We start from the raw sequence: 72,089 nt of genomic DNA on the forward strand, positions 1-72,089 counted from the left end.
GGTCTGATCTTATTATCTCCTTGCCAATACTTTTAACAAAAATAAGAGTTTGAACAAGTAAAGTGCTATTGAAAGTAAAGTACTGCTATATGACGATGTTGATGATAATGATCTTTGCGTGGATTTGGATGAGAATGAGGACCAGACTAATCTGACAAAGAACCAGACTCATCTAACAAGTTCTTTGCTTTTTAAACAAGGTTTTTGATGTGTGAACTTTTAGTTTACGTATTTTTAAGTATAAAGCATTTTGTCTGACCATTTTGTTTTCAGTGGTGGTTGTATTTATTTTTTAAGTACTGCACTAGATGCAGGCTTTTTACGCTGATAGATAGGTTGACATTTATGTGATGAATGATTCACGCTGAACTTTTATGTTTTCTGGAAATGATGAACATGAAAATGGATGGGTTTAGTTTATTTATCTTTAGTAGCTTACTGTATGATTAAAATAATACGTTTCCTACATAGGTGCCACTAATAATTCATACGTTTCCTCCCTAAACCAAGAATAATACAGGAGACAACCCAGCTTAAAATTATTAAGGAAAATATTATTTGAAATAGGAAAGTAATTTTTTTCTATAGCCTCTTCTCGAGTTGGTTAGAGATAGGAAACTAAATTTCAAAAAATTTGGGAAATTTTTTTATCATACTGTCTATGATATATTCTCTCATAAAATAAGGAAACTAACCATATTGGTTACACATCAAAAATTTGGAAACAAAAAAAAGAAAAACACCAAAAATCTTTTGTTTGGCGGGTGATGAAAATGAATTTTACTGGGCGGGATGATTTCAAAAGGAAAATCAATTCCCGCCTGATGGTTTGGTTAAATTCCAAAAAGAAAAAAAGAAAGATGAGTTCGATCTACTTTTTAAGTTTTTATTACTCGATTCATTCTCTCTATGAAATCATAATTCTACTACTATCTCTAATCTTTACAAGGAACCTACCTCTTCAGACTCGATCTTTGTTGTTGGTATTATTTCTACAACCCATTATCGAATGAATATTAAATTGATGTTAGATTTTTTGTTCGATCTCATGGAATCCGAAGTTAGATCTTATAGGTTTACTAGTTAAAGCATGATTAGGGTTTTTATTCTATTACTATCTCTAATCTTTACAAGGAATCTACTTCTTTAAACTCAATCTTTGTTGTTGGTAATATTTCTACAACCCATTATCAAATGAATATTAAATTTATGTTAGATTTTTTGTTTGATCTCATGGAATCAAATGTTAGATCTTATAGGTTTACTAGTTAAAGCATGATTAGGGTTTTTATTCGGCTGTATCAAAGAACAAGTTAATGACAATCACGGGTTGTACGATGACTTGTGATTTCATTTTGTTACAATAATAATGTTTTAGGCTTAAGTTACATGCATGAACTATTATAAGATTTAGGTAAGGATCTTTCTTTCATGTTACTTAGTTAGGCTTTACTAGTTAGTTAGGTTTTACAAAATAAATAAAAAAAAAAAAACTTAACGATGCTAATTGTTTTCTAGGGTTTTTGTTATTGTTTGGGTTGGATTTTGATTGAGAGTTAATAAAAATACTTTGATTGACGATGTTGTGTCAATCATATATATACAAAGCTTCTCAAAATTTAATCATTTGAGTCTCTGTTACTTGGCGAGCCTGTAACGTCTGCATTTTAAGTTGCCACTTTTAATAATACCATGTTGTTGGTTGGCCAATTTGACTATCATCTTCAAGCTAAAAATGGATAATCATTATGTGGTGCTTTAGTGCTCTTGGCTTTTGTAACAAAAATTTATATAAGACCGTTTAACCGGTACCTTTCTCCTTGTGGATAACACAATAATCATGAGGAGATTTTGTGTGTTGCAGTGATGTTTTGGCCTCAAGTTACATGCATCAATGAGTTCATGTTTGTTTTCTTTTCATATAATATAAAATAGGTGTAACACATGTTGCCTATCCTGTTAGGTTTAGCGAATATTTTCCAAAATAAGCTCAAATTCCTAACTGAGATGCACGTACCTACACAACTTTTGTCATGGGAGAAGATGATGATTACAACGTGTCCCCAGAGGATGACCAATGGAGGGAACCAGATGATGAGGTGGATTCTTATGAAGAAACGATAGACTTAGATGAGAGTCATGATGACATTGTACAATCAGATGACGATGATGGTGAAAATATGGTCCCCACTGATAAATTTGAAGAATTAACAGGTAATGTTCGAAATCTTGTACTTACTTGTTTCTACTTAAACATCACATGGTTTCATATGTTTCCTCGGTTATTTCCAGAGTCAGACGATTCTGAAAATGATGATCTCGAAGTGTTAGAAGAAAAAGAATTGGAAAATGCTCCAGAAGTAGAAAAGCAGCCACAACAAGAAAACTCTACAGAAGAGATCATAAAAGAGAGGGGAATGACAAGAATGTTGAAGCTGAATAAATACTTCTCGAAATCTGATGCCAAAAAAAGGGATATTGAATTTGACAAAATGTTCCGGCTTATTGGTGACCATAAAATTGAATTCAGTAGTTACCTAGGCTATTTGGCCCGTGATATGGTTGGCATAAAACATTTATGTTGGAAGGAAGTCCCTTCAAAAACAAAAGAAAATATGTGGGAGAAAATCCTGGTATCCATATGCGGTTATCAATTCGTCGTTTTTGTTGTCTAACTGTGAGTCTGTGATTAACATACATTAGATGTTATTACTGCTGCATTTTGAGGTGCCCTATGAAATGAAGCGAGTGGTCATGAAGCGTCTACCTGTTCAGCTGTGGGACTTCAGAAGGAAATTGTACAACAATCATGTAAAACCCTTCTTGGAAAGGCCGGACAAACTAAGAACTTTCCCCAAAAAGTACGAAACGGTAATGGACCAAGAAAACTGGGACAATTACCTTAATCATGTACTATCATCGCCTATATTTAAGGTATGGAATACACATTGCTTTTCTAATTTGTGTTTCGTTCTTATTGTTTACCCCAGCATACTAATGAAATTATTTTTATTTCCTCTGCAAGAAAAATTCGGAGAAGCGAAAAGAGGCAATATCACAATCCAAGTTCCCACATCAGACGGGACGATGAGGATACTCGGGATTAAAACTAAAATTAGTAAGTCTGTTGTCTTATTTATCATACACTTGATCGCTGTCGTATGCGTCAAAAATAAATTACTTTCTCCCTACTCAAAATATAAAATATAGCAAGGGTAAGAAAGGATCGTTCCCACAGAGAGGATCTAGGTTGTCGAGTTGTTTCGGTTTCCTATATAAACAAGGGGGGATTTTCTGATTTTTATAATCTAAAAGTAAAATAAAAGCAAACAAAACAAATAAAGCGAAGCAAACACGCAAATCAAGATGTAAAGAAATTGATTAAGGATCTGTTTTCATCCACAAACATGTTTTTCAACAATAACTAGAATTGATATTTAATCTCAATTTTTATCAAAGGCCCTAGGATACCTTGATCGCAAAATATCCCGCTAATTTCCTCTTATCATCAACAAACACATTAAAAGATGCGAATATGAATTCTACCTAAGAGAACAACCTAACGTGTAAAAGCACTATCAAGTTTAATTCCCTAGATGCACTAAGTTTTATGAAATCAGGCCAATCAAAGCAATCGAACGTGTAAAAGCACTAATCCGATTTAACAAATGTTATGACTCACATGTGACTATTAGGATGTATCACTACAAGCAATAATCACAATTACGCTACTTGTATTCAAGGTGTATCACGTTTACGTACAATAAACCCTAAACTAGCAATATATATGATTACGAGTTCTACCAATTTGTAACTTGATGAAACTAACAATCAATCATTCATGCGATATTTCTAGTCAATCATAATCGATAATTGTGAGACAAAACTAATTTATTGAACAAAATCCATGTTTGGAAATTCAAATTATTCCTTAACCAATAATAAAAACTAGCTCATATTAATGGAGTTCATAACAAGGATAAAGAGAAGAGTTTCCATATCTAAACCCTAGAACAAAAGTAGAAGAGAAGATATCTTCTTTTTTTTTCGAGACAATAGCTGTGACACCCTTTTATACTTCTTGTATTTCTGCTAATTGCTTCGACCGGTCACAGCTCAACCACATTCTCGTGTTAACTCGGCCCACAACTCCAGTCCATCCCATTAGGTTCATTACTTGCCATGCCTGTCATCTTTGTGGAACTGACAGTGCAAATTCCAGCTGCAACTCAGGCATCACACAGCTCCTTTTCTGCATCGCCCCTGACATACTTATATACTCTGCTCAATTCCACCATTCCGTTGTCATCTGTGTACCGACAGCTCCAGGCCACATCTGAGATGCCTTTCTCGTCCAGTCAACATGGCAACAACATCACCATTTTCACTCATACCGCCACTGAAACATAACCAGCTGGTGCTTCTGTTACAATTCTGAAACCAGTTCTGTGTACTTTATCAACTCCATTCTCTCTTGTTTCCTTCCCTGTCTCAACAACTAGCATACATCTCAAGCTTCAACCATTCCCTGTACTCAGCTGCAATTAATCATTCACAGCTCCATAACCTCCACCTGCATCATATCAGTTCAGTTCCTGCAACTCATTGCGCAGCATACTCGAGCCAATCTTCTACAGCCATCTCCTGTAGCTCCTTCATGTACTTCTGCAACAGTTCAACACCTAACCACCTGCAATATCTCAGCCTGCGTTGAACTCGATGACAACCAGCTCAAATGATCTCTGACGTCATCTCCTTGCACTTCCAGCTCAAGCCATCCCTTCAAACAATTCCAGTCCCATTACCTTGTACCACCACTTGCAGTTAACACAACCATCTTCCCATCTAAACTTTCTCAATTCCTGCAACACAATACTTCTTAGCAACTCAGACCCAACAGCTTCTCAGTTTAATCTCATTCACTGCCAAAACCCCATCAATCTCGAACCGCTTTGCAGCTTCCATCCAGCACAATCACTACAACTTCAGACTATCCTTCCCATTTACTGTAAAGCATTCGTTCGAGACAAACAACAACTTCAACTCAATTCCTTGCTTTTTTTTCCATCTACTCCACTGCAGCACCAGCAAATCTCATTCATCTCGATCATCGGCTCAAGCTCAACCAACAACAACAGATTCTTAATCTCATTATCTGTAGCCCCTTGCACCACCGATTCATACCAACTCATCCTGTTACCACCAAGCTACAAAGCATCATCCTTGACCCTGAACTCTATATGCACCTGAAGCTGGAATACCAGTCCATCAACAAAATAGCACTAGAACCACTGCCAACAAGACTTCAGTTCAACCTTCTTCCTACATCGACAGAAACCCATTTGTTCTTCTCAATCTGAGCCAAACCCATCTTCTAATTCATCATCAACAGCTCCAAAATCATCTTCACCACCAGCAGACCTTGATTTCTCATCAATTCAATCTTCTCCAACCCCTAAAATCCATTGAACCCATCTCTGCAATTATCCTTCCAATCTTGCATCTGAGTCTCACTCATCACAGCAACTCAACCAACAGCTCCAACATCAACTCAGTTCAGAACCCTAAATCATAATTCCCATCACAGATTCATTCTCGAGTTCATCTTCAACAAATCAACAGAACCCATCACAAATCGAACCATCAACAGCAAGAACATACAAACCCTAAATCGACCGCCACAACGAACCCATCTGCTTCTCTGCAACAGTTGTTCAATTTCATCTCTCGATGTTCTCGATCCGTTCCATCTCTCCCTCCAATTTATCGATCCAGCAATAGCAGTAGTGCAGTCATCTCCTCTGAGTTCGAACAAATGATAGAGAGAATTCAATTTCTCTCAATTTTGGGGTTTGGCCGGCTGTAATAACATGTGATGGTTATTGACACTCTTAGTTCTTGGATAAGGGCCACCTGAAATTGTATGGCCGGTCAGTTCCAGATAACCGACAACCTAATTAATCTCCTTCTTGCACAAAATGGGTGATTTCTCCTTCTTTTGCTCATAATGACTCAATTGCACCTAATAACTCAAAAGCAAACATAAGATACATAATTCACCCAAAAAATAGTAAAGAAAGCATAAGCAATAGATAAATATCAAGGTGTTTTAAACACCTATCAAATTCCCCCACACTTAGACTTTGCTAGTCCTCGAGCAAATCAAACAAAATAATTATAAAAAGAATACATACAACTCCGTCTCGTCGAGGCTACGGTTACTTTTAGCACGAATAACGGGCCTTTAAACCCCTAGGTGTCCCTAGTGGACGAGTATTAGTCTCGTGAAGGTTTACAAGAGGTATATCTACAAAACCTATATTTCTAACTCCAGCCACCTGTGAAAATTTAAGAATAACACTAAATATATTTATTAATTGGCATACTATCAATGATTACAAGAGGAAGTACCCACTTTCAAATCCAATTCATAAATAAATTAGTAATATAGGTTTATTTGGAAAGTTGAACACAACCACAATACTCGGAATCTAATCAACCACAATCACACGAAAAGATTAAGAAGATGGATATAGAAGGTAGATGGTGGCGAACTGTTGACTAAGGTGAACGATGTTTCTCATATCTGTCTGAAGGTCACTGCCAAAATTAACCTAAAAATCCTATTGGATTGAGCTACTAGTTTGAATTCTAATATCAAAACAGCTGGCATATACAAGGGAACCAGCGGTTGACAAACTTAATTCTAGATCAATTCACTGGCATATACAAGGGAACCAGTAATCGATTTTATTCAATACAATAATAATTTATTTATTTTGACATCATGATTGGATCTTGTGGATCCAAGCGCATGTTTCTTGTCAGCAGATTACATGATAGTTCCCTTGGATCCTGCACTCCACACTTGCTTAGGAGACGGAGACAGAGAGAACACACACATATTGCTTTATCCAAGTGTCATATTTATTCCTTTTGGTCAATTGGTCGGTTTCACTCTATTTCATCCTAGCAATGATAACAATTCGATGTTCGTCCCCCACCAATTCACTTAGAGAAACAATAGATAAATATGGAAAAATAAAAATAGAACGTGATATGGTGACGACTCCGAGATATGGTGACAACTAACATGTTATTTATTTTTATATTTTGTTCGTTTTCATATGAATAGAATTTACTATGGGTTCCTCAACTCCTACAACCATGATGTTTCCATTAGTGTAAGGTACAAGTTGCTAGACTTAGGAGTTTATCATTTTTTTTATTTTTATTTTTATTTTTTTCTTCTTATCAACACAAGGGAAAACTAACAATGCCAAAAAAAACTCTATATGAGAATACTCCCCCACACTTAAACTTTACATTGTCCTCAATGTAAATTGAATCGTCCAAAGAAAGTCAAGGTGGGAAATATTATAACATGATATATATACACAATAAGAAAATAAAATGCATAATAAAAAATGATACTCCAACTCATAGCTATTTCTGAACAATAGAGGATAAACACTAAACAAGCTATTTAGTTGGCATCTAATCTCAACTCAGCCAATATATATACCTCATCGTCAAGAAAAAATTCCGTCTACTTAGAAAGGCTAGTGTTTATTCTAAATTGTTCAAAAATCTCTAAAAATTGGAGTTTTGATATGCAAATATCCAAAATAAGAAAATAAAGGTAAAAGACTTGAAAAAATAAATAGAGATAGATACACAAAACCAGTGGGTTGCCTCCCGCCTAGCGCTTGGTTTAAAGTCGTCAGCCCGACTTGCAAGATGAATTCCCCATACACCAACAATCTGAAAAGTTGGGGATCCACCCATAGAACCTATTTTGCAAACACTAGCTTCGCAAAAATATTAGTAATATAAAACAGAAACGAAGCTATTAACCGATAAAAGTTTCCCCCACACTTATTTTTGTCCACACTTGGGAGTGTATAAAGAATATGGAAATCGGGTACTTCCACGGTTTCTTGTTCCAAGACCTTCATAGTATGAGAATCAAGTATCTCTAATGGCGGAAATCGAGAAACAAAGTAATTCAACAATATTCTCGAAGAACATACATTCAAACCAATAAGAGGTAAAGGAGAAGAAACAATAGGCAAAGGGTTAGACAAACCTTGCACAATCTCTTGTAGCACGGAATCCTCTTCATCCTTGAAAAATTCAAGTGAACTATTCACCTCTTGCATATCATGGTCCTCTATCAAACCTTGCAACCATTCTTCGTCCGTTTCTGCCTTAACCAAAATCTCGGCATCAACATCTTCATTACAATCCTTTACAAGCTCAATTGGGTCTTCCACAATATTGGTCATATCGGTTTCATTCTCAACACACTCCTCTTCGTTGTAAAGCACATACTCTTTTGCGGATCCAAATTTTATTATAAGAAACTTTTTTAGAACACTCAAAAATGCAGCATCCTCAAGCTCCACCCTTTGAATAGGCTCTTGATCATTATTAAGATCAATGCTTGAGTAATCTACACAAGTGTCATCATAGTCCTTTTCATCTTCATCTTGATCCCAGAATTCCATTGTACACCTTTGGGTAATGTCACCATGAGTTGCTTCAAACGACGTATCTTCATAATCATCGTCAATTTCATAGCTAACATAAGATTGGTTGTCGCTGAATTTAATGTTGCTAACCTCAAACTCATCCTTTTGAATAGGCGAATGATCAATAAGATCAAGAGTTGAGTTAGCTACACAATTATCAACGAAAGTCCCCAAAGGTTGGCCTTTTTCAACATTAGCATCAATCAAATATTCATCACACACCATAGGTACATTAGAATAATTATTGCTTTGAAAACAAAATTCTTCTTCATACCTTTCTTCCTTGTATTCATCAATGCTTCTTCGTAAGATAGCCATACCTTCACGAAGTTCTTGGAGTTTCTCGTTTGTAGCCTCTTTATCTTTTTGAAACTCTTGTCGTAAAAAGTTGGAAAAGTTGTCTAACAAGTTAGAGACTTGTTGTTCACGAGCATAAGAATCCTCCAATCCTTGTGGTTGTTCACACACATACCCGCCATAAGGTTGTTGAGGAAAACCATAAGGATCCATGGAATATTGGTCATAGCCAATGAATTGGTTTTGATTATACCCTTGGAATTGTTGGAAGTTGTCATGTTGTTGAGATTGTTGGAAACCGTATCCATTGTTCCAATATGCTCCATCCATGAGAAATAAGTACCCGAAACACGATTCTCAAAACAAGGTTAAAAACCAGAAAATAAAACAAAACTAAAAACAAGAAAATAAGAAACCAAAAACAAGTGACAACCGCTGCCTCCCAGGCAGCGGCGCCAAAAATTTGATCGCTGTCGTATGCGTCAAAAATAAATTACTTTCTCCCTACTCAAAATATAAAATATAGCAAAGGTAAGAAAGGATCGTTCCCACAGAGAGGATCTAGGTTGTCAAGTTGTTTCGGTTTCCTATATAAACAAGGGGGGATTTTCTGATTTTTATAATCTAAAAGTAAAATAAAAGCAAACAAAACAAATAAAGCGAAGCAAACACGCAAATCAAGATGTAAAGAAATTGATTAAGGATCCGTTTTCATCCACAAACATGTTTTTCAACAATAACTAGAATTGATATTTAATCTCAATTTTTATCAAAGGCCCTAGGATACCTTGATCGCAAGAATATCCCGCTAATTTCCTCTTATCATCAACAAACACATTAAAAGATGCGAATATGAATTCTACCTAAGAGAACAACCTAACGTGTAAAAGCACTATCAAGTTTAATTCCCTAGATGCACTAAGTTTTATGAAATCAGGCCAATCAAAACAATCGAACGTGTAAAAGCACTAATCCGATTTAACAAAGGTTATGACTCACATGTGACTATTAGGATGTATCACTACAAGCAATAATCACAATTACGCTACTTGTATTCAAGGTGTATCACGTTTACGTATAATAAACCCTAAACTAGCAATAGATATGATTACGAGTTCTACCAATTTGTAACTTGATGAAACTAACAATCAATCATACATGTGATATTTCTAGTGAATCATAATCGATAATTGTGAGACAAAACTAATTTATTGAACAAAACCCATGTTTGGAAATTCAACTTATTCCTTAACCAATAATAAAAACTAGCTCATGTTAATGGAATTCATAACAAGGATAAAGAGAAGAGTTTCCATGTCTAAACCCTAGAACAAAAGTAGAAGAGAAAATATCTTTTTTTTCAGAGACTATAGCTGTGAGACCCTTTTATACTTCTTGTATTTCTGCTAATTGCTTCGACCGGTCACAGCTCAACCACATTCTCGTGTTAACTCGGCCCACAACTCCAGTCCAGCCCATTAGGTTCATTACTTGCCATGCCTGTCAGCTTTGTGGAACTGACAGTGCAAATTCCAGCTGCAACTCAGGCATCACACAACTCCTTTTCTGCATCGCCCCTGACATACTTATATACTCTGCTCAATTCCACCATTCCGTTGTCATCTGTGTACCGACAGCTCCAGGCCACATCTGATATGCCTTTCTCGTCCAGTCAACATGGCAACAACATCACCATTTTCACTCATACCGCCACTGCAACATAACCAGCTGGTGCTTCTGTTACAATTCTGAAACCAATTCTGTGTACTTTATCAACTCCATTCTCTCTTGTTTCCTTCCCTGTCTCAACAACTAGCATACATCTCAAGCTTCAACCATTCCCTGTACTCAGCTGCAATTAATCATTCATAGCTCCATAACCTCCACCTGCATCATATCAGTTCAGTTCCTGCAGCTCATTGCGCAGCATACTCGAGCCAATCTTCTACAGCCATCTCCTGTAGCTCCTTCATGTACTTCTGCAACAGTTCAACACCTAACCACCTGCAATATCTCAGCCTGCATTGTACCCGATGACAACCAGCTCAATTAATCTCTGCCATCATCTCCTTGCACTTCCATCTCAATCCATCCCTTCAAACAATTCCAGTCCCATTACCTTGTACCACCACTTGCAGTTAACACAACCATCTTCCCATCTAAACTTTCTCAATTCCTGCAACACAATACTTCTTAGCAACTCAGACCCAACAGCTTCTCAGTTTAATCTCATTCACTGCCAAAACCCCATCAATCTCGAACCGCTTTGCAGCTTCCATCCAGCACAATCACTACAACTTCAGACTATCCTTCCCATTCACTATAAAGCATTCGTTCGAGACAAACAACAACTTCAACTCAATTCCTTGTTTTTTTTTCCATCTACTCCACTGCAGCACCAGCAAATCTCATTCATCTCGATCATCCGCTCAAGCTCAACCAACAACAGCAGATTCTTAATCTCATTACCTGTAGCCCCTTGCACCACCGATTCATACCAACTCATCCTGTTACCACCAAGCCACAAAGCATCATCCTTGACCCTGAACTCTATATGTACCTGAAGCTGGAATACCAGTCCATCAACAAAATAGCACCAGAACCACTGCCAACAAGACTTCAGTTCAACCTTCTTCCTACATCGACAGAAACCCATTTGTTCTTCTCAATCTGAGCCAAACCCATCTTCTAATTCATCATCAACAACTCCAAAATAATCTTCACCACCAGCAGACCTTGATTTCTCATCAATTCAATCTTCTCCAACCCCTAAAATCCATTGAACCCATCTCTGCAATTATCCTTCCAATCTTGCATCTGAGTCTCACTCATCACAGCAACTCAACCAACAGATCCAACATCAACTCAGTTCAGAACCCTAAATCATAATTCCCGTCACAGATTCATTCTCGAGTTCATCTTCAACAAATCAACAGAACCCATCACAAATCGAACCATCAACAACAAGAACATACAAACCCTAAATCGACCGCCACAATCGAACCTATCTGCTTCTCTGCAACAGTTGTTCAATTTCATCTCTCGATGTTCTCGATCCGTTCCATCTCTCCCTCCAATTTCTCGATCCAGCAGTAGCAGTAGTGCAGTCATCTCCTCTGAGTTCGAACAAATGATAGAGAGAATTCAATTTCTCTCAATTTTGGGGTTTTGCCGCTGTAATAACATGTGATGGTTATTGACACTCTTAGTTCTTGGATAAGGGCCACCTGAAATTGTATGGCCGGTCAGTTCCAGATAACCGACAACCTAATTAATCTCCTTCTTGCACAAAATGGGTGATTTCTCCTTCTTTTGCTCATAATGACTCCATTGCACCTAATAACTCAAAAGAAAACATAAGATACATAATTCACCCGAAAAATAGCAAAGAAAGCATAAACAATGGATAAATATCAAGGTGTTTCAAACACATATCAACACTGCACAGTAAAACCGGCCATATCAGATACTTCTGTTTTGTATGTCGTGTTGCGTGTCTCATATATGCAGAAACTTATAACGGTATATGGATGTGTCCTCTTACACCAATCTGTAATTTTGTCACATTAGATGCTTTGGAATAGGTTTTTTGTTTTACACAGTTAATATCTTGCGGATGTAAATCCATACTTGTTTCTGGTAACTACTAGGTCAAAATGGGAGATGTTGCCAAAGAAGATCTTGAAGACCGGTGTTTCATGTGGGCAAGAGCTGATAAGTGCATATTTTACATATATTTAGTGTTAATTCCATGATAGTAATTTTTTATGTTCTTGCAAATTATTGTACATTACGCTTGTTTTCTCTTATTTTATGTTTTATTAGGTGAATCATCCAAAAGAAGTGAATTGACACTTAATTGTGCAATAAAAGAAGCTAGCTACAAATGGAGAATGGCCAAAGACCAATGGAACTTTTTTAAGTACAAGATTTTTACTTTTCATCTTGAAGAGGACGAAAATATAAAGCCAACGGCGAAAGGATGAAGTAATTCCGAGTTCGCATGAAGAAGTTATGAGCAAAACAAGAACTCAGAAGACAAAAGGGCAAAATGGTCAATTTCTGGGCAACTACCATTGACACCTCATCAAGTGTTAAGGGGCAGTCGCTCTCAAAGGAACTGTTAAACACAGTCACGTATTTTACAAGGGGTAATCTTATTCAAAACTGAAAATCCCGCGTGTAGTTTCTTCTGCATGGTTATATGTTCCAGCGTTGCTCGAGCGGCTATGATTAACAGCTGAAAGAGATGGGTTCGGTGCCATTAGTGGTAAAGATGATGAACTGCTGTTGTTGATGGAAGTATGATGGAGTTCGCGTCTGGAATAGAAGGAAGCTAGCATGACAGTACGAACGAGATGGTGACCGGGAAGATTTAATGAGGAAGAGAAGAAGTCAGGGACGGTATGGAGCAGATGGGTTTGCTGCCATCGGAGTTGTAGATAGGTTTGTTTGAGTTAAACAGGAGATAGATAGAAGCACTCGAGCTTAGTGATTAAGCTCAAAAGCAGTCGGTAATGATGATAGCAGCAGTCAATGGGAGCTAGTGAGATGACGGAGATGACTGATGGTGACTGCATGATGGCATCGGTAATTGATGGAAGACGAGTAGAGAAGAAGGCCTCAAGCTGGCAGTGAACGTTGCTGCCATTGTTGGTGACGAGCTCGAGTCTGTAGTCATGAGTGATGGGCTTAAGTTCTGTCTCAACTATGAAGAAAAGAAGAGGTGACTGATGTTTGCTGCCATCGGTGATGAGCATTGATGATGAAGCGTGAGAAGAACTTGAGATGCGGCTGATAATGGTGATGATAATGCAAGGTCAGGGACGTGATTGGAGATGTGATAGTGATGACACGGTGGTGGTGGTTGTTGGTCGGACATGGTGATAATGGTTGCTGCTATTCAAGGTGCAGTTCGAGTAAAATGTATGTTGTTGTTATAACAGAAAAGAAATAGATCAATAGGAGAGCTCTAGCTGGAAAAGGAACAGATAAGCACGGACCTGGGGAGTTTGATATGTTGTTAGCAAGATATTCGACCAAGAATACAGGATGGAACTGATGCTACTGCCGTGATTATTGTGGACTCTGTAGGATATTTCCGCGTCCAAGATAAACAAGGAATCATCGATACGCGTTTGTGGAGGTTGGATAATCTTTGGAAGTCAAGACTTGAGCAGCAATTCAGTCAGAGAATGGTTTTGGATTGATACTGCAGCTTCAAAACAGCCACCGAGTGATGCTTTTACCGTTGAATTTCAAGATGAATGGTGAAGATTAAAGCGCGTTTGATTGTTCGTGGCGGTTTAGAATTGTTGTGTGGTTATCAGATTTGAATTTTCAGGGTTCGATTGCTATAAATAGAGGTCCAAATTGCAACCAAAAGATATCTCCTCACCCTCACTTTCACGTCCAGAAACTGTTCGACAGAAGTACCCAAAGAGAGAACAGAAGCATTAAAAGTTCATATATGCAGTAGTAGCTAAAGTTTTCTTGCAACAAGGCGACAGTGGCTGATCTCATGCAACAGAAGCAGTAGTAGCTAAAGTTTTCTTGCAACAAGGCGACAGTGGCTGATCTCATGCAACAGAAGCAGTAGTAGCTAAATTTTTCTTGCAACAAGGCGACAGTGGCTGATCTCCTGCAACAGAAGCAGCAGTAGCTAGAGTTCTTCTACAACTACAGTTTGCTTTCTATAAACTCCATTATGTCTAGCTAATTTACTTATTTGATTGAGTATGAATTCTAAGTACTATATATGATTTGATTTAGTATATGAATCTGTTATGATTTCTTCATATGATCATTGTTTGTGTTTATTATTAAAAATGAATATGACTGATTGATAGATTGTTTAGGTGGCCAACTGAATATATTTTTTAACTCAATCTAATGCTAATAAGGGTTAGGATATCCGTAATTGTTAAATAATTTCTTACACAAGTAGAGAACGTGAGACCTTGCGGAGGGATTCCGTAAAGCAATCGCGTGTAAACACAACAATAGTAAGTAGACCGAGCGTAATGAGTCTAACTACTAAGATTAAACCTAAATTCACAGACCATAAAGCATTCGACTGAATTACATCTTGTTAGCATACCTCAAGGTGGTTCATACGGATAGACTCTGGCAACTAAGCGTACCTGTTGTCTAGTGGCTTAAGGGATTTTGGAGATAGCTAAGCGTATTTGTTATCTTACGGTTAGTAATAATCTATGATTAATGATGAATGGATGAATATACTACTTTGATGAATATTTAGTTACTAAGAAGGATTCCTCGATCATCTCACTCCATTTTGCTTGCAATCTTAATTACTTCTCATTGCTTTATTATTTATTTAGGTTTTGAATCTAAAACAAAAACCCCCATTTGTGACATTTTTGACAACTAAACTCCCTGCTCTTCGTGGGAACGATCGATCCTTGCTTCCATTATATTACCATCTAATTGTGTGGAAATAAGATTATTAATTTGTTGAGCCCACGACACCCGTCAAATTTGGCGCCGCTGCCGAGGAGCAGTCGATAGCTTTAGTTGTTTCTTTTAGTTTAGTTTAGTTTTTTTTTTCTTTTAGATTTTCTTTTTAGTTTTTAATTTTGTTTCCTAGATTTTTGTTTTAGGTACTTAATCTCTGGCATCAAAGGATTGGGATTCCCCCAGGTGCGGAATTCAAACTCGAAAGGAAACAGTACTAAAAGCACGTCCAAAGTTGCAACAAGAACCTTCTGCAGTAAAGATGGTTAATACAGACGACGGGGGAAATCCTCCACCACCTCCACCTGTGGAGAGGAAGTTAGGAGAGTTGACATCTCCATGCTTAGATTCGCAACCACTGTGCATTACAATCACTAACCCAGTGGAGCTGAAGTCGAATCTACTTCATCATATACCAAAGTTCAAGGGACATCCAGGTGAAAATCCAAATCGACACCTTCAACAGTTCCAGAACACAATGACAAGTCTGAGGCATGCAGCCGCAGACATAGATATGGCTATGCTACAAGCCTTCCCGTTCTCATTGACAGACTTAGCAGAAGAATGGTTGTATTGTCTTCCTACAGGGAGTATTACAACATGGACTGAGATGAAAAAGCTATTTCTGGAGAAATATTTTCCTGCTTCGAAAGCGACATCCGTTCGTAAGGAGATTAGTGGCATTCTACAGATGTCTGGGGAGTCTCTATATGAATACTGGGAGAGGTATAAGAAGTTGTTGGCAAGCTGCCCACACCATAATATATCCTCAATACTTATCATTCAATACTTCTACGAAGGATTACTTCCAGAACAGAGGAATTTGATTGATGCGGCTGCGGGTGGTTCACTTACTGAGAAGACAATCTCGCAGGCAACCAGTTTGATTGAGAGTATGGATTCCAATGCTAAGCAATTCTACACCAGAAACAACTTTAATGTCAGAAAAGTTAGCGAGATAGGAGAGTCTGCACAGTCAGAGCAACGGATGAACAACATAGAGAAGGTAGTACAACGAATGGAGGCAATGATTATTCCTACTTATGAAGAAGAATCTGAACAGGTGAATGCTATGTTCCCTAATCAGAGGCCAAAGTATGATCCCTACTCTAATACTTATAATCCAGGTTGGAAAGATCATCCAAATTTTAGTTATGCAAATCAGCAAGATGCAGCTTCTAATCCGTATTGGCGACAAAATGGTTTTCAACAACCACATTTCCGACCACAACCTCCACCTCAACAGCAAACTCAGAATTCTAGCTTAGAGGAGATGATGAAAATGATGATGCAAAAGCAAGATGCAAATGCTCAGCGTCAAGATACAATTCTGCAGAAGCAAGATATGCTATAAAGAACTTGCAAACTCAAATTGGACAATTGGCTACAGACATGAATGAAATAAAATCACAAAATTCGGCAAAGTTGCCATCACAACCTTTCGTGAATCCAAGAGCGAACGTTAATGTTGTAACTCTAAGAAGTGGGAAGCAAACAGAAGAGCCAAAACAACAAGAAAAGTTTAGTCACGACTTGGAAGAGGAAGTAGAAGTGGAAACCGTTCCAAAGGAAAAGCCAACCTCAACTGGCCAACCTAAGGACAAAGTTCATACCTTTACCACACCACCTCCTTTTCCTAGTCGTTTTTCCAAGTCAAAGAAGCAAGCTCTAGACAAGGAGATTATGGATATTTTCAGCAAGGTGCATATCAACATTTCATTTATTGAGGCCATCAGAATGGTACCCAGGTATGCCAAGGTTCTGAAGGATTTGTGCACAAGGAAGGAGAGGTTAATTGCTAATGAGATCACTCAGGTGGGAGAAAGTGCTTCAGCTATGTTGTTGAAGAAGATGCCTGCAAAGTGTAAATATCCTGGTGGTTTTACAGTGCCAATTACTATTGGTGAAAAACGGTTTGAGCGTGCTTTTCTTGATTTGGGAGCTTCCATAAGTGTGATGTCAGCCGATGTTTATGATTCATTGAATCTTGGGCCTTTAAAGGAGACATGGATTATAATTCAATTAGCTAATAAGTCTAACATATATCCTAAGGGACTCGTGGAATACGTGTTGGTCCAAGTGAATGAACTAATCTTTCCGGTTGATTTCTTTGTTGTGGATATGAAAAATGGGGACAATTGTTCGTCTACTTCATTACTTCTTGGGAGACCATTTATGAAGACTGCTAAGACGAAGATTGATTGTGATACTGGGACACTCACTATGGAGTTTGACAAAGAGGTTATACGCTTCAATATTTTTGAAGCCATGCGTTATCCAAGTGATATCCATTCCACATTTTCTGTTGATGTTATTGGTTCATTAGCACAACAGATGTTTGATTTGCACAACGAAAATGAACTTGAATCTGTGCTACAAAATAACATAGATATGGACGTCCATGGCATGCCTAACTTGGATGTTGATATTCCCAAAGAGTTTTTTGAAACATGTGGTGCTTTAACGGCATCACAAGAAGTTACCAGAGGTAATATTTCATATATCTCCTTACCTGTAACTGATGAAGTTCCTTTACCTTCTGTTGTGCAGGCACCTAAATTAGAGCTGAAACCTCTACCAAATCACTTAAAGTACGCTTACTTGGGTGATGGGGAAGAGCTTCCAGTTATTATTGCAAAGAATCTCACAGCAGTACAGGAAGAACGCCTTCTTCGGGTTCTGAAAGAGCACAAAACGGCTATTGGTTGGACAATTGCTGATATCAAAGGAATTATTCCATCCATGTGCATGCATAGAATCCTAATGGAAGATGATTTAAAGCCAGTACGTGATGCTCAGCGTAGGCTTAACCCCCCAATGATGGAGGTCTTGAAGAAAGATATCCTCAAATTACTAAGTGTGGGGGTGATTTACCCAATTTCTGACAGCAAATGGGTTAGTCCGGTGCAAGTGGTGCCTAAGAAATCAGGTGTCACTGTTGTTAGAAATCAAGATGATGAACTTGTTCCAACAAGAGTTCAAACAGGATGGTGAGTGTGCATAGACTACATAAAGCTCAATTCGGCTACACGCAAGGATCACTTTCCTTTTCCTTTCATTGATCAGATGTTAGAGAGATTAGCGGGACATTCTCATTATTTCTTTTTGGATGGTTATTCGGGCTACAATCAAATTTTTATTGCACCGGAGGATCAAGAGAAGACTACCTTTACTTGTCCTTTCGGTACATTTACATACAGAAGAATGCCTTTTGGTCTTTGCAATGCGTCTGCCACTTTTCAAAGATGTATGGTTAGTATATTTTCTGATTACGTGGAAAACATCATTGAGGTGTTTATGGACGACTTTAGTATTTATGGCGATTCATTTGATATTTGTTTAAATAATCTTGAACTTGTGCTTAAAAGATGCATAGACACTAATTTGGTTTTAAACTAGGAGAAATGCCACTTTATGGTAAACCATGGAATTGTACTTGGCCACATCGTTTCCTCTCAAGGGATCGAGGTAGACAAGGCAAAGATAGACTTGATTATGAACTTACAATACCCCACTTCGGTGAGGGAAATTCGTTCGTTTCTTGGTCATGCAGGTTCTTATAGGAGGTTTATCAAAGATTTCTCCAAAATCTCAATGCCGATGTGCAAATTGTTGCAAAAGGAGGTTGCCTTTAATTTCAACCAGGAGTGCAAGGATTCCTTTAATAAATTGAAGGAATTGTTGACTACTGCACCAATTATTAAGTCACCTAACTGGAGTTTGCCGTTCGAGTTAATGTGTGATGCAAGTGATTATGCAGTCGGAGCTGTTTTGGGTCAGAAAGTAGACAAGAGGTCACATGTGATTTATTATGCATCAAGGACCCTAAACGATGCTCAAATCAACTATTCTACTACTGAGAAGGAGTTGTTGGCTATAATATTTGCATTAGAAAAGTTTAGAGCTTATTTGGTGGGTACCAATGTGATTGTATATTCTGATCATGCAGCACTGCGGTACCTATTAAAAAAGAAGGAGGCCAAGACAAGACTCATATGTTGGATTCTTTTGCTGCAAGAATTCAATATGGAAATCAGAGATAAGAAAGGTGTTGAGAATACAGTTGCCGATCATCTTAGTAGACTTGTTGTTTCCGAAGAAGCACTTCCTTTACAAGATCGTTTTCCAGACGAAAAACTTTTCTCAATTGAAGAATCAACACCTTGGTATGCTGATATAGTAAACTATTTGGTTACAAGGCAAGTACCTAGTACGATGTCTAACTTTCAAAAGTTAAAGCTTAAGAAAATAGCCAAGCAGTATGTGTGGGATGAGCCCTACTTGTGGAAATATGGTGCTGATCATATTATTCGCAGGTGCGTACCTAACTCTGAATTTCAATCTATTTTATCTTTTTGTCATTCTTATGCTTGTGGTGGTCACTTTGGTGCAAAACGTACCGCTCTCAAAGTCCTTGAGAGTGGCTTTTATTGGCCTATCCTATTTGAGGATGCATATGCTTTTTGCAAATCTTGTGATAGATGTCAACGAACATGCAATCTAGGTGCTCGAAATCAAATGCCCCTCAATCCTATTCTCACTGTCGAGATTTTTGATGTGTGGGGTATTGATTTTATGGGTCCTTTTGTTAATTCGAATGGAAAATTTTATATACTTCTTGCTGTGGATTAGGTTTCTAAATGGGTGGAAGCTAAAGCCACCCCTACTAATGATTCTCAAGTTGTTTGCGAGTTTGTGAAGGAATACATTTTCTCTAGACATGGTACACCAAGAGTAGTTATCAGTGATAAAGGCTTGCACTTCAAGAAATCCTTCCGTGCTCTCCTCAAGAAATACAACATTTACACACAAGATTGGTACGCCGTATCACCCACAAACTAGTGGGCAAGCTGAAATTTCAAATCGTGAGATTAAGTCCATCCTTGAGAAAACCGTTAACACCACACGAAAGGATTGGAGTTTTAGACTAAACGATGCATTATGGGCGTATAGAACAGCATACAAGACGCCAATTGGTATGTCTCCTTATCGATTGGTTTATGGAAAAGCTTTCCATCTCCCAGTTGAACTTGAGCATAAGGCTTTATGGGCAGTAAAGATGTGCCACATGGAGTATGACAAAGCAGGGAAACAAAGGCAACTACAAATCAATGATCTAGAGGAGATACGTAACGATGCTTACGAGAGTGCTCGTATATACAAGGAAAAGACTAAGCTTTTCCATGACAAGATGATTTCTCGAAATAATTTTGTTGTGGGACAAAAAGTTCTTTTATTTAATTCTCGTCTTCGTTTATTTCCTGGTAAGCTAAGGTCCCGATGGATTGGACCTTTTACTGTTAGTAATGTTTTTCCTCATGGTGCAGTTGAGATTACTAGTAGTAAAACCGGGATAACATCCAAGGTCATCGGCCATAGATTGAAGCCATATTACGAAAACTTCTCTACTGAGAAGGTGGACGCAATTAGACTTCAGGATTTACTCCCTCTGGAGGAGTAGTAAGGAGACTGCCCAGTCGGGCTGACGACTTTAAACTAAGCGCTGAATGGGAGGCAACCCATAGGTTTTGTATTTTCTATCCTTTTGTTTTTAGTTTTCATCTTTTGCATATCATATTAGGATTTCCCACCTTGACTTTACTTAGGATGAGTCAATTACATTGAGGAAAATGTAAAGTTTTAAGTGTGGGGGAGTCTTTTGCATATAGAGTTTTTAGCCTTTTTGAGTCAAAATATTCAATTTTTTTCTGTATATATTTGAATAACACCTCCAACTTGTAGAGATTTTAGAGTCACTAGCATACTTCTAGGTATGTTTACATAGAGATTCTGACCGACATAACTAAATTTGGAAGTGTTAGGGAACTACGTTCGGATTTCTTACGAATTGGAGTGTTAAATAATGGATTTAATCATGCCGGTGATGCAAATGAGGTGCAGGGAGAAATGCATTATTAGAGTTGTTGATCAATCATTAGTGGAGACTACCCATTTTCATATCAACCGAGGCATATAAATGACTAAATAGCTTTCTTTTGAGTGTGTGTCACCGCACGTTAATTCCGGGTAGAATGGTGAGCTACCCAACCTCCCACCAATAGAAGCACTACTTTTGATCTCTTGAGTGCTAATTTTGTCAATCATGAGGGTGACGTCTATAGATGAAAACCACCTTCTTGTAGTTTGATTTGCATTTAGCACCATTCTCTCTCTCGCCAACGACAGCTCCATAGAAACACACCATCATCATCAACAAGTGGAGCGACATCAGAATCTACAAGGGAAGTTGAAGACGTTTGAGGTTTACAAGCAACAATTCAAGGAAGAGCAAAAATTTCATATCCAAGTAAAAGCAACATATAATGAGCGGATTTTTATATACATGTTGAAGACTTATTACAAGAGCAAAGAAAATCAAAAGATGATAATTATTGAAGTTTATGATACGAAGACATTACAAGTTGTGAAGATCAAAGTGGTAACATACTTCTCACATGGCCATGTTAATCTTATTTCATATTTATTGTTTTAGTTGCAATCTCTCTTCAAATATATATATATATATATATATATAAATAATAATAATAATAATAATACAAAGAGATTTGCATTTAGGTTGTTATTTCATCAATAAGGCCATGTGGAAGAAAAACATATAAAGAAGTTTCAAACAACAAGGAAATTGAGGAAAAGAGTTACAAATTGTCAAAGTTCCGCGAAGTTCAAGAGTTTATCATCAATCGTTGAAGACTGAAGACCGAGAAGATGAAGAAGACAAGCTAAAGACTACATTTCTATTGGATGCTGTGAGAGTGGTGCTTTCGTCACTGCCGATCGGATGTGAAGGTGGTAAGTACTCCCATCCTTGCTATAGTGGTTGATTTCCTTTCTTAGAGATCATCAGAAAATATTTTTATTTCCCTCGATCTTGTGGAGTCTCCAGAAATAATTCGGAAGGTTTCCTTCCCACTATTCAACCTGTGTAGGATTCTCTCTTCATTCCTACTTGCACACATGTGAGACCCATAAAAAAACTGTCTTATTGAGTGCAAATATCATAAAATCCTTTTAAGTGAGGCAAAAGTCGAGGCGAAATGCTTATTGATCGCTCTCAAACACGCGTTCTCTCATTATGGTGTGGTTATTTCTCACTCAAGATTTAAGGATGAATATGTTCTTTGATGTTTCTAACTTCTTATTACTAGCATGCAGAAACTCTATGTCCTCATAGCTCTTTGGATGCTTGGGAAGATGGAACGCTTTGAAGTTGGAGTAGATTTTGTGGGTATACCTCTCGTAAGCCCTCACGAGACTATAACTCGTCCACTAGGGACACCTAGGGGTTTAAAGGCTTGTTGCACATGCTAAGTGTAACCATATCCTCGGCGAAATGGAGTTGTTGTATTTTGTTTTAAGTTAGGTAGTTTGCTCGAGGACTAGCAAAAGCCAAGTGTGGGGGAATTTGATAAGTGCATATTTTACATATATTTAGTGTTAATTCCATGCTAGTAATTGTTTATATTCTTGTAAATTTTTGTACATTACGCTTGTTTTCTCTTATTTTATGTTTTATTAGGTGAATCATCCAAAAGAAGTGAATTGACACTTAATTGTGCAATAAAAGAAGCTAGCTACAAATGGAGAATGGCCAAAGACCAATGGAACTTTTTTAAGTACAATATTTTTACTTTTCATCTTGAAGAGGACGAAAATATAAAGCCAACGGCGAAAGGATGAAGTAATTCCGAGTTCGCATGAAGAAGTTATGAGCAAAACAAGAACTCAAAAGACAAAAGGGCAAAATGGTCAATTTATGGGCAACTACTATTGACACCTCATCAAGTGTTAAGGGGCAGTCATCTCTCAAAGGAACTGCTAAACACAGTCACGTATTTTACAAGGGGTAATCTTATTCAAAACTGAAAATCTCGCGTGCAGTTTCTTCTGCATGGTTATATGTTGCAGCGTTGCTCGAGCGGCTATGATTAACAGCTGAAAGAGATGGGTTCGGTGCCATTAGTGGTAAAGATGATGAACTGTTGTTGTTGATGGAAGTATGATGGAGTTCGCGTCTGTAATAGAAGGAAGCTGGCATGACAGTACGAACGAGATGGTGACTAGGAAGATTTAATGAGGAAGAGAAGAAGTCAAGGACGGTATGGAGCAGATGGGTTTGCTGCCATCAGAGCTGTAGCTAGGTTTGTTTGAGTTAAACAGGGGATATATAAAAGCACTCGAGCTTAGTGATAAAGCTCAAAAGCAGTCGGTAATGATGATAGCAGCAGTCAATGGGATCTAGTGAGATGACGGAGATGACTGATGGTGATTGCATGATGGCATCGGTAATTGATGGAAGACGAGTAGAGAAGAAGACCTCAAGCTGGCAGTGAACGTTGCTTCCATTGTTGGTGACGAGCTCGAGTCTGTAGTCATGAGTGATGGGCTTAATTTCTGTCTCAACTATGAAGAAAAGAAGAGGTGACTGATGTTTGCTGCCATCGATGATGAGCATTGATGATGAAGCGTGAGAAGAACTTGATATGCAGCTGATAACGGTGATGATAAAACAAGGTCAGGGACGTGATTGGATCTGTGATAGTGATGACGCAGTGGTGGTGGTTGTTGGTCGGACATGGTGATAATGGATGCTGCTATTCAAGGTGCAGTTCGAGTAAAATGTATGTTGTTGTTATAACAGAGAAGAAATAGATCAATAGGAGAGCTCTAGCTGGACAAGGAACAGATAAACACGGACCTGAGGAGTTTGATATGCTGTTAGCAAGATATTCGATCAAGAATACAGGATGGAACTGATGCTGCTGCCGTGATTATTGTGGACTCTGTAGGATATTTCCGCGTCCAAGATAAACAAGGAATCATCGATACGCGTTTGTGGAGGTTGGATAATCTTTGGAAGTCAAGACTTGAGCGTCAATTCAGTCAGAGAATGGTTTTGGATTGATACTGCAGCTACAAAACAGCCACCGAGTGATGCTTTTACCGTTAAATTTCAAGATGAATGATGAAGATTAAAGCGCGTTTGATTGTTCGTGGCGGTTTAGAATTGTTGTGTGGTTATCAGATTCGAATTTTCAGGGTTCGATTGCTATAAATATATGTCCAAATTGCAACCAAAAGATATCTCCTCACCCTCACTTTCACGTCCAGAAATTGTTCGACAGAAGTACCCAAAGAGAGAACAGAAGCATTAAAAGTTCATATATGCAGTAGTAGCTAAAGTTTTCTTGCAACAAGGCGACAATGGCTGATCTGATGCAACATAAGCAGTAGTAGCTAAAGTTTTCTTGCAACAAGGCGACAGTGGCTGATCTCCTGCAACAGAAGCAGCAGTAGCTAGAGTTCTTCTACAACTACAGTTTGCTTTCTATAAACTCCATTATGTCTAGCTAATTTACTTATTTGATTGAGGATGAATTCTAAGTACTATATATGATTTGATTTAGTATATGAATCTGTTCTGATTTCTTCATATGATTATTGTTTGTGTTTATTATTAAAAATGAATATGATTGATTGATAGATTGTTTAGGTGGCCAACTGAATATATTTTTTAACTCAATATAATGCTAATAAGGGTTAGGATATCCGTAATTGTTGAATAATTTCTTACAAATAGAGAACGTGAGACCTTGCGGAGGGATTCCGTAAAGCAATCGCGTGTAAACACAACACTAGAAAGTAGACCGAGCGTACTTAGTCTAACTATTAGGATTAAATCTAAATTCACAGACCATAAAGCATTCGACTGAATTACATCTTGTAAGCATACCTCAAGGTGATTCAGACGGATAGACTCTGGCGACTAAGCGTACCTGTTGTCTAGTGGCTTAAGGGATTTTGGAGATAGCTAAGCGTATTTGTTATCTTACGGTTAGTAATAATCTATGATTAATGATGAATGGATGAATATACTACTTTGATGAATATTTAGTTACGAAGAAGGATTCCTCGATCATCTCACTCCATTTTGCTTGCAATCTTAATTACTTCTCATTGCTTTATTATTTATTTAGCTTTTGAATCTAAAACAAAAACCCTCATTTGTGACATTTTTGACAACTAAACTCCCCGCTCTTCGTGGGAACGATCCTTGCTTCCATTATATTACCAGTTAATTGTGTGGAAATAAGATTATTAATTTGTTGAGCCTACGACACCCATCAAGAGCACGCGAAAACAAAGATGGAATTGTTCCAGACGAATTTGTCAGGGAGAAGACATCTGAAGTTGTGAGAAAACAGAAACTTCCCAGTCCTCATGTTTTTAACCAAAGTAAGTGCAAAGTAAGTGCAAAGTAAGTGCACAAGGTTTAAATCAGAATTTAACACATTATTTAAACAGGAAGAGAAGCGGAAGATGATTCGAGAGGGAACTCTAACGGTTGGTCATAACGAGGATGCCCTAACAGTTACGATCGGCCCGGATAAGGGTGGACGTGTCAAGGGGGCTGGCTTTGGAGTGACGACAACCCTTTACTTTCCAAATGGAAGAAAACCAAGACACTCGAAAGAGAATGATGAACTGCGTGAAAAGCTGAAAGCTAAGGAGAAAGAATTGGAGTCTACTAAAAATACGAATCAGAGATTAACAGATAACTTGTTATCTCAAGGAGTCGACAGTGCGAAAATTGTGGGCAACAGTATCAGCAAGTCTGGAGGAGAGGTAAGTGAACTGAGTTTTGATTAGATTGTGTAATTTTTTAAAAAAATTGGCAGACTGTATCTGATTTTTTCAAACAATGTATTCAACTACAATCACAGGATGCATGACCTAGCAACGCCTCCAATCGATCTAAGAATAACATATACGTTAAATGACCTTCTTTTTTTCTTTTGATTGGTATATACGTCAAATGACTCTATAATAATTAAACTTGATTCTGTTGGATAAATTATTCATGAGTATGGTCAATTATTTATTGGATAAACCAAATAGAGACGGTTGGATTTTTATCACTCAAGTTTGAATGATGTCTTGTAAGGGACTTCGCGAGTAAAATCTATAAATGAGTTGATGATCAAAATTTAATTTAATAAATTGGAGAAGAAATTATTTAAGAACTTGCACCTAATCATAAGGTGGCCATATTCTTCATTCTCACGTTCACAAAGCAAGCACCTAGTAGAAGCCACCGGCCCACTACATGAAAAAATCCTTCATAGTAGAATCATCCTTCATGGAGCTTTGATACAGCCTTCATTTGGGACCCTCGTTCAATCATATGGAGCTGGGATAAAGCCTTCATTTGGGACCCTCGTTCAATTGAAGATTTTTCTCGCGTTTTGTTTTTTTACAAAAATTCCTAACGAACCTTCTGATAAAACTACTTAAAAACTTCCCTCTGACATGTAACTTCTGTAATGGGTCCCATGCATTTAGTTTGCAACCCACATCTCTCCGAAACGGTAACCATTTCCCATCGGGTTTTTTCGGAATAAAATGGTTTTAGGGGTGTTTCTTCAGCGGTTTGTTCAGAATTATTCGTTCTTTATTTTTTGGTATCATTTTACTGGTTTTTTTTTCTTTTTTTTTTTGTGTGTGAGACTAATTTTTGTCATCGCATTCGCCCCAAAATCTTGCAATAAGCAACGGAAGTTTTGCATCAGTTACCCCGCATATCTCTATGATGTCCTTGCCCATCATGACACTAAATTTTCTGCTGCAATATCGAGGGGTGCAGTAGGAACTATGATTACTTTCTCAATGCATTCATACTTGGGCGTCATTTTCATAATGACCTCACCTTGCGTGACAGGACGGTTCTCCGTAAGAGTAAAGTAATTTATTAAATAAATCTGAAGGAAACCAACTTAGTGCAATACATGCTACAACTTACTTCACCTCAGCAACATTAGTACTGGACACTCATTGAATCAAATGATTGTCCAGTAACTTATACAGAGATGCTAGTTATACTTTAGCAAAAATCAGAACAGAGAGTGGCTAATCACCCAAATTTCATTTGTCGGGCGCAGTTGCAGTTACAGTGTGCTTCATGTCTGTATGTCTCCGAAGTATGTACAAAGCTAGAATTGGTTGGTATGAACTTTGCTTCCAAATTCCATATAATATTGGGAACTTTAATAAAGTGTCACACTTTGATTTTCCCGTTCAAGAAAGTGCCACAATGTTTTTCGATATATATAGAATACCACTCACGTTACTAATTCCGTCAAGGCCCACGTTACTAGTCATTCATGATTGACTTGGTCAACTTTTGATGCGGCAATTACTTATTTGTCCTCATAATCTCTAATCGTTTATCATCTCTTTTCTATTCCAATTGAATCGATAATAAACAAACAAGAAGAGCTACACCGTTCTTCCTATACTCTTCTTCTTCGATCAAATCAGCAAATCTACAGTTGGTTATTCATCTCGTGCGTCATCACCACCGAACATCTTTCTTCTCAAGTTCTTCTCCTAAATCAAGTGATTAATTCTTGTCAATTTTGTATTCATGATTTCTAAATCGTTGGAAAATTTTGGGGTTTGTAAATTGAGGTGGTTTGTTAATTTAAAAACCCTAATAAATAAAGTACAAAATTAAAGATATGCAATTGAAAAAGATGGAAACCGAGTTAAACCTTATTCAACAGTGACATGGTACCGCTACCTTTGATTTAGTCGGTTTTGGAATTCGGCAGCAAACTTGTCGAGTTTGTGAGGGATTTGAATCAAGTTTCTGCCGAGAAACCAGTTAAGATAGTGATGCTGCCATGGGTATTTGGAGTGATGAATGGATGAGATTAAGTGGTTTTTTAGAGTTCGTGTTAGACAACGATTGATGGGTCAGAGTTTGATTCGGATTTACAGGTAATTCTGCTGAAGAAATTGATCTATAAAAGGAGATAATCATACACAAAAGGAAGTTCTTAATTGCACACCATCTGCTCGACACAACTCCATACAGAGGAGCTTTGGCGCAGAAACAGAAAGGAAATTGATCTAATGAAGACATGGATTTTGTTAAGTATTTGTGTAAACCAGGGGCTTGACTTTGTGTAGTGGCTTTTAGCTTAAGCTGCAGGTTGATTTGGCTTCGATTGTGATGAAGAATTGGTGGGAGTGTATATCTATACTATGGTGTTCGTACATGTTCTTCTACACCAAACTGTAGAAGTATAAGAAACGTATAAGTTAGAAGCTTATTTGACCAGAGAGCTTGATGAGTATTAGCAGAAGTATAAGAACCAACAATCGCGTCTGAGAATGGAGTCTTCTACTCTCTTTCAACTTATGCCGTATATGTGATACAATAAGCAAGTTATGATGAGAAGAGGGACTCCCCTCTTTAAATAGTTTTCTCTAATCCTTACCCATTACGGAAATATAGAGATATAGGGGTTTAACCACGAATCAAATACTGCTAGCTCACCTCGCAGATTGGGATAGATCTAATGCGACAATCTCGCTTCCCTTATCACTTCCGGTATACCAGTACTGTGACATTGATCCAGGTTTTGCAAATAGATGTGTTTAGTTTTGACCACAATACCTATTGGAATATCTTACATTCTCCCACTTGGTCAATTCTAAACACCACAATTTCTGTTTTTATAAAAATTTAGTACTGGATCAAACTTTTAGAAAACCAGGTGGCCACCCTTTCATTTGAAAGAAAACAGTCACATTGGTATTTTAAGAGAGATATAGTTCTTTAACCTTTAGCTAAAGAATTTAGCACCACTAAATTGGACAATGAAGATACAAACATTCAATATGATGCAGGGTCAGTGCATTATCTCAACTTCAGCATTACTTAGAATCTTTAGGTCGTCTTTATACTTTATGGCGGCTATTAGAGTGGTGTAGAAGTATAACACAATTTTTATTGCACCCTTAAATATGTTATCCATAGTGTCCATGCTTCATACAACGATGTATGCAATCCTGATATTTGACTGCTTCCGCGTGTAATAACCAATTACCTAACATCCAGGATGAAAGCTCATAAAACATGGTGCCCACCCATGTTAGGCTCAAGCAAACTTTATAGCTTAAAGCTTTTTAGGCTACTGTATGTTCATGTTCATGACATATATGATGCATTGAAAAGTAACTTAATTAAACAGGGGTTACTTAACTAGACTTTATGCAACAAAACTGTAATACTTGACTGCAACTTAATAAAAACTCATTCAAACCTTGTCGAACCAAACAAAACCAGTTTGTTAATTTCCTATTTAAAAAGAAAAGAATGAAGTATTATCTCCCACTAGAAAACAACAATCAAATCATTCTTGAATTCTTATGACCTAAATGCTCCGTTCTAAGGAAGGAATTGTGAGAAAAACTCCCACTGAAAAAGTGCATTATAACATACTAGACATCCCATGTCCAAAACACAAGAAAAATGACATGATGTACATGTATAATTAGATTCACTTGATCCTTTGATCATCAAAATTAGTTGAAGCACAACTATCAAACTATACAAACCATACAGATTTGATCAAACACATGAACGCAGGCTGTACAGGACTGTCAGTCCATTAAAAGTCCATTAAAATCTAGAACATCTAGAACATTAGTTTTCCACAATGATGATTAGTAATAGATGAATAGTATACAGCTATATAATCTATAAGTACAACACCTTAACATAACAATTAGAAATCAAGGTAGTTCAATAGATAAAACAAATGGGAGAGAGTCCAACGACTGAAAACTTCAAATCCTTAACAAGAAAAAACAAGCTTTCTATAATTTCTATAAGTCAGATTCATGTACATGGTCATCGGACACAGTTCTCTTTAACATATCAGCTGAAATTTGCTTAGAGCAAAATAAAATAAAAAATATGAACCAGACTCACGACTCCAAAATCAGCAACAATCTAGTCCAACAAAAACCAACTTGGTTAATTGGTTAATAATATGCTTGAGGTAACCAAAGTTCCACAGGCGCTAATAAAATGACGTGTCATTTCAGGAGTAACTAATCTTCGCCGAAAACCTGAACTGTATCTCAAAATCTCAAAACCAGTAACAACGCTTCACCAAGTTCCTTTGATTAATATACTCTTGTCATAAATAAAAAACTTCAGTTGGTGATACCCAGTCTCCACCATCGAAATATGAGTATTGTACTAGACTGTTATCTATAATCTTATGAAACCAATAGTTTAGTTTTAGGCTCTAGCTCACTTTATCAGCTCTTGCAAAAATTTAGGCTCTAGCTTTACTGAACTAGCCACTTTGAAACTGAAATTGCAACACTAACTTAATTAAACAAGGATCTCACTAGTTAAACTATCTTCAACTAAGCCAATAAGCTAAAAGCGCGTCACTATTTGTCAAGCAAAAATTGACCTATAACAGTGAAGTGTAAGGGGAAAGGAAGGTAAACATGGATCTTCAACACTTAAAGATGAAGTAAAAACAAACTGCTCACACACAATCTTATAATGACTTTATAAGGCATCATTTAACATCAAAATAAACGTTCTGCATATCAATCTAAGGAAGAGTTTAAGACTGCCAGCAATATCAAGACTTAAAGCATAACTAAATGCATAATCACCAAAAGCAGACACTTGGTAAGACCTAATACTAAGAAGAGAAACCTAAAAAAAATTAAAAACAACTTCATCTAATCAGCCGAAACATTCAAATTTTTTCAACCCTAACTCGCCGAGAATATGCAACAATTATGTCTGGTTCTGGGTCCCCTCTTGCGTGTCTACACCTTCCTTCTTTTTCAACCATTTTTTGTACTTAAAGCAATTTTTCTTAAGATGTCCGTTTTATGACAGAAATAACACTCGATCTCCTCTAGTGTTTTGGGGTTATCTTCCTTACGCTCTGATGTAGACATGGAAGCTTGATCAGTTCCGTTCTTCTTACCAGTAGTCACTTGATTTGCTCCATTATTCTTGTTGAAATTTCTCTTCATGCCATTCCTTTTGAAATTTTTCTTGTTTGCTCCATGGTAAGCTAAGTTAGCAGATTCAGCTTTTCCTTGTTTTTGGCGTTCTTCTTCCATCACATAATAAGCTATCAACTCATTCACAGTCCATTTCTTTTCCTGGGCATTATAGTTCACCTTGAAAGTTTCTAAGGAAGGAGGAAGAGACGCAACAGCTAAATGAACAAGAAAATCAGTACCTAAATCAATTTCTAACTCCTTAAGAGAAATGATAAGCTTTAAGGATGTTCTCACGGACATTTCCATGTCCATCATATTTGAGTGAAATGAGTTGGGTTAAGTAGGTAAATTGAAGTGCCTTCTTGGACCCTGTAAACTGATCCTCTATGTCTTTCAGTAGCTCCTTTGCAGTATCCTTTGTTGGAATTCCGCCTTGAATATATCTCCTATTGAGGACTTAATGATCATCATTTCCATCTTATTAGCTTTCACCCATTTGAGATACTCTGTCTTGGCAGATTTAGTTGCGTTTGGTTCAGGAATCGTAGGCATTTCCTCGGTGAGGGCGATGTCATACACTCCATACATCCCAAAACAATCTCAAGCTGTGACTTCCATTTTTTGAAATTAGAACCACTTAGTGGTTCAATTCCAGTCAAATGTCGTTCAACAATAGTTTCTTCCATAACTGTTAACAGTTCACCATTATTGCAATGGATTAAAAATTTTATTCATTAACAAAATACAATGTTCATTGTATACAACAAAACCTATATGTAACGACAAATACAATTCCATTGAATAACAGAACTTGTAAATCAGTCTTAGGGTGTGACTAAAGTACTTAAGAGTGTATTTAAGAAAAACCAACAAAAGTTGCAAGATTTCCACTCCACGGGACAAGAAACACTATCGACATACGTACACCTTTGGGCAGTACAAAACGACAACTGTTTACCTCCCCATATGCGATAAATATCGCCCATAGAACTAACTTATCAGGATTTGCGTCGATACAAACACTTCATTTCCTTTAGGTAAGGGTTATTTATTTCTAATCAAGACCTATAAGTCATTCTATTCTACCTAGTTCACACATAAAACCACTACACACCTTTGGGCAGTACTAGTAGTTTCATTGATCATAGGTACAACTTGTGATCTTAATGGTTACAACCAAAATTCAAGAAAAGACAATCTTATCCAAGTCAGACACCTTTGGGCAAGACTGAACTTGTAAAAACTATGCACTCTTGAATGATCACTTTACTGGTCATCCATTACCCTATATAGGATAGACCTTTCCTTACCGTTACCTTTTGAAATATGATTTAATTCATCATAAGAACTACTGAGCATACAAGTTAATATACACAATTCACAGTATCATACAATACATACAATAACTATTTGTGTATTTCATTAGAATCAACTGTTAACAAGTTTAACAAGTACAAGTTATACTCAAGACCTTATTAGCCATAAATTCGCATCTCGAAACTTAACTATATTTTCTGTTAACATGTTTTGCTGGTGGATTCAAGTTAAAACTTTAAATGGCTAATCCAAGTGCACAAGTAATCACTATATTACCATCATTCTTATATTCAGTTATATACAAGTTCCTTTCAACACCGAAAATTATAACTTTAAAGAATTTAACCCAGTTGTTTTTAGTATTTCCAAACAGAAACCTAGTATCACCGACAACAACAACAGGAATACACACGAATAGAGATGAATTATATGTAATATAAAACCAAACCCCTATTTCTTAGTTATATATATATATATATATATAAATCGGTAAGCCCAGCATCATAAATCAATTTGAAACCCATTTTATGATCATTAAAATTTGATTAAAATCATCATGCTCAAAAACAAAATCATCCAATACATATTGTCAATCAGGTTTCATGCATATAACAAGCGTATCATCAGGACATGACATGCAACCAGTTAGAGTTTATTCAATCAGGTATTTTATCAAACAACTCGTACGCATCCAGTTTCAATAGAACACCTATAAATAATTCTTTGATTCAGTTTTATGAAAATCTTAACACACAAGACATAAATCAGATTCTTAATATAGGGCACAACCTAGCTCCTGATACCAGTGTAGGAAAATCTATACACATCACTTTAGACCAACCATATATAATAAGGATTTTTCCAAACATTAAGATCATGATTTAAACAAAACGTATAGGTGAGAAGCTTACTTGACCAGAGAGCTTGATGAGTATTAGCAGAAGTATAAGAACCAACAATCGCGTCTGAGAATGGAGTCTTCTCCTCTCTTTCAACTTCTGCCGTATACGGGATGCAATAAGCAAGTTATGATGAGAAGAGGGACTCCCCTCTTTAAATAGTATTCTCTAATCCTTACCCATTACGGAAATATAGAGATATATGGGTTTAACCACGAATCAAATACTGCTAGCTCACCTCGCAGATGGGATAGATCTAATGCGACAATCTCGCTTCCCTTATCTCTTCCGGTATACCAGTACTGTGACATTGATCCAGATTTTGCAAATAAATGTGTTTAGTTTTGACTACAATACCTATTGGAATATTTTACATATAGTTCCCTGATACACCTTACAATTCACTCGCTAAATCTGCATATAATTCATGTGTCTTATAATTTAGAGCACTTGCATTCCGCCAGCACATTTGTGTTTCGCTGGATTCAACCTATTATTTGGGAGTTCAATCCATAGTTCCTAGGTGGACATGCATTCGTATATACACTTATTACTTAATTAATTTATATACTCACATAATATGAAGTATTTGTTGCAACAAGATGAAACACGCTCCAGTATATTGAATTCACGAGTACGTACGCGCATAGAATGATTATTTAAATAGTTCACGTTCACGCAATATATTTGCAAGAATTTAAAGCATTCAAATACACAGGGTATTCTAATTTATAGGAATTGAAGTGTTTAAAATACATACAATATACGGAGAAATCACATACAAACAAGGAATCTACAATCTACAATTAATATACAAGTTTATCTATAAATTACGGGGACATATAGAGTGACTCAATGTATATATAATTTCATGGGTACATCTTATAGTTTTCGTATATATTTCGTTGCATAAATTTTATTTGACTGAACTAGATGATATTTCAATGCACTAATTTCACATAATCATCTCAATAATTTCTTCCTATTTTGTATTTAAGTTTATTTTCCAAAATTAGTTATAAAAACCCAAGGTGACCAAACTTGTGGTACAAAAACCACACTCAAATGTCGGGATTCATTAAAACTCCATCTTAAACTAAATTGATACAAAAATCCAAAATTTTAAAAACTTGATACAAAAACCCCAAATTTCAAAATTGGTTTCATCAAATTTTATGATGAAACCAAAAATTGGTTTCGTCAAATTTTATGAGGTTTCATTAAAATTTTGTTTTTTGGGGTTTTTGTGTTACTTTTGTTTTGGCGGGTTTTTTGTGGATGGATAGTGACACCTTGGGGGTTATACCTCGCGGACCATTTATTTTCTGTATAATATTTTATTTTATTATTTTTTTTGGACTTGATAATATCTATGTGAAAGTATTTTTAAGTTATTATAGAAGCAAAAAGAAAACAAAAAAAAAGTCATTAAATTACTGAAGAACACAACTGCCTGATATTCATTTAACCTTGACAAAATACCAATGATATCGCATGACATAATCGAGCTAGGGAATTTATAAAACATCAAATGCCTGAACATGTTTCTTTTTAAAGAATGCGAAATTGGGGGATAAAAAAAATAATTGGGGGATATTGATTACTTCCCCCAACCCATCGTGTGGGCTAAGGGGTGATTTTTGGGTATGAAAATACTAAAATACCCTTTGATTAATTAACAAATATTATGAAAAGACCATTATACCCTTTCTCCTAAAACATAAAAAAATCAAATAACCAAAACATATCCCCCATTCTCTCAATTCACTACCGACACTCTTAGGTTTAGGTTTTGAATTATTATTTTTTCATCGTTCTTCATTGATTCTTCGTCGATTCAAAAATTTCTTCGTCGATTAACCTACCCAAATCATAAAAAATGCCTCTACGAAAGAAAACAAATGCCCAATCGAACTCAAAATCGATTGCTCAACAAAAACAGGAACAAAGAATTGCTAAGATTGCTCAAGAGCAAGAAGAAGAAGATTCGGAGTTTCAACCTCTCGCGACCATGGATTCTGTGAGAAGGTAAGTGATTTTAAACTACTTTATGAGTGTTTAAATCGATTTATAGCAATGGGTTTAGGTTAGAATCGCGAACCCTAACTGAAATAGTGGAGTTTCAGTGAGTACCGACACTGAAATATGTATGAATACAGTGCCGATTTTGTGTTCCGGCATTTAATCTTGGATGAATGCAATGCCGTTTCCAACCCCACATTCACCTGAAACTGAATTTTTCCTACCGGCATAGAATTTGGGTCGAAGTCTATGCCGGTTTTTAGTACTGGCAGTCTTTAATAATAATTCGTGTATGCCGGTAGTGGACTTAAAACATACATGAGAGTTTATGAATTTGTCACCAGTACCGGCATAAATTTTAGGTTGCATTATATGCCGGTTTTGGGTACCGGCATTCTTTTGTAATAATTCGAGCATGCCGGTAGTGGACTTAAAACATACATGAAAACTTAAGAATTTGTCACCTATACCGACACCGATTTTAGGTTGATTTGTTTGCCGGTACAAAGTTACGGCATGGAATTGATTTATTTCGAGAGTGTCGGCAGTAGTCTTTTGATATACAGGAGAATTACATATGACTACCGGCATTCTCGATAGTCAATGTTCACTGCCGGAACATTTAACCGGCGTGGTTAGTTTAAGTAAGTCAATGCCGGCACAAAAACTGAAAGTGAGTTGTCTCACATTCATTTCATGTGCTTATGATATAGGTCAAAAGCCAAGGAAGCTAGCAAAAGAAAAACTAAAGATACGGTCAGTAAGAGAAGAAGGAAGGACGGTCTTGATACTCCTCAATCTCTCCCTCCTCGAGGGAAAGATGAAGGTCGCAAAAAGCGTTTGGGGGCTGAGACAAGAGGGATAATTTGGGAGAGTGGTGGTGACCGTAGTCGAGTTGTAATCCATGAGCACGCTGATCAAGATGAGCAAGATGAAGAGAAAAGTGAGGATGGAGATAATGTGGTTCCTCCAAGTCAATTATCAACCCAAAGAGAAGTTGGTGGGCCAAGTCAACAACCAACACAAGGCAATGGCAAGAAGGGCAAAGGCAAAGTGAAAGTTAAAGGTTCCCACCTTCCTCATATTAATGACATGATACCTGACCTTGAACGTGGTAGAATTTGGCGTGAAGCTCCGGAACCGAAAACACTATTTGGATAAAAGCACTCGTGGGCTCGTACTATCTATCAAACCTATGTAAGCGTTTTTTATCTTGTGCATATGTATTGTTGTGTATTTATGTAAAATATCTTCATTGTATTGTCTCCTAAGTGTAGGATCATAAGAAGGCTGTGCGTGTTTGCTAAAACCAAGCCGCGGATTGTTGGAAATTGTCCGAGGAATGTGAAGAGGTCCAACAAATAGTAATGGATTCTGGTCTATATGCTTTGGTTGAAAATTATGTGAAGCCTGATTCCGTGATTGTCAATTGCTTCGTCGAAAGGTATCATGGTGAAACCGATACAATGCACTTCCCTTTTGGGGAGATGACCTTCATCCCTGAAGATGCTAAGAACATTCTAGGCTTGAGTGTTATCGGAAAATCAATTGCAGAAGGAGTTGAGTCTCTGGACCTAGAATGGTCTAAGTTGCACGCTCTGACTAACAAGCTTTTTGGTTGGGACTACAAAACTTCTGTGGAGATCTTTTATGAATCCACGTCTGGTAAGACAAAGACAATCAAGTTGACGTTGCTTAAGAAGAAGTTTGAAAGCACAAAGCAAAGAAGTTTGGAGGATGGATGGGACCCTAAAAAAATTCATTATAATGCCGCTGCATACCTGTTATACATATTGGGCACTAGTATATTCCCTGACACTAATGGCAACATGTTTAATGCGAACTACCTTCAGTACTTGGATCCGTAGGAAGATGTCTATGGGTATTCTTGGGGCACCACGGTAATGGCACATTTGATGACGGAGATGAGAAGGGCCTCTAAGGCTAAAACCAACCAATTTGTCGGGAATTTCACTCTACTGCAGGTAATTTTGTTTTTAAAATTATGTTATTATGTATATTGTTCACATGTACCCTTATCGTGAACTTAGAAACAAAACTTATTGCTTCACCTTGGAATAGGTGTGGGCTTATGAACACTTCCCAACCTTGTTCAAGGACTGGACCTCCTTGAAGATCAAAGACCTTCCCGAACCCGATACGCCTATAGCTAAGAGATACGAGTTCAACAATACTCCAAAGCCCAGTAACATGGGTCTACTGATCGATATGAGATTGGCTTTGGACGCGATGAGTACCAAAGATGTTGTGTTCGACCTTTATAAGGAGGTTAGAAGAAACCACCAAGTTTTGAGGTTTGGTAACGTTGCATTCTACCATGGGTCGTTGTTCCACCCAAAAGGATACGTTATGGCCAATCCTACACGTGTGATGCGCCAACTTGGATATAAACAATTATCACATATCAAGACGGACTCTTTTCAATGTTTTGTTCTTGACCTTTCTCGGTGCTTTTCAACTCCTAATCGGTTGCATGTAGAGTATAATCCAAAACCGGATCCAACAGATTGGAGGGATAGGGAACCACATCGTTTGGTAGATATTAGTCAATGGGATAAGTGGGAGCTTGCGGAACGGTGATGAGGTTGATGCGACTACATGGAAGATTACCTGCAATGGTCACATCCTTTTGTCGTCCGCCCAGATGACTTCCAAGTTCCACCCAGGAAACACCCTCCTGTTCCAACTCCCGCACAGGCACCACCTACGATCGCCCAACTTAATAAGACCGTTGGATTGCTAGTAAGTATTATTAATTACTTAGTCATTTAATGTACACATAATCTTATATTAGCATATATATACTAATTACGTGTTGTATGTATGAAACTAGCGGCATCGGCTTGGCAAGTTGAGAAAGCAGTTATGTTGCAAGTACGATGAAGGAGAGGGGCTATCCAATGAATAAGTGAAGGAAGTCGTGGAGAAGCTTGATAAAATTGAAGAAACCGACCCTAGTGCAAGAGATTTGTTCGGGGAAATTAAGAAGAAACCGACACAAAAGAAGCAAAAGACCAAGTGATTAACTATTTAGTTGTGTTTCTTTTTCTGGATGGTGGTTGTTACGTCTTGAACAATTACGAACTTGTTTTCGTTTGTACCTCATGGTTAACTCGTTAGTTGTTTGGCTTGCTTTTAGTTTATGTTACCTGGATTAAGAACATTTAAGCAGAATCCAATTGTTTGGTTTATGTTGAACATGTTTAGATTTCTAGTGATTTCTTTATGTTGAACATGTTTAGATTTCTAGTAAAATGTTATTTTTGCAAGATTTATTTACGACTGCTGCCGGCATGGAAAAGCTTTGGTTAAACAACGCCGGTACTCGTTCCGGCATGCACGAAAATTGCAGTTCATTGCCGGTTCCTCGTACCGGCAATGAAATGTTTTATAAAACCATACCGGAACTAGAAGATTAAAAATTTATAAAACCATGTCGGTTCCTCAACAACTCGTAAGTATCTTTATGATTAATTCGACATAATCTACTCGTTTGCAAATTTTATGTAACAAACAAAGTTTGTGTGTTGTTTTTGTAGCATGAAGCCGTGAAAATGCGTTACTTACAAGAAAAGGGGGAAGCATTCATGTTTGAAGCCAATCTCAACCATATTATAACCAAAGTCACAGAGTACCACCATCTGGGTGAATCGGAGATGGATTCTTCTTAAGAAGATTGATAGTTTAGTGGTGTTTGCTTAGGTTTTTAGGGCATTTGGTTAGGTATTTCGTAAGGTTTTGTGGGTAGATCTCTATGTAAACCCTCACGAGACTATAACTCGTCCACTAGGGTCGCCTAGGGGTTTAAAGGATTGATGCACGTGCTAAGTGCATTCGTTGTTCCGTCGACAAGGATTGCATTTGAAATAAATTAAATTTCCGGCATACTATGTTTACATAATTCCATGCCGGTATCATGTCCCGACGTAGATCTTATATATTTATTACATGCCGGTATATAGTGTCAAAAATTATATGGTTTCTGTGTATAATAAACCATGTACCGGCATTGATGTTATAGATGACACAATGCCGGCTCCATTTTCCGGCGGTTCGTTTATCCTTACTACTATGCCGGCAAAATCAAAACTCAAATTTTTGCAAGTACAACTTCATTGATTGAGTACAATAACGGCCATATTTGGGCACCATCCTATAAATACACTTGCTTTCCCTACAAAACAACACACACCTGGTTCCATATACTCTCCAAAGATGATATCATTATATAATATTTCTAACTCTCCCAATACCTCAACATACAAAGCAATGGCATCCTTTGATTCAAATGAAGATTTGGCGATCACCAAAGCTTAGTACGCGGAAACTCGAGCTAGGAGGCAGTCCTCCATAAGAGTGGATTCCATAACCTTTTGGGGTCAGGTATGCAACAAATATATGCAAGAGTTTGGGAATCCGGATAGAAGAAGTGTTCAACAGATTCATGATAGGCACCAAGTCACTGAAAGTGCGATACTTGCTTATTTAGACACCCAAAAACCAATTTTCAATGATCCCCACTTTAACTTGTCCATTGACCAATTTGTAAGTATTGTTGTGGTTTATTTTACGTGATACATGTTGTTTGATCTTCCTACTAAACACCACTAACCAAGTAAGTTTGTGTTATGTTTTTGTAGCATGAAGTCGTCAAAGCGCGCTACTTGGAGGAAAAGGGGGAAGCATTCGCATTCGATGCAAGCTACCAATTCATGGAATCCAAAATCCCGGAGTATGCCCCTAATATGATGGAGAGTGTATCGTCCTCGGACGAAGATTGATGGCTTTAGAAATTTTAGTGTAGGTTTTGTGGGTAGATCTCTATGTAAACCCTCACGAGACTAAAACTCGTCCACTAGGGTCGCCTAGGGGTTCAAAGGCTTGATGCACATGCTAAGTGCATTCGTTTTTTCGTCGACAAGGATTACATTTGAAATAAATTACATTTCCGGAATTCTATGTTTACATAATTCCATGCCGGTATCTGGTACCGGCGTAGATCTTATATATACTCTATATTATTGTATGCCGGAATTCAGTGTCAAAATTCTGAGTACAATAAACAATGTTCCGGATTTTTAGTTACATACATTAGTGTGCCGACAGTTGGTTCCGGCATTGTCGAAAATCTATCGTGCACTGCCGAAATAGAGCATTCAATGCATAACGGCTTTTTTTTTGAACCATAAACCAGTAAAGACCATTTCCGGCGTGGGATCTAAGATACTGACAATGCCGGAATGATAAAGTGGAAAAGAGCCGTTGTGTCTTCATCTATTTAATGGAATGGATACACCTATTGCAGTTGATACCTCAAAAAAAAGGTGAGCTCCAACACATTTCTCTCATGGCAAAGAAATCACGAACTACCGATTTCAGAGAATTTTTATATTAAAAAAAAGTCCAGTCCGATAGGGAATCAATCATCATCCACCACCAACTCAATTCCCATGATACTAGAAAAACTTAAAAGGAAGGAGCAAACCACCAAGTCACTTGCCACAATGGAAGAAGAGATACTTAGAAGGAAAAGAGTAGAATAAGAGGAAGCAATACAAGAAAAATATCGCAAAGAAACTAAAGAGATAATTGAACGTTTAAAACAAGCGAACATAGAAGCGGATGTTGATGAAGAAACCGTATGGATTAAGAATTAATTCATAGTTTTGGATTTTCCGGAAGACCACCGCCTTTCAAAACTTTTTTGAGGTCTTGTTGCGGATGGTCCTTATATGTCGAGGTTATATGACGGTAAGTGCAAGAAACGCAAATGTATTACGGGGATGAGTTTGTAGCGAATCGGACAATTGCCCTCATAAAATTGTGTCGCAAATACAACGAGTTTCTCGCAACATACCGAGATAATAGGTATCAAGCTCAGGCCGCATATACCAAATGGAGAAAAGAGTCTTTTAGGCATTTCGAAGATGCGTTGTTTGTTGAATCTCGTACCAAGAAATGATGTTAGTTGCAATTAGCTTGAGATCTTTCATTTTATGTGTTTAATGTTTATGTGTAACGTTGTTTATGTTTAATGTTTTTTAGTTTATTTCCTTAGTATTAATATGAAGCCCAATTTGGGTCAGTTTCCTTGCTTAAACCTTTTGGAGAAGCGTTAATAATGAATCGGCGTTAAACTTTGATCAGCTTACTATGCCGGTTTTATGGTTACAATTGAAACTTATTGTCAGAATGCCGGCATTAAATTGTGCCATCTTTCCATGCCGGCATCCTGACTGTTACAAACACAAGTTATGTGGCAGTTACAAACTCCTTCATTCCACTAATTTGACAGTTACAAACTATTTTATCCCACTTATTTGACGGTTATAAAATCCTTAATACCAGTTTATGCGTCGGTTACAAACTCCTTCATTCTATTTAAGTGACGGTTATAGAAAGGAAATTATTCAATCTCCCTTTGTATTCGCTCTCCCTTTTTGTTTCATCTTCTATACCAAAGACAATGGGTCGTCGCAAACCTCGTGAAAAACCCATAACCAATACTGAAGAATCTGCTGATTAATCGAAATCAAAACCGCAAGAAATGCCTGAGCCTGAAGAGTCTGTTAGTGAGGCGAGAATAACACAATTGCTCCGGTAAGTGATGTATATGTTGAATTGAAATATTTTTAGGGTTTATCCAAAGTGAAACTTGGTTGTTTAGTCTTTCTACTACACTAGAAGTAAATTTTGAAATCGAAATTTGAAGTTCAATTACATGTTTGATTCGCGGTAGAATTCAATTTGAAAATCATGCCAGATTATGTGTCTTGAATCCCTATTTTATTGCATGAGCCTGCCGGCATGAATATTTAATTGAATACCATGTCGGTTGTAGTTGCCGGCGTTGTATATTTGATCAATACTATGTCGTTTTCGTTAGCCTCTTTTGTTAAAAACTCTGTACTAAAATTACATAGTTCCGGCATACACAGTATCTATCTTACAATGCCGGGTGTTCCGGCAGTGTCTATATGTGAACTTACTATGCCGGTTTTCTTTACCAAAAATTATTAATTTTGTGTCTAAAATTCAAGACAACCGGCATGTATTTTTAATTATTTACAATACCGGCTCATTTCCCGGCATTGATGTTATGTCCAATATATATGCCAGCTGTGATTATTTAACTCAGTTTACATATTGGAACATAGGTCTACAGCAGAACAAAAGAACAAAGGAAAAGGCAAAGTTGTTGCAGAAGCAAAACGTAAGTCTTCTCGACGTAGCCGTCCTGATCCGGCTACTGCTAAGGTCACAATTCGGTATCAACCTATAAGCAACTCAACCAACAATGATGATGATGATGATGATGATGAGTGGGAACAATTACCTGTATCGGAACGAGCAGGTGGCTCATCCTCACAAGCAGGTGGCTTAGGACAAACTGGTGTCGGAGTTGAAGCCCCTAAGGATAATGAAAAGCCACCCCCATCCCACCTTTCTGATAAATATGACATGATTCCAGACCGCGATGACGGCAAATATTGGGGTAAACCGATAAACCCGCAACTCTTATTTGCTTACAAACACTCTTGGGCTCGTTGGATCTATCAAACTTATGTAAGATGTTTGCATCTTCTTATTATATTCTTTATCTGTGATCGAGTGAATTTAATTAAGTTTGGTGTGTTTTTATAGGACCACAAGAAAGCCTTCCGTGTTAGCCGCCATCAACAATCGGATGTATGGCTTTGAAGCTTGAGTGTGACGCTGTTAAAGCAGTAGTCAAAGCATCTGGGTTGTATCCCGCGATAAAAAATTATGTGGGCACTGATACCGTCACGACGAACTATTTTTTGGAGAGTTTTTTTGGTGAAACTGATACCATGCATTTTCCTTTTGGAGAGATGACCATTATCCCTGAAGATGTCCAAAGGATAATAATTCTTAAGGTTCTTTGGAAAGCCGTTAAGGTAGGAGATGAGTCTAAGGACCTAGGATGGGACAAGATCTATGAGCTGACTAAAAAGTTGTTTGGATGGGACAAGGAAACCACTTTGGCAAATATGTACAAGACAAACCGTTCCCATACAAAGACTATCACATTCGTCAAACTCATTGAATTGTTTGGGAATACGAAGAACAAGGAACTGAATGCCGAACAAGTTCAGAAAACTGTCGCTGCTTATATGTTTTTCATCTTGGGAACCGCTATATTCCCTGACGTTAATGGTAACAGGGTGCATATGAACAACCTACAATACTTGGATCCGTTGGAAAAGGTTCATGAGTATTCATGGGGCACTGCTTTCTTGGCACATTTTTTGGCAGAAATGCGTCGAGCTTCTAAGGAGAACGCCCGTCAATTTAATGGGAATTTCACTGTAATTCAGGTATACTAAACTACTTATTTGGTGATCGTTTTCATTAAGTTTGTTAGTTTCCAATTATTTATTTTCTTATACATTTCATTGGCATAGGTGTGGGCTTATGAACACTTCCCAAAATTGTTCATACGGTATAAAGGATTGAGTGCTTTCACTGAATATCAACAGAATAGGCCTCTAGGTCAGAAATACTTCTTCAACAATACCCCGAGGCCCAATAACAAGAAACAATTATGTGCAATGAGATTGGCTTTGGACTCGGTGGCTTTCCAAGATGATGTGTTTGACCCATATAGGAATGCCAGAGGAGTTTACTTGCAAACGCGTGACAATGTTTCATTTTACGACGGACCGTTATTTCATCCAAAAGGATTTGTTATGCACAACCCTCGCTGTGTAATGGGCCAACTTGGGTATAAGCAGAAAGATCTCACGGATACATCTTATCAGAAATTCTCTCATGACTTTCCTCAATGCCAATCAAATGAGAACCATACTTTCATAGTTTACGACCCTAAACCTATTCTTGCACATTGGAGTGAAAGGGAAGAACAAGGACTTGTGTAGGATAGGGCTGATTGGGAATTGGATGAGAACGGTTATGAGAGTGAACCAACCTTCTTAAGAGGCCATCGGAAGTTCTCGCATCCTTATGTTGTACGCTCGGATATCGTAGATGTTCCTCCACCACCAACACGTCCCTCCACAACTCCGAAAACTGTACCCGCACTTCTACAGCTCGTTACGTTGTTGGTACGTACGTCTTGTTCATTACTATTCTTTTAATCTATATCTATGAACTTATACAATTTTACATACTAAGTACATGTTTAAAATTTCCTTAACAGCGTCGGCGGATTGGAAATTTGTCAAAGTTCTTTAAGAAAAAGAACAAGAAAGGAGAGGTGCTGACCCAGAAAGAAATAGAGAACGTCGAGCAAAAGATAGACAAAATTGAAGATCCAGAGGCAAAAGACTTGTGGGGAGAAAGGAAGAAGAGGGTACACAAGAAGCCAAGAATCGAGTGATCGTGTGTTTCTTCTATAGTATTAGTTTGGTTTGAACAATCTAGTGTTGGTTTATGTTTGTTTGTGAGTCTTGAACAATGTGTTTGTTTGTGTGTTTTGCTAAACTCTTTTCTTAACTTGGTTTATGTTTGATTTGTTTTCGGTTTGGAACCACATAACTTTGGAGTTTGTTCTTGTATACAATCTAGTATTGTTATTATATTTCTTATGTTGATAAACTTGTGTCAAATTACCTCTTTGACAGAGTTTGAATGTGGCAAGATCACATAAATTTCTAAGTTTTCTCCAGTACCGGCATGCTCGAAAAGAGTAAAATCAATTCCGGTTTCCTAAATGAAAGAGTTTCGATATTCAAATGTGTTTGGATACTGTGCCGGTGGTCTGCAATCTCCTTGGAAAATATGTTTTTCACAGAAAACCGACACTGTTATTATGTTAACTTCTATGCCGGCGAATTTACTGATTTCTTTGGATGTTTTTTCTTTATTTCCGGCATGATTTCAAAACAATAATCTACGCCGGCACCATGGTTCCGGTGTCATAATTATAAAACACAACTATGTCGGTATTTACGATTCAAACTTCTAAAAAACAAAAGGTTGCGTATTAGTGAACCACATATATCGAAATTACTCATCATCGCTTCCATACATATTAACTTGAATCTCCTCCTCTTGAAGAGGTTTTTTTGATAAGGCCAACGCATCCCAAAATTGGTGATTCTCCTTATACAATGCCATCCATCCCTTCCATATATTGGGATCTAGATCCTTGTTTTTTACCATCCTACAAACAGGTGGCAATGGACAATTGTCCTTGAGTTTTGGAATAACGAAACGATTACCGTTCACGAACGCCAAAACAACTCTTCTCTTCTTAAGGGATCCTTCGCATTTTTGATACTTTGGGGTAAATGTTACTTCTACGGTGGGGGTAATATAATGAAAAATACATCTAAATGTATCCGCCACTAGATGCCCACAAAGCGGTATTCTCATCCAATATTGAGATGGAAGAAAGTTCATCTCTTGCTCGGGCCCTAATACTTGGGCATGCATATCATCAAACCCCTCGCCTACACCGAGCAATTGCTCATAAAAGCTCCTCTTGTTCACTAGTTTTTCGGCCATCCTCGTTCTAGCATATCGACATGGTGTCATACCTCTACTAACCGCCGTGTCAAAGATTCCTAATTGTTCTGTCACAGCATGATAGCCACAATTTCCATCTTTGATCGTTTCTTTATAAATTGTATATAATAAAGTTTCCTTTTTGGAGCAAAGGACCTTATCACAACACCTTTCACCTCATAAAATGAAGTCGTAGGCTCTTTAATCCATCGACATCATCCGTATATACAATATACTCGCGAATAACCTCAGGAAGTTGATCTATGTAAGACTGTATCTTGGTATGATAACTTCTAATTGTCCTACCTGTTCTGGGATCCTTATACATCTTCATATTACCCTTTTCTAACTTGATTATATCCAAACCATCCTATGCAATCTCTACACTTGCACTGTCTTCGATATGTGATGGGAGTCCATACTTCTTAGGCCCACCCCTTCGCCTTGGAACTAAAACTACATCAACTTTGCTATCACTTGGGTTTGTCACCACCTTTGCCTCGTCACCTTGTTGTTCTATGTCACTTGATGTTGATACCTTTGGAGGTCTACCCCTTTTCCTTGGTGTAGATGGGGAAAAATGATTTGCTGGTTTTTAAAGAATTGAGGAGACGAACGTACAGAGGAGACTCCTCGAACCGAGCGAAATGTTAAACCTCACACAGATGCACCGCTGCAAAGGGGGTGCTTTAGATTCGAGAGATCAATCTGTAGTACTCCGGCCTAAATCAAGACAATGACCGTTCCAGAGTAAATTCGGTCACAAGAGAGGATGGGTTGATCTGTAGGAGGGAAGCTGAGAAATGTGTGGAATCAATGGTAATCAAAGATTGTGGTTGTGTGAATTCTGAATACGATAAGCTCTGAGTGATTGACATTGCTCAATTGAGAGTAGTTTCTCAATTGATGAGTTGATGATCTCGTGTTGTCAGTTTGACGTGAGATTGATGATACTGATGATGTGATGATTCAATCATGATTCAGAGACTTATTTATATTGCTGGAATTGTAGACACCATGATTCCATGAAGTGTGACAGTTGATGGAATCAAGGAGTGGGGAAGTGGAGATCGTGTTTGAAACCAGTTGCTCAACGTGTGGAGACTTGGTCGATTTTCCACCCACTACCTCGTGAATTCCTTCAACTGATTGCACGACTTTCTCACATTCCATCGTGTGTTTGAACACACGTGCCGTAGACCGCCAGACCAAAACCCTAAGTGATATCCCCCAAGTGACACGATTGACGTCTCGTGGTTTGTTAGTCAATTTATGATTTCGTGGTTTGATGGGACGAAGAGTCCATGTAGTTGTTGAGTTGAACATGATGTTCTGAAACTCATGAGTTGAACATGTCATGAGAAAGAGGTATAGTTCTAACGATGAAGTGAGCAAGTATTGCTCATTCGATGGATCGTTGAATATTGATTTTTGAACCAATATCCCTAGGTTTGAGCAAATATTTATCATCTAAGCAAATGTTGCTCATGTGATGAATTGTTGAATATTTGATCGTCTGAGCATGTGTTACTCATCTGATGGATTATTGGCAGCGTACCAAAAATATTAATTAAAATACTGGTCGTTGAACCGAGCATAATTAATAAAATTAATGACCATGAGGTCGTCGCAAAATTATTAAGGTTGGAATCTGGAATGATGATCCTTGGATTCAGAAACCCTAATTTGATCAATTGATGATCAATTCATGGTTCGTCAGAATTTCAACCATGGGACGAAGGAGGGACCGACTACATGGGACCGTGGATCAACCATGTAGTGTCCATATGCTCTCGTGAGCAAATAAGAATAACTCCTGAAGAGTTGACGATTTGTTGGTGGAAGAATGATTAAATGCTGGCTTAATCATTTTTTCAAAATGTTCATCTGAGCCTTAGGCGAGAAAACCTAATTAATTATGACGAGGGGAGGGACCGACCATGGAGTCATGAAACCGGACCTGGGTTGTCACGTGACCGCCTGACGATCACTTCATGAAAATCCAAAGTGTTTGGAAGAGTTTTGGACCTAATACGAGCAATTGTGCAAATTAGGTCAAAACTGTGAAAATTGACGGGACCGGCTTCCGTGAGCCAAAGAGACAATCTTGGTCGGTCAAGATAGCGTGCTCGTGTCCCCAAGGCGTCCACGTCTCAGTCTTGAGAATTTTGATATTTTCTGGCGTGCAATTGAGCATCCATTCGAGAAAATATGCCAAAATTAGGGTTTCGACGAAACTGAGGAAAACACCATGAGATGATGAAAAATAATTATAAAATAAGGAATGAGGAGGCGTGGGACCGCCGTGGTCAAGGCATGGTCGGCCGGTCGTGACCATGGTCCCGTGGTTCCTTTTCCTTAATTTTATAATATTTTGATGATTTTATGAAAAATTCATGACTTTTGAGAAATTTGATGAATTTAGGGAGTTTCCATGAATTAAAGGAGTTTTCATGAGTTCATGGAAGCAAAATATTAAAATAATAAAAACACGGGCGTGTGGGACCATGGAGGCATGGCCGGACGGCTATGGCCCGGTCCCACGAGTTTTCATAATTTTTTAATATTTTTTAGGTATTTTTGATGATTTGAGGGAATTTTTCCTAATTTGGGAGAAATACCATAAAATCAAGGAATTTGATGAATTCAAGGAAAAATAAGATAAATAATAATAAAATAATAAAGCAAAGGGCGTGTGGTACCGGCTAGGGCATGGCCGGCTGGCTAGTGGTCCGGTCCCACAAGTTTTCATAGTTTTATTTTATTTTATTATTATATGATGATTTGTGCAAAAAATACCATGAAATCAAGGAGTTTTTCATGAAATTAGAGAAATAATAATAATAATAAAATAATAAAGAACCATGAGGTGTGGGGCCGGCTGGGACCAAGGCATGGCCGGTTGGCCAATGGTCACGCCCCACACTCCTTTCCTTAATTTTATATTATTTTTTATGGATTTATGGAAGTACCATGAAACCGAGGAGTTTCCTCGAGACGAAGGAAATTTGATCAGATGAGAGAATTTTCATCAAATCACGGAAAATAATAAAAATGTATCAAAAATATAAAACTGGCGTGGAACTGACCACGACACGGTCGGTCGGTCGTGTGTCCGTTCTCCCAGCACCCTGGTCAATATTTTTAATTATTTATTATTTTCTTCCCTATTTTGCATAGGTTCATCGTTTCGTTGTAATTTGTAATACTCGTTCGTGTGGTAACTGTTAGTGTATCGTCGTTGAATACATCTTCACCATTTGAATCGAGGCTTACTTAGAGGTAGCTCAGACGCCCGGTTGTTGATTATTTGTTACTAATTTTGGAATTCAGTGGAGAATAATTCACAAAACTGAGTAATAAGATGTTTATTATTAATTCATAGGATCAGCTGAGGATTCGACTACGAATTCAGAATAATAAAGTGAGCATTACCATTCCATGGGATCGTAGATTCGACCATAGAATCGGAGTAATTAAGATTTATCTATTACCATTTATGAGACCAGTTGTGGATTCGATCATGAAATCAGAGTATGAGATAATATAGTTACTGCTATTCTATGAGATCAAGCCGTGGATTCGATCATAGAATCAGAATAATTGTTTATTGCCATTCCATGGGACCAGTCGTGGATTTGACCATGGAATAGGAGCAATTGTTATTGCCATTCCATGGGACCAGTCGTGGATTCGACCATGGAATAGGAGCAATAATAGATTATTCTGGGAATTCAGTAGTGAATGTCACGACAAAATAAATCGTAATTAGGAATAATTAACTTTGTGGCTCTATACTAGCAGAGAAAGCTGTCTAGGAGCATTAGTTATCCCGATATGAGCTTGTCGGTAAGTCATATCCTTTATATAGTCAGGGTAAACTCGTTGTTTGTTCCTGAAGACGTTATCGCTCTATACTAGCAGAGAAAGCTGTCTAGGAGCCGTCAATCTCGTGATACTATATAGAAATAATCGCTGAAAGTGTTCAGTATTCATGAGATATGCCATTGTCCAGTCGTGAGACTACATATCTACATGAACTATGAGAGAAAGTACTCTCCGTTGAGAATTCGATGAGAGACCCGTGTCTCAATACTCACGTCTGATTGCTGGATCAGAGGTTCGTATAATCATGGGTCTACGATTTTGGCCCTTTTCGAAAATCCACCATCTACACTTGGAACCTTCGCTAGATCGTCTATGGGTATGGCTTCGGAATGCTCACCTTGTTGTTCTATGTCACTTGATGTTGATACCTTTGGAGGTCTACCCCTTTTCCTTGGAACCTCCGCTAGATCGAATATGGGTATGGCTTCGGAATGCTCACCTTGTTGTTCTATGTCACTTGATGTTGATACCTTTGGAGTCCTACTCCTTTTCCTTGAAACCTCCGCTACATCGACTATGGGTATGGATTCGGAACGCTCACCTTGTTGTTCTTTGTAACTTGATGTTGATACCTTTGGCGGCCTACCCCTCTTCATTGGAACCTCCGATGAGTTGGATTTTGGTGTAGATACGGAATCCTTCGTTTGTTGTTGACTTGATAGCGGTTCCTTCCTCGGCCTACCTCTTTTGTTTGGAACCTGCACTTCCACGAACCTTTGTTCCGAAATCTCACATGCGGTTAGATCTCGTTTCTTAGTTGCCGCGCGTTCTTCTTCACGTTGAGTCATTTCTTTCAATTCTACCCTTTGTTTTCTCCTTGACGTTTTAGTTTGTGGTCTACCTATTGGATCTCCCTTTCTTGGATCTTCGCTTTGTGTGATCCATGGACGAGTAATTAGCCTTAGTTGGCTCAACAAGACTTGTCGGCTTACCGATGTGCCACGTGAGTAAGCTTCGAAGAATTCCTTTGCTTCATTCGCATCCCATGGATATTGCCCGGGATCTCCCAAAGGGGGAGGGTCGAAAGATAGTTTCTTCCAAAATGGATCAATAACCTCAATAGGTATCACTTCTTCATACTTCACAAGCATATGACGACACGGAAGCCCCAATGAAGACATGTCGGGACAAATACACACATCACCCGGTTTTCCGTAATTTTTCTCATATTCCATTTGTCTCATCATATGTTTTATTGCCCAATGAGAGACGTTGAATTCTATTCCTTGGAGCAACTTACCATAACGAAGAAATTGAGTCATATTTTCCATTGAGCTTCTCTAAAAAGCCTCCTTGATCCTATTGATATCAGCCTTAAAGTATTGCTCCATTGCCTTGGTGATCGTAACCACATTGCCTTGACCGGACTGGATGAGATCTTTAAATCTCCCATGAGCGGACTCCGCTGCACTAGTTGATTCATTCTTGAAGTGTCTATACCGGTTTGTCCATGCACGCACAAATTTTTTCTTTAACTTATCCAACCATTGAGTCCGACAATACCAGACGGCAGTCGGATAAACTTCATTCCAATCGGCAATAAACTTCTCCAATCTCTTTTCATACATAACCTCGGTAAGAGACCAATAAACTTTGTCCCAATCTCTTAGAAATTCCAACCACTTTTTATGATTTTCCGCATGTTCTTTTTACACTCGCTCCTTAATCTTGCCTCTCTCATCTTCTTCTTCTCGGGGGATAGTTTGTTCTTTCAAACATCTTCCTCTAGTTGAACAATCATTCTCTTCTTAATATCCGCCTTAGTGGGTTCAAACAAGGTATGGCAAGTTTTTATGATATTTTGAAGTATATGATATGTACATAGGAAATTTTGTGCGTCCAGGAAGACGTCGGATATTGCTTTCATTAATGCGTCATCTTGATCGGTTACGATGACCCTCAGAAGTTGATTTTCCCGGGAGAATAATTTAAATTGTCGTAATGCCCAATGATAATTATAGTCCCTCTCGTTTTCCATTAAACACCAAGCCAATGTGAATGTTACCTTGTCCAAGGTTTCCCCACGATGTTGAACAACGACATATTGTACTTGTTTGTCTTATAGGTACAATCCATCAAAGAACACCACAACATGTATTTGCCAATTGTGAAAGCAAAGGATGCGAAATGAATATTTGAAGGGGCTTCTCGTCCGGCCCTTTTTTAATGATACGTGTGTAGTTGTAATCCCAAGCTATCTTCTCAAATTCTTACATAACGGACCTCCCTTCCCATTCCACCCTTCTAATAGTTGCTTGTGCGCTATAAATTGTACATAAATAAGACACGTTAGACGCATCCTTTTCCTTGAATCCTCTGAGAATTTGTCTCGGTTTGATAAGTGCTTTGGTCAATCTCTTTATATCCTCTAACTCATGAGGTTTTAGCTTCGCAACTAGGGAGTAACCAACAAAATCTTTCGGATCCCGGTGGTTATGACATCCACATAAAACCTCACAATCCCAATTATTCATGTCATTTAAACGGAATACAAGCTTAAATGGGCAATTATTCTTCCTCGTACGAGTCTTGTATACCTTATTAGTCTTCTTTGGATATACATAATCCTTTCTCTTGTGGCTATTCTTCTTCTTGTATTTCCCAGTTCTCTCGCAAGCCATCTCAAAACGCCTCTTTGAACCTTCGGTATTCCTCATCAACACACACATGTTCTTAAGAGCCGTCTCTTTAGCCCAAGCGATTGCTTCATTTCGATCTATTATTCCCTACATAAGATCAATTTCACGTTCATTAGAAGGTTTATTACTAGCAATCCATTAGTGAAGTTCAAGATACTAGGTCAATAGTATTCTTTGGTCACATACCGGAGGTATTTTATAGTATTCCGACGTATCCCGATGAAGCGGCTCTGCATTTGTTGGAAAAAAATATGTCACCACCTAAAAATCGAATAAAAATTAGTTCCAAACGAAATTAAAACACTATGCCGGAAACCCGTACCGGCATGCTCGACCAATGTTCCGGCATTGTCGAACTTAACCAAAACTGAAGACCAAATTTGAAACATATTCCGGCATAAAAGATTCATTAGACAGCAACGGCGGAAGCCAAGGTGCCGGCATTCTCGTAATTTATTGTCCCAAGCCGGTACACTCTTCCGACATTAAAAAAAATTGATATGTAATGCCGTTATTTAGCTTTGGAAAACATTTATTCCTGTATGTTTTTTGGTAGGTACCGGCATTGTAAAATTGAAACTTAACAACGCCGGTTGCGCTGACGGCATTCTCGATATTGATGGTACCACGCCGGTACAGAGTTCCGACGTTGATGTTTATTAATTTCCCATGCCGGTGTTTGGTTTTAGATGGAAATGTTTCCTATATGTTTTTCATGCAGTTCCGGCATAAAAACCTATCAATGAAACCATGCCGGTTGAATATTCAGTAGTATATTCCTTGGTAGGTAAAAAAATTAACTACGTACCGGCATAGTTTTTTGGTAGAATACTATGTCGGATCAATATTCAAAATGGAGGATATCGCTCTACAGGCATGGCCGTAGTATGAACACCATGCCGGTATTGAGTCTGTCGGCATGATATTCATACCATTTCTATGCCGGCACTTAGGTTTTACAGTTGAAAAAAATGACGGGTTTAAAGAAAAAAAAATCGATTTTTCAACCTCCTAGCAACTTTACCTGTGTATTGGGGATGCTTGCATGTTGTGCAAGTTTACTTTCTTGTGTAGCTTCTTCGAAAAACTCTCCATACTCGTCAAAATCATCATTCAAGGGTGTTGGCTCAACAAAGAGTTGCAATTGAGAGTTGTTGTCGTTAGCTCCTTGTTGTAGTTGAGCTAAAGATTCAGCAGCTGCAATTCTCTCCTCAAAATCATCTTCCATTTTCACAAAAAAATTTCCACTCAAAAATATTTTTCCCTCCTTCTACTCTCACCTCACTCACCCAAATTCAAATAAAACACACACTAATCATTTATCAAAAATCTTATAATTTTACTAATTATTATTAATCACTAATCCTGATTAGTGAGGGTAGATTAGGTAATACGTAAAATACTTAGATAAGGGGTGACCCCGAATTGATATCTGGATCCAGTTTTTGTCCTTTTCTTATATCCCCCAATTGTTTTTTTTTATCCCCCAATTTCGCATTCTTTTTAAATTATGATGTATCGCAATCTCGATGGCGCTTCTGCTGATTAAGTAAAGGCTATAATAATTGAGCGGACTAAAAGACGAAAGAGTACACATAAAAAAGATAAAAGGAAAAAAATCCAGAGATTTAAAATATATCCAAAATTTGGAAAAAAGAATCAAACGACGTGACTTTTAATTAATTAATGAAGCTGAAATAAGTATTATAGGTTTTGAAAATGTTATGTTACACTTCCTTGATTTAAATTTTTATTTCTCTATTGCATTGGTTCGTTATCGATTTATTGAAACGTATTATTTGTTTGCATGGGATTATGTAGTTTTTATTATTCTTTTAATAATATTTTTTATGTTTAATGAAATAATTTTAGGATTGATCCAATATTTAATAAACAAGAATAGACCCGTGCGTAGCACGGGTGACAAACTAGTAAAATAAACATTAGACTTCCTACCTCAAGTGTTAAAGAATGCGAGTGACTCATCAAATCTCAATTGAACTTCGTTTTTCCTCTTGGAACTTCTGTCAAACATCTTATGTGCACTTCCTGGTAGTAGTCTACTATTTTTCTTCACCCTTTTATACATACACTTCCCTGCAAATTCAATTTAAGAAAGAAACCCAAGTTTCCTAATCAACTATAAGTTCTAAATAGTCACAAATCTTAGCCATGCACCAGACAATTGAATGGCCACAACAATACTTGCTTCAATGTATTACAGCTGAAATACATCCAAAAACACCACCAATTTCATACCCAAGTTCTCATACTAACTTCAGTCAGTAATTCATTTCTTTAGCACAAGAGACATGGAAATGAAACCAAACCAGTATGGATTAGGTGATAAAATTGGTAATCCCATTCATAAGTGTAACAAGCAAAAAACATTAGAACAAACTATAACAACTGAATGTAAATTGCAATAATGCATACAGGATATTGGAGAATAAATCCACATAAATACATCACCATGGAATCATTTCTATACAAAACACCAATGGATCCTTTAGCATGCATGAACCTATTAACACCAGTACAAACAAAGAGTTGCAAATACAACTCATCTGCATACATATATTACCTCCATTCGATTGACTTTCTTTGCACCACCAGTTCCATCACCAACATCAAAATGATACCCCAAACACAAACAATTGAGATGTCTCCCAAAACGCTCATGATCGTATTCATTTTCACTTTTAGGATACTAGCATTTGAATGGATCCACAAATTGAATTGAAACAACATTCATTCACCCCTTAATCACATTTCCATCCAACAAAACTCAACATCAGTAGCTATTATGAATATTATGTGTTAGTCAAAGTCAAGTCAATTGACTACTGAAGTCAATGGTCTTTTAATAGTCTCAGACACATTAAATATGTATGAATAACCTTGTATTCTTTTATCTAGTTTTCTTACACATTCAATATAATACATTCATTGTTCTTCTATCTGAAACAATTTCTTCATATCATGAGAACACATCAATTCTCATGGTATCAGACTAGATAACGATCCTAATCAAATTGCTTAACAACTTTTACAACAATTTTTAGCAACTGGGCAATATCAATTCAACAATTTTTCCCAAATCAATTTTAGGTTTTCATTCAAAATTTTATGGTCTCTACAAGATCTGGAAAATACTCAAATAATCGAAAAATTCGTAACAATCGAATCAACAAAAACACAAGAACATCAGCAACAACATACAAACTCAACATCATCATCAAGAAACGTTCTCTAGCAACAACAGTTCACAAATTCAAAATCTACATCAAGAAAATCTTTTTAGTTCTTCAACTCAGAGAGAAATGCCGACTTCCGCTGGAACTGGTAATTCTTGCTCTCTTCCCTTTACAAACATCACCAATTTCGTTTCAATGAAATTATATGGATCGAATTACTTATTATGGCGTGATCAATTTGAGGGAGTTTTGATTTCCACTGATCTTTTTGGATATGTTAATGATGAGTTAGTGGAACCACCACAGAAGTTAATTGATAATGGGGTTGAAACTCTTAATCCAGAATGGGTTTCTTGGAGAAAGTTAGATATGTTTGTTTCCACATGTCTTAAAGCAACATTTACTGAAACTGTTAGTGGTGATGTTCTTGGTCTTGGTACTTCAAAAGAGATATGGGATTTCTTGAATACTAGCTTTAGAACTCAGTATCTTGCTGGGAAAAATATGTTAAGAACTCAATTACATGGAATTAGAAAGGGTAATCAGTCAATTGTAGTATATCTTCAAAAGATCAAGTCAATTGCTGATTCTTTGGCTGCAATTGGAGAAAAAGTTAATGATGCAGACTTAATGATGTTTGTCATGAATGGTTTGGGTCCTGAATATGACGTGTTTGTCATATCCTCACAGAACAAAGAAACACCATACAACTTTGGTGAATTAAAAGCAAAATTTTTGTCGCATGAACAGTTTTTGAGTGAAAGACAATATCAACATACTAATGTCTATGATGAACAAAATGCTACTGCTATGTATGCAAGAAATAATTCAAATGGTTATAACAGAAGAAATGGTAATGGAAATGGTGGAAACTATAAAAATAATCAGTATCAGCATGCCTCTAGCTCAAATGGTTCTACTGGTTCAAGTTCACATTCTAATGGGACACCTTACATTGAGTACTCAAAGATGTTTTGTCAGATATGTAAGAAAAAGTGTCGTTTGGCTACTAGATGTTTCTTTAGGTACCATCCACCACCAAATTGAGCTGTAAATACTTCTACTCAAGCACATTATGAAAATACTTCTACTCAAGCACATTATGCACATACTGATACTGGAGCAAGTGGTTCATCTGGGAAGTTAGTAATTCAAATTCTACTCAGCAAGCTTCTACAGGTCTTCATGTTAATGCTTCTGAAATTAATGATGAGCTATCTACTTCCAATACTGTGTGGATTACTGATAGTGGTGCCTCAACTCATATGACTGGAGACAGAACTTTGCTTCAAAATACTTCTAACTACAAAGGAAAGGAGCATGTCATGATTGGAAATGGTAAGCAACTATCTATTTCTCTTACTGGTAGTATAGTTCTCAATACAGAAAAGACTAGTTTTAGACTAGACAACGTCGTACATGTTACAAATATGAGACACAATCTACTCTCAGTAGCTAAATTTACCAGAGATAATGATTGTTATATAACTTTTGACCCTTTTGGATATGAGATAAGAAGTTTAAAAGATCATGTTTTGTTAGCTTAAGGAAAGATGATAAACAATTTATATCCTATTACCTCTACTATGTTGCAGTTTTCTTTTTCATCTCTTGTAGCTTCTTTAGATACATGGCATAGTAGGCTTGGTCATCCATCTTTAAAGATTATTCAAAACCTTCATACTCATAAAAACATAGTTCTTAAATCTTCAAATTATTCTTCTTCAAATTCTTTATGTCATCCTTTTCATGCTTCTTCTCTACTTGCATTAGTTCATTGTGATGAGTGGGGTCCTGCTCCTGTCACCTCATTGGCAGGATATAGATACTACATTCTCTTTATTGATGATTTTAGCAGATTCCATTGGATTTATCCAATGCAGCTTAAAACTGAAGCTTTACAGTGTTTTCAGCATTTCAAAAACTTAACTGAGAATCTTTTTAAAACAAAAATAACAACTTTTAAAACTGATGGTGCTAGTGAGCTAGTTAAGGGTCTTTTTAAAACTTTTTAGGAAACATCTGGAATTCAAATAAGAATATCTTGTCCCAAAACTCCAGAACAGAATGGTCTTGCTGAAAGAAAGCATAGACACATTACTGAAATGGGAAACACTTTGCTTTTTACAGCTTCTTGTCCTAAGGAGTATTTGTATGATGCCTTTTTAGTTGCTACCTATCTCATAAATAGGACTCCTACTCTTAATAATAAATCTCCATTTCAAGTTTTATACAATGAATTTCCATATTATTCTTTCTTAAGGGTTTTTGGTTGTATTTTCTATCCTTTTTTGGACCATTCTAGAGCTGATAATTTGTCTCCTAAATCTATTAAGTGTGTTTTTATTGGTTATAGTACTTTACATGAGGGGTACAAGTGCTTTAATCCAGTTTCTAAGAAAACCTACATCTCAAGGCATGTAATTTTCTCTGAGAATGAATTTTATTTTCATCCTAATTTTGTTTTGCCTCCTCCTGTTATTGATGAACTTTCTACTTCTACTTCATTTTTTGTTCCTTCTTCTACTGTTGTTACAAGGTCTAAAAGTGGTATTTCAAAACCAAGAAATTTTCCTGATCATGTTTTGAATCATTCAGTTACACATACTTTTCCTACTACTTTTTCTTCTTTACTTACTCTTACTGAACCAAAGAATTTTAAAGAAGCTATGGAAGATCCTAGCTGGCAAGTATCTATGAAAGATGAGCATACTGCATTACACAATAATGGTACATGGGATTTAGTTGATCCAGAACCTTATATGAACATATTGGGATGTAAATGGGTTTTTAGAGTTAAATTGAATTCATATGGTACTGTAGATAAACTTAAATCAAGGTTAGTTCCTCAAGGCTATAACCAAGAAGATGGAATAGACTATGGAAATGCTTTTAATCCTGTAGTTAAGTCTACAACAGTTAGAGTTGTGTTATGCATTGATGTTAACAGAGGATGTCCTGTTAGACAATTCGATGTATCAAATCCATTTTTGCATAGATATTTAGTAGAAAATGTTTATATGAAGCAGCCTCCAGGGTTTGTTAGTAAAGAATTTCCTCACAAGGTGTGTCATCTTAAGAAGAGTTTATATGGATTAAAGCAAGCACCAAGGGCTTGGTTTCAAAAGTTCAGTTCTTGCTTACTTTCTTATGGATTTGTTAGAACTGTCTCTGATTTTTCAATGTTTGTCTATAATGTTGGCTCTAATATGATGATTCTATTGCTCTATGTTGATGACATTATTCTAACTGGTACTTCAGATGGTTTTCTTGATCATTTGGTTCAATTTCTGAGTTCTGCTTTTGTAATGAAACAGTTAGGCAATTTACATTACTTCTTAGGTATAAAGGCTTTAAGAACATCCAATGAAATTATGTTAACTCAGAAGAAGTACACGGTTGAGTTGTTGAACAAGGATAATATGATAGAATGTAATCCTTGTAGTACTCCTGTGGATAAAGGGCCAAGAGTTTCTGTCAATGAAGGAGTGTTATTAGCAGATGCATCTGAATATAGAATTATTGTGGGTATTCTTCAATACTTGTGCATTACAAGACCAGATATTTGCTTTGGGGTAAATTATGTTAGTCAATTCATGCATGCACCTACAGATGTGCATATGATGTTAGTTAAAAGAATTTTGAGATATTTGAAAGGTACGGTTGGTTATGGTGTTGCTTTAAGGAAAGGTGATACTACAAAGTTATCTGCTTACACTGATTCAGATTGGGGAAATTGTCCAGAAACTGCAAGATCAACAGGAGGGTATGTTATTTTCTTAGGAAATTCTTTAATATCTTGGTCTAGTAAAAAGCAGCCATCTGTTTCTAGATCCACAGCTGAAGCAGAATACAAAAGTTTGTCAGTTGCTACTGCAGAGTTAGAATGGTTGTCATCCTTATTCAGTGAACTGCATATTTCATTGACATTGCCTATTCTATTGTATTGTGACAATACAAGTGCTATTTATCTGTCATCTAATCCTGTTTCCCATTACAGGACAAAACATATAAATATTCATTATCATGCAGTCAGAGAATTGATTACAAGTGGTTTTCTTCAAGTTCAACATATAGCTTCTAAACATCAATTAGCAGATTTTTTTTACCAAGGGTCTGTGTGCTCCTGTGTTTCTTTTACTTCTGCAGCAACTACTTGGTTATTCTTTGACTGAAGTCTGGTACAACATCTTCTTCTACTTCACTTTCAGCCGAGTCTGCTGTTGTATCTACTTCACTTTCAGCTGAGTCTTCTACTACTACAAATAAAGATTGTCAACTTGTTATGCTTGGCAAGTCTTCTTCAGCAGATTGTGTTATTGATTCTTCAAGACATGTTATTTTTCTATGAACTACTACTTGTTCTGTATTTTTCTGTTGTTTGTTTTTCAAACTGATAAGTGTCTGTGATTATCAGTTTGAGGGGGGATATTAGGAATATTATGCGTTAGTCAAAATCAAGTCAATTTACTTTGACTACTGAAGTCAATGGTCTTGTAATAGTCTCTCAAACACATTAAATATGTCTGAATAACCCTGTATTCTTTTATCTAGTTTTCTTACACATTCAATACAATACATTCGTTGTTCTTCTCTCTAAAACAATTTCTTCATATCATGAGAACACATCAATTCTCAGTAGCAACCATATGATTTCTCAACTCTAATCCCCTTAATACTTAGATGCAATTGCTAGGGATTGAAAGCCAAGTCAAGTTTGAAGAGTAATGAGCTATATGAATCAAATCCTTTCTCCAAAAGTCCTCCATTTTTATATATAAGGACCCTAGTTTCATAATCCCCCAAATCGAAAACCTTGTGACGTATCTCCAACCATAGATTAGTGCGAGTTACAGAATCAACAGAACACCAGATCAAACTCTCACATCTCAAAACGATGAGAGTAAGAAAAACCAACGGACGAAGATGAGAAGAAAAGAAGAAAATTCAATAAAACCCCTTTATCCTCTCTATTTCTATTTGTTCCATTTCTCCCTAGCTTCACACCACTTGTCAACCATGTTGTGTTCTACGGGGTCCACTAGGCTTGCACATCAATATTACTAAGGGACAACCTAAGATTGTTAAAAAATCACTTGGAGTATTAAAATTTTAGGTATTCTCAAAGAAGAATTCGAATAATGGGTTTAGTTAAACCCGAGAAAAAAGTTTGGACTCTCACAATAATGATACAAGATAACTCCTACATTATTCCGCAACCTCACTCCTCATAAAGATATGGCAATTAAGAACAGGTTCAATAAAGAACGCTCCCCCATTAGATGTCATTCCCAAGAGAACAACATGAGCGACCTTACTGAAAAAGCGGGGGTCTAATAACCACACCCAATATATCGTTCAGGCAAACTGTATGGACTAAATCCAATATAATTCCAAGAGAATCAACTAGACAGTCAGACTCAATGAAGGAAAATATATCCAAGAGTTATATCTGTATTTCTCAATGTAATCAGCAAATCAAACAAATAGAAAACCGCGAGTCTGATTATTATGAGAAACAACTTGAACGCTACCAAAGACCAATGTTCAAGTATCAATTAATTTCAATTAACAACCAAAGGTTGGATTTACCAATTGATTGAACTACGCACAACCTGTGATATTTCAATTATATAGAAAATATAATGTGGAAAAGAAATAACATAGAAACCAGAAGTTTTGTTAACGAGGAAACCACAAATGCAGAAAAACCCCGGGACCTAGTCCATATTTTAACACCACACTGTATTAAGCCACTATAGACGCCTACTACAAGTTAACTTCGGACTGGAATGTAGTTGTGCCCTAACCAATCTCACACTGATTAAGGTACATTCGCGTTCCTTACGCCTCTAAATCCCAGCAGGACTATACGCACTTGATTCCCTTAGCTTATCTCACCCACAACTAAGAGTTGCTACGACCCAAAGTCGAAGACTTGATAAACAAATCTGTCTCACACAGAAAAGTCTACTTAAATAGATAAATTTGTCTCCCAAAGAAATACCTACGAAGTTTTGTTCCGTCTTTTGATAAATCAAGTTGAACATAAACCAATTGATAATCCGTTCTTATATTCCCGAAGAACAACCTAGAAATATCAATCACATGGTAGTAGAACAAGTTATTGTGGAATCACAAAGAATGAGACGAAGAGCTTTGTGATTACTTTTTATATCTTACCTATTGGAGATAAATCTCAAGCAAATCTTAGAGAAGATAATACTCAATACGATAAAACAAAGTAACATCAGAACATGCAACTACAAAGAAAATAGTTGGGTCTGGCTTCAGAATCCCAATGAAGTCTTTAAGTCGTTAACCTATAATGGTTTTAGGAAAAATATAGGTTAAAGGAGAATCGACTCTAGTCGCAACTAATATTACTCAGGAGGTGTGGGGATTAGGTTTCCCAGTTGGTAGAGTTCTCCCTTATATAGTCTTTAAATCAGGGTTTGATAACTTTGGAACAAAGCAATCAATATTCACCATTAGATGAAACCTGATTCAAGATTCAAGTTAATATCTTTCCACCGTTAGATGGTCTTTAGCTTGTTACACACAAATGAAATACAACTTCATTTAGATATAGGTTACCGTACCCAAACGTTTATATTGAGTTGGCTCAATAAAAGTTAACCGAAGTTAGCCATATGAACACTTTTCTCTTAACCTTGTTCATGTTAACACTTCTAGATCAATTGAAAATCAAATGAATCTAATTGTGTTACTCATAGAGTTGTTCAATTATTTATAATATCATACAAGTATACAAGACACAATTGAAACAAAATCGGATTGATTCAAAAGAATCAATTAATGAACATTTTAGCCACGGTTTGCAAAGATTGCATTCCTTAATTTATAAATGTATTTGTTCATGAGTATGAAATCATACTTAACCGATTTAAGAACTTGAACCACTTAAGTATGCAAACGGGTACGCGAACTTAAGTTCCGGACATTGGTCACACGCCGACAGTTTGCGAACGGGTACGCAAACTTTAGCTCCGACCGAACTCAGTGGAAATCGTTTACGAAAGGGTACGCAAACTTGCTTCCCGGACTTCAATAGTTAAATTAGTTTGCGAACGGGTATGCAAACTTAAGTACCCTGACTTAAACAGTTAAATAAGTTTGCGAACGGGTATGCAAACTTCCGGTCCTGAATTCCGTCAAAACAGTTCGTACACTAAGTACACAAACCGTAATGTATCCAGACATGGGTTTTAGCTCTGAACTTCCATTTCAATCATTGAAACATTCTTAGAAGATGAAAATATCTATCTCACACAAATTATTAGCTTATAAGCAATTTTCAAGTGATCGAATGATCAATATGAAACATTCTGAGCCTACATCAAATGACTGTCTCACACAAATCATGTAAGATGTTACCAGGTGATTTTCACATGATCATCTTTTGACTTCCGTCAAGAATAATAATGAACGTGGTTAAAGCAAAAAGCTTTCCAATATATATTTCGAGAAAGATATAAGCGAGTTAAACTCAGCTCGAAATATCGAATGTGTATAATGTAAAGTCTATATAGCTATACGAATTTGTTTCAATAGGAGATAGAATAGAATATACTTCTGAGTGATAGATGAGTTCAAGTCTCCACATACATTTTATTGATGAAGTTCCACAAGATCCCCTTAGTAGTTATTTGTCTTCAATCGATGAACGCCGTGAAGTCTAAAGCTCAACTACACATTATATCCTAATTTGAGATACAACTATAAGTATACTACAAATCAAGACTTATAGTTTTGACAACTAAACTTGACAAACAATCTTGAGATAGGAACGCTTGCGAGTTCGACCGAGCAGTGCTCTAACAATCTCACACAGAAAAATCTATTTGAATATATAAATCTGTCACCCAAAGAAATACCTACGAAGTTTGGTCCCGTCTTTTGATAAATCAAGGTGAACATGAACCAATTGATAATCCTGTCTTATATTCCCAAAGAACAACCTAGAAATATCAATCACCTCACAATAACTTAACTATATGGTAGTAGAACAAGTTATCGTGGAATCACAAAGAATTAGACGAAGAGCTTTGTGATTACTTTTTATATCTTATCTATCGGAGATAAATATCGATCAAATCTTAGAGAAGATAGTACGCAATATGATAGGTAAGATATAAAAGGTAAATAATATTGGTGTGGGAAGTTCTAATACGTGATAATCCGGTCTTATATTCCCGAAGAACAGCCTAGATTAATCAATCACCTCTTTACAATCCTTCCTGACTACATAAGCGGACTGTCGAGGAATAACATACAGTGAGACGAAGATGTTTGTGACTTCTTTATCTTGCCTATCAGAGAACTCTCACGATCTCAAGCCAATCAATCGATTATACTCGTACGATAGAAGATGCAAGATCAGATCACACAACTACGATAAAGTAGTATCGGTCTGGCTTCACAATCCCAAGTCTTTAAGTCGTTAACCTGATTTTAGAGAAGAAAATCAAAGGTTAATGGAGATCGACTCTAGAGGGCGCACTAGTAGCACACAGACGTGTGGGGATTAGTTTTGCACAATGCTAGATGTCTCCTTTATATAGCCTTCAAATCAGGGTTTTGCCTTAGTTACAAAGCAATCCTTATTCACCGTTAGATGAAAACCTGATATAGATTCAAGATAATATTTCTCAACCGTTAGATCGAAAACTTAGCTAGTCACACACACTTGGGTATACGTTTACTAGGTTCGTGAAAACCATGCCCAAACGTGTACATGTATGTTGGTTCAACATAGTAACCCAAAAGGTTAACCAAATGAGCATTTCATATTAACCTTGTTCTTCTTCACCATAAATAGTTCAATTGACTCAAATGAACTAGTTATAGAGTTGTTCAATTGCTATGAGATCTTATGTAACTACACAAGACACAATTGAAACAAAGATGATTCGACTCGATTGAATCGGCTCATAAACATTATATCCACGGTTTGCATAAAACATTACTTAGTAATTTAATGTTTCATGTTCATAACACATCTTTAGATCATAACCTCTTAAGCTTACAAACAAGTTCGCGGACTTAATCTAATCGGTTGAGTTGTTCAAACTCAGCAGATATTCTCGGAAAGAGAACTTCCGCCAGTTCGCGGACTGGGTTCGTGGACTGAGTTCGCGGACTAAGAACACAAACGAGTATTTTGAAAATCCCAGCAGATATTCTCGGTCGAGAACTTCCGACAGTTCGCGGACTTGGCAAGCCAATTCCACAATCCTCCCGATTTCTCTTGATCAACAAAGTTCGAAAACTTCGGTTCAAGGAATACATGGTTATGTAATCTAAACTCTCATTTAAATCATCGATACATTCTCATAGGACGCTATGTAGCCGTTATTCACAGACCGATTCACGTCAGAGCAATTCTCAAAGTGATTGAAACTTTTCATGACTTTCGTTACTAGGTGAAGATAAACTTGATCAAAGAGAAATGCTTTACCAACACACGATTTCGAGATAAAAGATAAGCAATGAATACTCAGCTCGAAATGTCAAATGTGTATGATCTAGTCTATATAGCATACAACTTTTGTCTCATAAGAAGTAGGAGATAGAAGAGATAGACTTTTGAGCGATAGATAAGTTCAAGTCTCCACATACCTTTTTGTTGATGAAGTTCCACGGTTACTTGTATAGATCTTCGTCGTTGTATGATGAATCGCCATGAAGTCCTTGAGCTCAACTACATTTTTATATCCTAGTCCGAGACTTAGCTATGTAGGCTAGAAATCAAGACTTATAGTTTTGATCACTAACATTGGCAAACATGCTTGAGATAGCAACACATGCGAGGTTGACCGAGCTATGCTCTAACAATCTCCCCCTTTGTCAATTTTTAGTGCAAAACTATTAATACATATGGAATACAAAAAAGATAAACTTTAGTGGCTCCTATTCCATAGTCTAATCTTCAACGTTCCTTGAAATCTTCGTCCTTCCAAGTACTCCAATGATCCCAAAGGTTATAAGTTTAGCACCATCGTTGTTGAAGATCCGTAGCTATAACAATGAGAGAAATCGAGATTCTCGATCATTATTATACAGTGTCATAGTATTATTATACAACATCAAAGTCCAATTGTATCACGACTTTAACAATAATACTACGGTGATATGTATCACTCTCCCTTAGTCAATACTCCATCTCGACCATGGAAACCACTCCCCCTTACACAATGATCCGAAAACCATATGTATTTGTAGTGTGAACTACAATATTTCTCCCCCTTTTTGTCAAAAAAATTGGCAAAGGTATGAGAATGGGATCATAATTAAATTTCCACAAGAGCATTTCATGACCAAAAGAAAAATACATACCAACTTAATTTAGATGCAATCTAATAGGCGAAGCTAACAGCATTCATCAAGGATTTTTAAGATACAAGATAACCCCTATAAAATTCAACAGCCGCACTCCCCGCAAGATATTACCATTAAACACAAGTTCAAAAGAACTCTCCCCCATTTCATTCCCGAGAGAACAACAAGAGCGACCTTAATTTCGAAAGAAAAGAAGGATTTTTTATTGGACATCAAAAACCATAGGAATGATTTTCTATATCAAAAGCTCAACCAAATTAATTACAAGTAAACCCATGATTAATTCAATTGGAATGCACAACTAAATCAAACCACAAAAGTGATCAATTTAATTGAAAGTGCTCAACATAAGTAAACTACGGAGATACGACTAAGTCAATCACACGAAGGTGACTAACTTAACCGTTCAAGTACTCAACATAAGGAAAACCTTATGGAATACGTGACTACATTAACCAATAGAACATGATAGTGTAGACGCTCATATACTCAACACAAGAGCTTGTGGAATATATGAAAACTCAACTAGATTAATTACAAGAGAGCCTATAATTAATCTAATCGAAAAGCAAACAACCAAACTAATTACCGAAGTAATCAATTTAATTATTTTGGTCTCAACATAAGAGATTATGGAACCCCGACTAAGATTATCATGGAACATGACCATCTTAACCGCACGTGTACTCAACATAAGAAAGAAAACTTATGGAGTACAAAACTAAATAACCAAGGTTGATTAATTTAGTTCATAATGCTCAACATATAGCATCTTACGGAACAACCAACAAAGCCAAGGTTAATCGACTCAGTTGTAAGGTGCTCAACATAAGACACACAATGGAGCCTTCACGGTAAAACATAGCAACATGGATCAATGAAGATCAATACCGTGGTTAACATACAAGGATCTATTCTATTTTTGCATCATTATATGCATAACAACATAATAGACTTTATCCTTGTCACACAAAAGATTTAATCATATTTTCCATCAATTACATGATTGCATAGGCATAACTTTTGTATATGTCAAAAGTCCATTCGTCCTTTCATCAATACGAATACCAATTCATGGACGACTTTACTTTTGACCGCAATATTGGACCTTCAAATTCACGGACGCAAACAATACATATCCCATAAAAATATTGCAATATCACATACCATTATAATACTGCAATAAACATCATCCTCCAAATATTTTTAGAATTTAATAACAAAACCTAAAAAATAACATAAGAAGATGAAAACAAAAATAGCTATGTGTAGTCACAATCATCGTTATTCAAAGCACTAGTTATTCTTCCAACTAATCCAAAAAGAAGACATCCTAGGCGACAATGCCTTTGAGAAATTCAGCATCATTCCCAAACTCCTTGTTGTCAACAACCATTAGAACATATGGTTCACGAAGATAGGAGTTTATGTCAACGAACTGTCTTGGCTGATTATGTCGTACCAAGGCTCTCTGAATTTCTAAGGACTTTGACACAAAAACCTTTATTTCACGAATCTCCTTTCTTACTTCCTTCAACTCATCAAGAACATCGGAAAACTTCTGAGAGTTAGAAGGCACAGCCCTGGGATTTCTTGTATTCCTTCTTTTTCTTTTCAGGGGCTTAGAAACAGGAGATTTTTCTTTTTCCTTGATTGAAGATTTAACAATCATGTTGGCATCCTTTCCATCTAACATGGTGCTTTGAGAACAGCTATAAACAACGGGATTTGTGTGATTGAATCACCTAACTCAATAAGCAATCTTATATAGGATATCAAAAAGGAAAAAGGAATGTAGGGTTCGAAACCTATTGACAGGTTTGTATACGCCCAACTCTAAAACCCTATAAAGAGTATAATTATCGAAAATAACCCTTTATTTTATTTGATAGACAGAAATAACAAATCTAAGAAAAGAAGGAAAAACTTTATTGAAGCCTGAATCAGCACTCAATCTTGTCTCTTTTCGATCAGGCACATGAGACAAGATTTTCCAAACAACACAATCAAGTTGTGTTGCGATGAACAACGATTTGTCCATCTTTTTCCTCAAGGGAGGAATCTTCAGACTTCTGTCTATCAAAACGATTCGACCATACTTTCTTTTCAAATGGTCTTACTCTATCCCTGGAAACCAACTTCTTAGATAAAGATAAGATCCTACATACCTCGGCGGTCTTCTGAGCAAGTTTCGGCTTCCTTGATAATCGATCTGCTATTCGTTGAAGTTTGCTGGCGTGCCTTATTTGGTGCTTGTACTTGTAACACCTTGATAGTTCGTGTCCCTTCATCGAACAAAACGAGCACGTCAAACTTGGATAGTATTCAGGCATCTGAGATGTGCAAGCATCTAGACATACAGTAGATCCTGAAACATTACTGACAGGGTTTCCAGTTAGAGAATCTTCCATCTTGATTGGGTTTCCTTCTTCTCCGAACCCATTGAGGTTGATATATGTATTGCTACAAGTATCAAAATTGATGTTTTCACCAAGGAGCCCTACACTTGATTTCCTATCTTCATCGAAATCATAGGTTTCAGACATTTCATCAAGTGTTACAGCTAGACCTTTGTTCCCAGTGTATTTTCTACGATTTGGGCATTCGTTAGCAAAATGGCCGAAACCCTTACACTTAAAGCACCGAGGCATGTCCTCGTCATCAGCCTCGTCAGCATACCTGTTTTTAGGAGGTACGCGACCGTGAGATTTGTCTGATGACCTAAGTTTGTCTCTCGAAAACCGTTTACTTCTCTTCAACAGAAGATCCCTAAACTGTCTTTTGATCAAGGAGACCGACTTGTCAAGGTCTTCATCTGAAAAATCATTCTCAGACTGGTCATCCTCAGAGACATGAACACTTTTACCTTTGGAAAGTAATTCAGTGCTCTTTTTTGCTTTAAAGGCAACATCCTTACCGACTTTGGATGTATGCTCATGGTCAAAGATCTTTAGCTTCCCAACCAAGGTGTTTCTGGAAAGATTATTGAGGTTATTCCCCTCAACGATGGCATGCTTCTTAGACTCGTATCTAGATGGCAACGATCTGAGAATTTTCATCACAATGTCCTTTTCAGGAATAGTCTTACCCAATGCAAAAGATGCATTAATAGTTTTAGAAAATTTGTGATTAAACTCATCAAATGTTTCTTCATCTGCCATACGAAGGTTCTCCCAATCGGAATTAAGGTTTTGAAGCCTAGCTTCCTTTTCACTGGAGTTTCCTTCAAATACGGTTTCTAAGATATCCCAAGCATCTTTAGACCTAGTGCAATTAGACACATGGTGTTGAAGACTTGGGGAAATGGCATGTATTATAGCATTTAACCTTTCAGAATTCTGCTTTGCAGCAAGAATATCGGCAACATTATATTCACCAATATTCTTGGGAACAGTTCTATCTCCAGCTGCAACAATGGGCGCATCATAACCATTCACCATATATACCCATGATTGAAAATCACGCAATTGAAGAAAAGCTCGCATAGCAATTTTCCACCATAAGTAATTTGAGCCATCGAAGACTGGTGGTACATTAATAGAGATAACACCTCTGTCCATAGAGTCACATCGCTACAAACACGGACTTGTTAGGTCTTAAACGTGTTTGCCTGCTCTGATACCAATTGAAAAAGCGAGGGTCTAACAACACCACCCAATATTTCGATTATCAAACTGTATGGACTAACTCCGAAATACTTTGTTAGAGAACCAACTAGACAGTCAGACTCAATCTAGATAAAAGTATCTCAAGGAGTTAATATCTCTCTCTTGATTTGATTTTTACTCAATCTAAAAAAACAATAGCAAGTCTTTATCAAATACAAGGAATACTTCGACGGTACCAAAGACCAATGTCAAAGGATCAATCGATATCAATCAAAAACCAAAGGTTGGATTTCCAATTGATGATCATGAACGCACAACCTATATTATTTCAATTATATAAAATATAATGCAGAAAAGAAATAACACAGACACCAGAAATTTTGTTAACGAGGAAACCGCAGATGCAGAAAATCCCCGGGACCTAGTCCAGATTGAATACACACTGTATTAAGCCGCTACAGACACTAGCCTAATGCAAACTAACTTCGGACCGGACTATAGTTGAACCCCTATCAATCTCCCACCGATACAAGGTACAGTTGTACTCCTACGCCTCTGATCCCAGCAGGATACTGCGCACTTGATTCCCTTAGCTGATCTCACCCACAAACAAGAGTTGTTGTAACCCAAAATCACAGACTTGATAATAAACAGATCTGTCTCATACAGAAAAGTCTGTAAAAGGATAAATTTGTCTCCCATAGATAAACTTTAGGTTTTGTTCCGTCTTTAGATATAAAGTCAAGGTAAAAGGAACCAATTGATAATCCGGTCTTATATTCCCAAAGAACAACCTAGATTAATCAATCACCTCTCTACAATCCTTCCTGACTACACAAGCGGATTGTCGACGAATCACAAACAGTGAGACAAAGATGTTTGTGACTTCTTTATATTGCCTATAGGAGAACTCTCACTATCTCAAGCCAATCAATTGATTGTACTCGTACGATAGAAGATGCAAGATCAGATCACACAACTATGATAAAGTAGTATCGGTCTGGATTCACAATCCCAATGAAGTCTTTAAGTCGTTAACGTGATTTTAGAGAAGAAAATCAAAGGTTAATGGAGATCGACTCTAGCGGGCGCACTAGAAGCACACAGACGTGTGGGGATTAGTTTTGCACAATGCTACATGTCTCCTTTATATAGCCTTCAATTCAGGGTTTTGCCTTAGTTACAAAGCAATCCTTATTCACCGTTAGATGAAAACCTGATTTAGATTCAAGTTAATATTTCTTAACCGTTAGATCGAAAACTTAGCTTGTCACACACACTTGGGTAGACGTTTACTAGGTTCGTGAAAACCATGCCCAAACGTGTACGTGTATGTTGGTTCAACATAGTAACCCAAAAGGTTACCCATATGAGCATTTCATATTAACCTTGTTCTTCTTCACCATAACTAGTTCAATTGACTCAAATGAACTAGTTACAGAGTTGTTCAATTGCTATGAGATATTATGTAACTACACAAGACACAATTGAAACAAAGATGATTTGATTCGATTGAATCGGCTCATGAACATTATAGCCACGGTTTGCATAAAGCATTCCTTAGTAATTTAATATTTCATGTTCATAGCACATCTTTAGATCATAACCTCTTAATCTCACAAACAAGTTCGCGTACTTAAGCTAATCGATTGAGTTTTCCAAACTCAGCAGAGATTCTCGGAAAGAGAACTTCCGCCAGTTCGCGGACCGGGTTCGCGGACTAAGCACACAAAAGAGTATTTGGAAAATCCCAGCAGAAATTCTCAGTCGAGAACTTCCGACAGTTCGCGGACTTGGAAAGCCAATTCCACAATCCTCCCGATTTATCTTGATCACCAAAGTTCGAAAACTTCGGTTCAAGGAATACATGGTTATGTAATCTAAACTCTCATTTCAATCATTGAGACATTCTCAGAGGACGCTATGTAGCCGTTATTCACAGACCGATTCACGTCAGAGAAATTCTCAAAGTGATTGAAACTTTTCATGACTTTCGTCACTAGGTGAAGATAAACTTGATCAAAGCGAAACGCTTTACCAACACACGATTTCGAGATAAAAGATAAGCAATGAATGCTCAGCTCGAAATGTCAAATGTGTATGATCTAGTCTATATAGCATACAACTTTTGTCTCATAAGAAGTAGGAGATAGAAGAGATAGACTTTTGAGTGATAGATAAGTTCAAGTCTCCACATACCTTTTTGTTGATGAAGTTCCACGGTTCCTTGTATAGATCTTCGTCGTTGTATGATGAATCACTATGAAGTCCTTGAGCTCAACTACACTTTTCTATCCTAGTCCGAGACTTAGCTATGTAGGCTAGAAATCAAGACTTATAGTTTTGATCACTAACATTGATAAACATGCTTGAGATAGCAACGCATGCGAGGTTGACCGATCTATGCTCTAATAAGTCTGATTGTCTAGTTGATTCTCTAGAAAGTATATTGGAGTCAGTCCATATAGATTGCTAATCGAAATAT

At 37.1% G+C, this 72,089-nt stretch overlaps 1 protein-coding gene across 4 annotated transcripts; it reads right to left on the reverse strand.

The window, feature by feature from the left end:
- Positions 1-26,981: 26,981 nt before the first annotated feature.
- On the reverse strand, positions 26,982-33,874 carry LOC113319340. 4 transcript variants are annotated; one of them, XR_003345383.1, is made up of 3 exons: positions 33,389-33,874; positions 27,907-29,221; positions 26,982-27,713 (listed from the first exon to the last, which is right to left on the reverse strand). XR_003345383.1 is itself a non-coding variant. In XM_026567604.1 (3 exons), the coding sequence occupies exons 1-3, from the start codon at positions 33,685-33,687 to the stop codon at positions 31,649-31,651; spliced, it is 360 nt and encodes a 119-aa protein (XP_026423389.1). In that variant the 5' UTR covers positions 33,688-33,874; the 3' UTR covers positions 30,504-31,648. The 4 variants fall into 4 exon arrangements, 1 of the variants encoding a protein (XP_026423389.1); XM_026567604.1 differs by lacking the exons at positions 26,982-27,713; positions 27,907-29,221 and adding an exon at positions 30,504-31,848 and having other exon boundaries at positions 33,389-33,475; positions 33,615-33,874; XR_003345384.1 differs by lacking the exon at positions 27,907-29,221.
- Positions 33,875-72,089: the final 38,215 nt, after the last annotated feature.

The sequence above is a fragment of the Papaver somniferum genome, chromosome 10 (genome assembly GCF_003573695.1).
Source record: "Papaver somniferum cultivar HN1 chromosome 10, ASM357369v1, whole genome shotgun sequence".
Lineage (NCBI taxonomy): Eukaryota > Viridiplantae > Streptophyta > Magnoliopsida > Ranunculales > Papaveraceae > Papaver > Papaver somniferum.

Excerpts from the sequence above, each read along its gene's own strand:
- LOC113319340 (XM_026567604.1), bottom strand. The coding sequence starts at position 33,687 with ATGTCACAGTACTGGTATACCGGAAGAGATAAGGGAAGCGAGATTGTC. Across the intron at positions 33,476-33,614 it reads AGATCTATCCCATCTGCGAG|AAGTTGAAAGAGAGGAGAAG; the intron begins GTGAGCTAGCAG and ends CGTATACGGCAG. Across the intron at positions 31,849-33,388 it reads TCATCAAGCTCTCTGGTCAA|TTATGGAAGAAACTATTGTT; the intron begins GTAAGCTTCTCA and ends AACTGTTAACAG.